Consider the following 72,089-nt stretch of genomic DNA (forward strand, 5'->3'; position numbering starts at 1 on the left):
AAATCCACTAAAATAGTGTTAGTTCGAAGATCTAACAGCCACTGTTTACAACCTTCTCACCTAACCACTACCCGTGCAACCTCTACCTAAGAGCCACTCTTAGATATGAGAACCCCTCTCACTCCCTCTCAATCACTCTCCCGTGTTTACAATTAAATCAAATACACACCAGAGATTGCTCTCTGAACAATAGAGATCAACTCTACACACTCAGGTCCAACACTTGATGTTAGGGTAACATCAAGGTGGCTCACAAAAACACTCAAGTCCCAAAACTCACAAAATAACTCTTCAATCCCGGACTTGGTCCAGAACTCGTGCAGCCTTCATGTTTATATAGCAGTGTGCGTATCTGGGCTGCAACTACTTGTGTTGGATGAGATCTATCATTCTCCTGAAAATCTGCACTTAAAGAACTAAAAGATAAAGTTTGATCTTTTAGTTTTTATCTTTAATCTTTAATCCCTGAACGAACTATTCAAGTTTGTAATTCGAACTTTAATTATCTTTTAATTCGTTCCTAAAGATAGATCGCCAAATCTGTTGCTAACTGCACATTAATCTGTTAAAGATATAACAGATTTATGTGTCCAGTATTTTCGGGCAGGATGTCCTGGACATTGTATCCGACATCGTGGATCCTGCACAATCTGTTAAAGATATAACAGATTTATGTGTCCAGTATTTTCGGGCAGGATGTCCTGGACATTGTATCCGACATCGTGGATCCTGCAGCTTCAATTCTTCATTTGACATTTTATCTTGCCTTGTGCATTGTGCAGCCCAATCTGATTCCTTGACATAACGTTGGACATCATGTGCAGCAACTCCAGCTTTCCTTCATTGTCTAAGTGCTTATGTTTTAACAAAATTTTAGCCAATCTTTTAAAGCTTAGTAAGGCTAAGCACTAACAATCTCCCCCTTTGGCAAATTTTGTCTAAAACATACTTAGACACTTCCTGAGCAGGTACGAGCAGTTATGCAAGTGGGATCAGCAACTTTCATTATCAGAGTAATCAAGCACAGCGGTATCTGTAGTGGCGACAGCAAAATTCTGCAAGTTGCAAGTCGTTTCCAGGATGTCAAGACATCTCATGTGACATCAGCTTTCTGCTCCCCCTGTCTTCATGCTCTTACTGCAGCATCTTCTATCAGCTACTAGTAGTTACAGTAGCTTACATCAGTCACCATCAGCAGCAGCAGGCTCCCCCTCAAAATCATACACATACAACTCCCCCTCAAAATCATACACATACAACTCCCCCTCAAAATCATACACATACAACTCCCCCTCAAAATCATGCACATACAACTCCCCCTCAAAATCATACACATACAACTCCCCCTCAAAATCATGAATCATGCATACATCGTATCCTACTACTCAAAATCATAAATCATGCATAATACTATTACTCCCCCTTTTTAGACAGAATTTGACAAAAGTAGAATGCATGCAAATATTAATGTGCAAATATTACAGACCAATAACTAGTAAAAGTAAAAACAAAAATAAAGGTCTGATGGTCATGGGGTGGCTTCAGAATCATCATCATCTGATTCTGTATCCTCTGCTGCATCTTCTTCTTCCTCAGCGGCTTCTTCTTCAGCTGCTTCTTCTTCTTCCTCAGCTGCTTCTTCTTCAGCTGCTTCTTCTTCTTCCTCAGCTGCTTCACCATCATCAATGCCACTGTCTGAGAGTCTTCTGATCAGGCGTTCCAGCTCCATTTTCTTCTCTGTGGTGGCTTTGATGGTTGCTTCCAGCACCTTGCATGTGTCCTTGAGTTCAGCAATCAAGGCATCCTTGGACACAGCACCTGAAGCAGCAGCTTTCCCTGATGTCGAGACAATGTCTGGGACATGTGTCCCCTCAAACAGTTTGTAATGCAGGGATAGAGGAGATTCTCTCTTCTTCACAGAGTCAGTGTAGTTTAAAATATTGGGATGTTGACTCAACATAATGCCACATAATACAGTTGGTAAGGCAATGGGTAATTTGACAGCAAAAGATTCTGAATGCTTAACAGTTTGATCAAAAATATAGTTTCCAAAATTAAATTTGGACTTGGTTCCAACAGCATACAGAAATTTACCCAAACCTGTGGCAACAGTGGAAGTATGATTGGTGGGTACCCAGTTTGCAGCGCCAATCCTGTGTAGGATTGCATACTTCACACTTAGCTTCCCTGCAGAAAGCTTCCCTTTCTTTGGCCAATGCTGGACTTGTTTGGCAGTGATTTCCTTGGCAATTTGATGCTCAGAAACAGCAATATCCACCACACCTTCAGTTGGTCTGCCCAGGTATTTGTTGATTACAGCAGGGGAGAATCTAACACATTTTCCTCTGACAAACACTTTCTGATACTCATCACTCTTTCTGTTTGTTATGTCAGAGGGAATGTTGACAATGAATTCCCTGACTAGACTTTCATAGCAATCTCCCAACTTGGTGACAGTTTTCAGCAGTCCAGCAGCCTTGATGAGGTCCATGATCTCCTTGCAATCCAAGGCATTTCTTCCCAGTTCTCTTTCTAAAGCAAGCCTGCGTTGATATACAAATTTCCACCTTTCAACATTACCAATGGAGTGGAATGAAATGTTGTCCAATGGTGCATCAGGGACATTTCCAGGCATCTTTTTCCCTGATTTCTTGGCCCTCTTGATGTCGGGAACATCTAGTTCGACATCATCATCAGAATCAGATGAGGAAATTTCTTTCCTCTTCTTGGAATGGATTGCAACTTTGCTCCATCTGGATGTGGTAGGAGTGATTGGTGTGCTCTTCTTCTGTGCCATAGTTTTGATTCGTCCAGACCTAGTAATGGGGGTTTTTCCCTTTCTGCTTTGTAGTCTTTCTGCAATGCCAGGTGCCAACTTGTTGGCAATGGGTTCCTCATCAGATTCCACTTCTTCTAGGTCAATGAGGTCACCTGGAGCAGGTTCTGGTGCCCTTGGTGCAGGGGTCTCCTCTGTGGCTTGATCCTCTTCCTCTGTTGATTCCTCTTTGCTGGATGAAGAGAGGACTTCAGCATTTGGGGTAGAAGATGTTGGAACATCTTTATCAGCATCAGGGACAGAAACATTTGGGGTGGAAGATGTTGGAACATCTGTATCAGCATCAGGGACAGAAGCATTTTTCAGAATGCTACTCACAATACTGCGGATCTTCTTGTCCATCTCTGTGTCTACTTCCCTAGGACTTGTTGCAAGGCTAGGGTTTTCAGAAATCTTCATTCCCTGTTGTCGTTTAGGGACCAGTTTCTCAGGAACAGGGGCTGAACCAGGAATCATTTGTATGGGTTGGATATTGAATTCAGGTCGTTCCTGGTTTGATGGTGCTCTGGTGGATGAAGGAGATGATGGTACAGAGGGTGAACCAGGAGCTGAAGTTTCTTTTGGTGAGGTAGCCATGGAGAAGCAGAGCCTTTGGAATGATTTCGTAAATCTCTGAGAGCTGTTGGGGAATGCTGAAAACGAGATTACCACGAAAATATAAGTTTGAATGAGGAATGTAGAGGGACGTGTGAAGCAACGGTCGAATTTGTTTTGGCCCAGTAGAGAACGCGCTATTAACGTTTGAGCACGTTCAGATAACAGTAATTGCTATAAATCCTCTAGCAGACAAATGCCCAGCTTGCCCCTCAGTTTTTCAAACTGATTTGCATCCAATGCCTTTGTGAAAATATCTGCTATTTGTTCCTCAGTGTCAACATGCTCCAGTGTGATAACTTTATCATCAACAAGATCTCTGATATAGTGATGTCTAATGTCAATGTGCTTGGTTCTGCTGTGTTGAACAGGATTTTTAGAAATATTAATAGCACTCATGTTGTCACAGTACAATGTCATGACATCTTGTTCGACATTGTACTCCTTCAGCATCTGCTTCATCCAAACTAGTTGTGAACAGCTGCTTCCTGCTGCAATATACTCTGCTTCAGCAGTAGATAGGGACACGCAGTTCTGCTTCTTGCTGAACCATGAAATAAGATTGTTTCCCAAATAGAAACATCCACCAGAAGTGCTTTTTCTGTCATCTGCACTTCCAGCCCAATCAGCATCACAATACCCAACCAGCATTGAACCTGAACAATGACAGTACATAATCCCATAGTCACTGGTGCCATTTACATATTTCAGAATTCTCTTTACTTGATTCAAGTGACTTATCTTGGGATTGGCTTGATATATTGCACAAACACCTACTGCATAGGTGATGTCGGGTCTGCTAGCTGTTAAATATAGTAAGCTCCCAATCATGCTTCTGTACAGACTTTGATCAACACTGGTGCCAGCTTCATCTTTTGACAGCTTCAAGTGAGTAGGTGCAGGTGTTCTTTTATGGCTGGCATTTTCCATCCCAAACTTCTTGACAATGTTCTTTGCATACTTGCTTTGTGAGAGGAATATGGTGTCTTCCATCTGCTTCACTTGGAGTCCCAGAAAATAAGTCAGCTCTCCAACAAGACTCATCTCAAATTCAGATTGCATCTGTTGGACAAAATGTCGAAGCATCTCATTCGACATCCCTCCAAACACAATGTCATCAACATATATCTGTGCTATCATCAAGTTTTCAGCATCTTGTTTGACAAAGAGAGTCTTGTCAATTCCTCCCTTCCTATACCCTTGCTGAGTAAGGAACTCTGTTAGCCTTTCATACCAAGCTCTTGGAGCTTGCTTCAATCCATAGAGAGCCTTCTTGAGCCTGTATACATGATCTGGATGAGTTGGATCTACAAATCCCTTTGGCTGCTCCACATAGACTTCTTCATTCAGGTATCCATTCAGAAACGCGCTCTTCACATCCATCTGGTACAGCTTGAATTTGAGGATGCAAGCTACACCAAGTAACAATCTGATGGACTCAAGTCTAGCAACAGGAGCAAAAGTTTCATCAAAGTCTACACCTTCAATCTGAGTGTAGCCTTGAGCAACAAGTCTGGCCTTGTTTCTGGTTATAACACCTTCTTCATTGGTTTTGTTCTTGAAGATCCACTTGGTGCCAATCACATTAGTTCCCTCGGGTCTAGGAACTAGCTCCCAAACTTCATTCCTTTTGAATTGCTCCAATTCTTCTTGCATAGCATTGATCCAGAACTCATCAGTCAGTGCCTCTTTCACATTCTTGGGCTCAATTTTGGAGACAAAACATGAATTGGAGACAATCTCAGACTCCCTTGATCTTGTAGTGACTCCTCTGTTTGGATCTCCTATAATCAGCTCCTTGGGGTGCATCTTCTGGATTCTAATGGAGGGTCTCTTGTCAGGTTGATTGATGTTTGGTTCATCTGTAGCAGAATCAGAGTTTTCTGCATTTTCTGCACTTTTAGCTGTATCTGCTACATTGTCTCCCGATGTTCTGACATCTTCTTCGACATCCTTCTTTCTTGCTGGAGTTAGATCATCAACAACCACATTGATGGATTCCATCACAGTTCTGGTTCTGGAATTGAATACTCTATATGCTCTGCTGTTTGTAGAGTATCCCAGGAATATCCCTGCATCACTCTTGGGATCCATCTTTCTCCTTTGCTCTCTATCTGCCAAAATGTAACATGGACTTCCAAAGATGTGGAAGTGCTTGACTGTTGGCTTCCTCCCTTTCCAGATTTCATACAGTGTGGTTGGAGTCCCTTTTCTAAGTGTGACTCTGTTGTGGATGTAGCATGCTGTGTTCATGGCTTCAGCCCAGAGATTATAGGGAAGTTCTTTGGCATGGAGCATGACCCTAGCAGCTTCTTGCAAAGTCCTATTTTTCCTTTCAACTATCCCATTTTGCTGTGGTGTAATGGCTGCAGAGAACTCATGAGTGATGCCTTCAGATGTGCAGAATTCAGTAAACTTGCTGTTTTCAAACTCTCTGCCATGGTCACTCCTGATTCTCTTGATGACACAGTCTTTTTCTCTTTGAAGTCTTAGACTCAACTCCTTGAATACTTCAAAGGTGTCTGATTTCTCTCTGATAAAGTTGACCCAGGTAAATCTGGAGAAATCATCCACAACAACATAGGCATACCTTTTTCCTCCAAGGCTTTCAACTTGTATAGGCCCCATCAAGTCCATGTGAAGTAGTTCCAGCACCCTGGAAGTGGTCTGATGTTGAAGCTTCTGGTGGGACATCTTGACTTGCTTTCCAATCTGACATTCACCACAGATTCTGCCTTCTTCTATTTTCAGATTGGGAATGCCTCTAACAGCACCTTTGTCAATGATTTTCTTCATGCCTCTTAAGTGCAGATGTCCAAATCTTTGATGCCATATTTTGACTTCATCTTCTTTGGAGGATAGACATGTGGAGGAGTAACTTGTTTCTTGGGGTGTCCATAGGTAACAGTTGTCCTTTGATCTGCTGCCCTTCATTAGAACTTCACTCTTCTCATTTGTCACCAAGCATTCTGACTTTGTGAAGTTTACATTGAATCCTTCATCACACAACTGACTGATGCTGATCAAGTTCGCAGTCAGTCCCTTCACCAGCAGTACTTTGTTCAGACTAGGAAGTCCATCATGGACCAGCTTTCCCATTCCAATGATCTTTCCTTTAGAGCCATCTCCAAATGTCACATAGCTAGTGGAGCAAGGTTCAATATTCACCAGGAATTCTTTAACTCCTGTCATGTGTCTGGAACAGCCGCTATCTAGGTACCAATCTTCCTTAGCTGATGCTCTAAGTGAGGTATGAACAACAAGACTAACAGTCTTGTGTTTTGGAACCCACATCATCTTCCTTCCGCTGCTGCTACCTTGAGTTCCATGATGTGGATGGCCATGTAAATGATAGAAAAAGGGCTTTATGTGACCATACTTGCCACAGTAGTGACACCTCCACTTCTTTCTTTTGCTCTTTTTCTGCTGCGTTCCATGATGTCGAGACCGATGTTGTGACATCGTGGCTCCCGTGCTGTTTTTGGCAGGAACGAATTCTGTCATGGTTATTCTGCCAGCAGATTTATGATTAAACCCAAGTCCTCTCTGGTTTCCAACATTCTTCCCAAGCTGTAGCACCTCATCAAGCATATCTGAGCCTTTATTCAGCATCTTTATTGATTTTGTCATGTTTTCCAGTTTAGAGTTCAGAAAACCAACTTCTCCTTTAAGCTCAGAGATCTCCTCTTCATGTGCCTCCTTCTCAGCCTCCAGATTTGCAATGACCTTCTTCAGTTGTGCTTCTTGCTGAAGAATCTTCTCACTTTTGATGCATAGTTTTCTATAGGATATAGCAAGCTCATCAAAAGTGATTTCACTATTTGTATCACTTGAATCTTCAGCAGATTCAAATCTCCCAGTGAGTGCATTCACATCTCTGTCAGAATCACTTTCTTGTTCACTCTCTGTATCATCAGACCGACATACAGAAAGTCCTTTCCTCTGCTTCTTGAGATGAGTGGGACATTCAGCTTTGATGTGTCCATAGCCTTCACACCCACGGCATTGAATTCCTTTGCTGTGACTGGGCTTTTCATCTGACCTTTTCTGGTATTCACTACCTTTCCTGATGTCGAAAGGGATGTTCCGGACATGTGGTTTCTGCCTCCTGTCCATTCTGTTCACCACTTTGTTGAACTGTTTTCCAAGGAGCACAACTGCGTTAGTCAGCCCTTCATCAGTATCCAGGTTGATGCAATCCTCCCTAGGAAGGGACCAATCACTAGAACCATGAGCAAGAGGCTCCAAGAAGATTGGGCTAGAGCTGCTGAAGAAGGCCCTAGGGTTCTCATGAACCTTAGGGTAGATTTCTGAGCCCATGGGCCAAGGTTGGGTCCAATTATCTTTGTACATATTAGACTAGGATGTCATTATATTTGGTCCTTGTATATAGGGCTCCATATTGTAGGTAGGGTACCCTAGAAATATAGGATTTTTCAGCCCTTGTATTTTTGGGCACCTAGACTAGTTTTTGTATTAGGGGTAGTTTTGTAATTTCACATGCACTAAGTGGATATTTGATGTGTGTGGTTGGAAATAAATTTAATTGAATTGGTAGAAGCCCAATCCAATTAAATTTTAGAGGGGGAGGTGAGCATTTGCTTACTACACCCCATTGCCACATCATATAGTCACACTTTGTGCATGTCCTTCATGCTTTTCATGCCTCATGACACCTAAGCACACTTAGTGGAGAATCTTGTAATTGATCTTGGATTAGTGGGCTGAACCATAACTAAAATTCACTAATCATAATTAGTGAAATTTTGGCTCCAAAGTTTGGCTCCACAAATTCAATTTCAAATTCAAGTGAAATTTGAATTTCCCTCCAATTTTGTGTGACACTTAGGCTATAAATAGAGGTCATGTGTGTGTATTTTTTTCAACTTTGATGATTTGAATATTAAACTTCAGATTTCAAAGCTCATTTAGAGCACAAAATTTCGTGCTCTTCTCTCCCTCTCCCTTCATTCATCTCCTTCTTCCTCCAAGCTCTTATCCATGGCCTCCTATGGTGGTGAGCTTCTTCTAGACTCATCTTCTCCTTGAAGTGGCGTCTCCTCTCTCTTTCCCTTTCTCCATTCCGCTGCCATTCATCTTCCAAGAAGCAAAGGAATCCATTGATGAAGAAGATCCTAGGCCTACAAGCTCCAATGGAGCTTACATCATGTGGTATCAAGAGCATCTTCATCTAGGTGATGTTCTTTTGCTTCCTCTATCTTTTTGTTCAGTGAATTCTCTTTAATTCCTTGTTCTTCATCTTATTCTCCATGTATATCCTCCATTGTCTTGTGGTTTGGTGCTGTTTAGAGTAGATTAAAAAAAAATAAACCGATTAAATCTTAGATCTACACTTGTTCTTGCATTTCTATGGTTCAAATTTTGTAGATCTACTCTTGAATCTTGTTTTTGTGTTGATTTTAGGTTCTATCAATTTTCATTCATAATATTCTTGTTCTGAACCTTTAGATCTAAATTTTGTTCCAAAATATTGATTAGAAAAAAAAAACACAAAAATCTAAGTGTAAATCACTTAATCCATGTTGTCTTAGAGTCATGTTTAGTCATAGTAATTGTCACATTATGTTCTAAGTTTGTGTTGAATTTTATTTTGTTGATTGAATTCTAGATACATTTGTTCATGTATTCTTGTCATTCTTAGCCTATCTTTTGAATTTTGAGTCTAATTCATGCATGTTATTTAGTTCATAACATGTTCTAAATCAATTCCTAGAAGTAGTCTTGTTCTTGAACTTTTTTTTTTTGCTTTCTAAGTTTCCTACATGATGCCTATGATGAAGTTGAGTTGTGGTGCTGAGTTGTGGCTGGATTTGTGAATCAAAATAAGTCTTAAGCTCTCTTTAATTGTGTTATTCAAGATAATTGAGCATAAGCAAACACAAATTGTAACTATCCAAGCCTTAAGCAACATAAACACTACTCTTGATTTCTAGGCTGAAATCGCTGGTGCTGGCAGCTTGAACATACGAACTTGTATAAATTACTGGGAATTGGTAACTACGTTTTTTGAGCTGAAACTTTTACTTAATTTTCTAGACATCTGGACCAAAATTATAAAAAATGAATCAAGCGATTTGGATTAAAGAAAAAAATAATAAAAATCTCACAAGTTGGCAGAAAAATCAGTGTCCAGGAAAAAAAAAGAAAAGTGAAAGGAAAGTGTGCTTGTTGTTTTGGCTCAAAATTTGTTCTATAATTGGTGCCTATTTTATACCAATCCTAGTTCTGAAATTTCAATTGAAAATTATTGTGAAAACAAGTGCCAAAACTAGAGGTTTCTTGAGTCTTTTTTTTTTTTAGTTTTTCTACTCTACTCTAGAGCCATTCTAGGTTTCTCTTTGAGTCCTAGCTTGCTTTTTTGTGCTTTCCATTGCTTTAATTGTTGAATAATCCTTGGAAATTTGTCTTGTTAAAACTCTATTGGTTTAGCTTTCATTTCATTTTTTTTGTCTTTGGTTATTGCTTGTCTCTTTGTTTCCTTGCTTGTGAGTTGCCATATAGGGAATTGGAAAGGAGGATTGGTGCCATATCTTGAAGAATTTGAGTCAAGAAGCAAGGGGCCAACCACCTTAAGAGCTATTGGACTAAGAAGCACTCCAAATTGAGTGAAACACTAAAGAGAGAATAGCCACCACAATTGAGGACTTTTTTCTTTGTAATTTTGTAATTGGCAATTTGCTTTGCTTTCAAATTTTGTAACAAAAAGGCCTTTCATTGGAAGTAAGTTGGGAGCCTCCGCTAGGTCACCCTACTTCCATTTGTGTGTAATAATTTTAGGCAATTTTCCCTTAGGATAGTGAGTGTTTTGTTGGGAACCTTAAATGAGGTCATCCAAACACTCTTAGGATCCGCCTAGTTTGCATTTCTTGCACTTTAATTTCTTGCTTACTTTCATAGCTTATTTCCTTTACCCTCCATTGTCAAACCGCCTAGATAGCTTTCCTTTTTACCAATTAGTTTTTACCTTATCTTTCACACCTTTTTTAGTGTTTATTTTGGCTAGTTTCAACCATAGTTTCTTTTACCTTTTTTTCAAACCCCCAACAAGAAAGAACCATAACTTAGGAACCAACATGAGTCTTCATTCTTCATCTAGTGTTAATGGTGAGGGTTCTACTCCTAAGGACCCCTTGTATAAGATATTAGATGAGTTGAGATCCCTTAAGTTGTGGAAAGAAAAACAAGAGAGAAAAGAAAAAGGTAAAAAAAGAGTGGAAGAAATAAGTCAAGATGAAAGAGAGAAAATAAGAGAGGAAGAAAGAAGAAAAATAATGAAAGAAATGAAAAGAGAAAAACATGCCTCCTATAGTAGTCATGACTCTTGCAAGAGTTTAAGTGAAGAACTTAGCGACTATTATAGAGGGCATCATAGTTCACATACTAAACATCACTCCCAAAGAAGAGAAAAGGATAGAAGGCCTCAAGAGGTTAACATTAGCCTCCCATATTTCCACGGAAAAGATAATGTTGAGGCCTACTTAGATTGGGAAATGAAGGTTGAACAACTCTTTGCTTGCCATCATATTAGCGAAGAGAGAAAAGTTCCATTGGCTACCCTTAGCTTTCAAGGGTATGCCCTCTATTGGTGGACTTCCCTTGTTAAAGAACGAAGGATTCATGAGGATCCTCCAGTAGAGTATTGGAATGATCTTAAGAGTGCCCTTAGGAAGAGGCACATTCCCTCCTACTATGAAAGGGAGCTTATGGACAAGCTCCAAAGGCTTAGACAAGGGAGTATGAGTGTTGAAGAATATAGACAACAAATGGAACTACTCCTTTTAAGAGCTGGACTTAGGGAGGAGGAAAGAACAAGCATAGCTAGGTTCCTTAGTGGGCTCAATATGGAAGTGAGGGACAAGGTTGAACTCCTTCCATATAGGGACCTAGATGAGCTAGTCCAACTTTGTATAAGAGTGGAGCAACAACTTAAAAGAAAGCCTTCTTCAAAATCTTATGGCTCTCACTCTTATCCAAGGAAGGACCAAGCCCATGGAATTTTAGGGGCTGCACCTTCAAAACCCAAGGAAGATAAGGGTAAGACCATAGAGAAATACACCCCTAAGACTAGTTCCCAAGAAAGGACTAGCAACATTAAATGCTTCAAATGTCTTGGGAGAGGTCACATTGCCTCTCAATGCCCCACAAAGAAAACCATGATCATGAGGGGTCAAGACATTTATAGTAGTCAAGAGGAGACAACTTCTTGCCCTTCCTCTAGTGGAAGTGAAGATGAAGTAAGGGGTGAAAAGTCTAGTGAGGAAGTCTACCCTCATGAAGAAGGTGACCTCTTAATGGTTAGAAGGCTCCTTGGAGGTCAATCTTGTGATCTATCTCAATCCCAAAGAGAGAACATCTTTCATACAAGATGCAAAATTTTAGATAAAACTTGTTCTCTCATTGTGGATAGTGGATCTTGTTGCAATTGTTGTAGCACAAGATTAGTTTCCAAGTTGAACCTCACTATCATTCCCCACCCAAAACCTTATAAACTTCAATGGCTCAATGAGCAAGGGGAAATGATAGTTAACCAACAAGTGAAGGTACCTTTCTCCATTGGGACATATAAGGATGAAGTTAATTGTGATATAGTTCCCATGGAGGCAGGACATATTCTTTTAGGAAGGCCGTGGCAATTTGATAGGAAGATCATTTATAATGGCCTAACTAATGAGATTAGCCTCACCCATCTTGGCACTAAATTTGTGTTGCATCCTCAAACACCTTCACAGGTGGCCAAAGATCAACTAACTATGAAAGATAAGAGGGATGAGGAAGAAAAATTAGAAAAACAAAAGAAAAAGAAGGATAGTAAGGTCTTGTCTTCAAAGGCCAGGGGGAAGGAAAAAGAGGGAAAGGATTCCTCCAAGAAGATTGTTAAGAAGGAAAATCATTTTGCAACAAAAGGTGATATTAAAAGAGCACTCCTTCTTAAACAATCTTTCTACCTTCTCCTATCAAGGGAAACATCCCTTAGCACTGCCACAATTCCTACATTTGAGACCTTACCCCCAAAGGTCCAAGAACTCTTACATGAATTTGGTGATATATTTCCCAAAGAGATACCCCCTGGGCTACCTCCTTTAAGGGGAATAGAACACCAAATAGATTTAGTCCCAGGAGCAAGCCTTCCTAATAGGCCAGCCTATAGGACTAACCCTCAGGAGACTAAGGAGATAGAGTCTCAGGTTAAAGAATTGTTGGAGAAGGGCTGGGTCCAAGAGAGCCTAAGCCCATGTGCTGTGCCAGTGTTGTTGGTGCCCAAAAAGGATGGTACGTGGAGAATGTGTACAGATTGCAGGGCCATCAACAACATCACTGTAAAGTATAGGCACCCCATTCCTAGACTTGATGATCTGCTTGATGAGTTGCATGGTGCCAATATCTTTTCAAAAATTGATCTTAAAAGTGGTTATCACCAAATCAGGATGAAAAAGGGTGATGAGTGGAAAACTGCTTTCAAGACCAAGTTTGGTTTGTATGAATGGCTAGTGATGCCTTTTGGGCTCACTAATGCACCAAGCACCTTTATGAGGCTTATGCATCATGTCTTAAGGGATTTCATAGGTAGATTTGTAGTTGTTTATTTTGATGATATTTTAGTGTATAGTAGGAGCCTAGATTTTCACTTAGGACATCTCAGACAAGTTCTTTCAGTCCTTAGGAAAAACACCCTCTATGCAAATATAGAGAAGTGTACCTTTTGTGTAGATAATATAGTTTTCTTAGGTTTTGTAGTTGGTAGAAATGGGGTCCAAGTGGACCCTGAGAAAATCAAGGCCATCCAAGAATGGCCCACCCCAAAAAGTGTGGGAGATATTAGGAGCTTCCATGGGTTAGCAAGCTTCTATAGAAGGTTCGTTCCTAATTTCTCTACAATTGCATCACCTCTCAATGAGCTGGTGAAGAAGAATGTGGCATTTACCTGGGGTGAAAAACAAGAGCAAGCCTTTGCTTTGCTCAAAGAAAAGCTTACTAAGGCACCTGTTCTAGCTCTTCCTGACTTTTCTAAAACTTTTGAGCTAGAATGTGATGCCTCTGGAGTGGGAGTTGGAGCTGTATTGTTACAAGGTGGGCACCCTATTGCTTATTTTAGTGAAAAACTTCATAGTGCCACCCTCAACTACCCCACCTATGATAAAGAGCTTTATGCCTTAATAAGAGCCCTCCAAACTTGGGAACATTACCTTGTTTCCAAGGAATTTGTCATTCATAGTGATCATCAATCACTTAAGTACATTAGAGGGCAAAGCAAGTTAAACAAGAGGCATGCAAAATGGGTAGAGTACCTAGAGCAATTTCCATATGTTATCAAATACAAAAAGGGAAAAACAAATGTGGTAGCTGATGCCCTCTCTAGGAGACACACATTGTTTTGCTCCCTAGGAGCTCAAATTTTAGGATTTGATAATATTAGGGACTTGTATGCTTTAGATGAACATTTCTCTCCCATTTATGAGAGTTGTGGGAAAAAGGCCCAAGATGGATTCTATTTGGCTGAGGGGTATTTGTTCAAAGAGGGAAAGCTTTGCATACCCCAAGGATCCATTAGGAAATTACTTGTGAAAGAGAGCCATGAGGGTGGGCTCATGGGCCACTTTGGGATAGACAAGACCCTTGTCTTACTCAAAGAAAAGTTTTATTGGCCCCATATGAAGAAAGATGTCCATAAGCATTGCACTAGGTGTGTGGCTTGTTTACAAGCCAAGTCTAGGGTGATGCCTCATGGGCTATACACACCCTTACCCATCCCATCTGCACCTTGGGTAGACATTAGTATGGACTTTGTCCTTGGGCTTCCTAGAACCCAAAGAGGTGTAGACTCTATCTTTGTGGTGGTGGATAGGTTTAGCAAGATGGCACACTTTATACCATGCCACAAGGTGGATGATGCTTCCCACATCTCAAAACTCTTTTTCAGGGAAGTTGTGAGACTCCATGGTTTGCCTAGGACCATTGTGTCAGATAGAGATGCTAAGTTCCTTAGCCACTTCTGGAAAACCTTATGGGCTAAGTTAGGAACTAAACTTCTTTTCTCTACCACTTGTCATCCACAAACTGATGGGCAAACAGAGGTAGTGAATAGGTCTTTATCCACCCTTTTAAGGGCTCTTCTGAAAGGCAACCATAAGTCTTGGGATGAGTATCTTCCTCATGTAGAATTTGCCTACAACAGGGGGGTTCATAGAACCACCAAGCAGTCCCCTTTTGAGGTTGTCTATGGGTTCAATCCCCTAACACCGTTAGACCTCATTCCCCTCCCACTGGACACTTCTTTTATACATAAAGAAGGGGAATCTAGGTCAGAATTTGTAAAGAAGATGCATGAGAGGGTTAAGAACCAAATAGAGAATCAAACAAAGGTGTATTCAACTAAAGGCAATAGAGGAAGAAAAGAGCTAGTTCTTAATGAGGGTGACTGGGTTTGGCTCCATCTTAGGAAGGATAGATTCCCTACTAAAAGGAAATCCAAGCTTAGCCCTAGAGGGGATGGACCTTTTCAGGTTTTGGAGAGGATCAATAACAATGCCTATAGGTTGGACCTCCCAGAAGAGTATGGAGTCAGCACCACTTTTAACATTTCTGATTTAACTCCTTTTGCAGGTGGAGCTGATATTGAGGAGGAGGAACTAACAGATTTGAGGTCAAATCCTCTTCAAGGGGAAGGGGATGATGCAATCCTCCCTAGGAAGGGACCAATCACTAGAACCATGAGCAAGAGGCTCCAAGAAGATTGGGCTAGAGCTGCTGAAGAAGGCCCTAGGGTTCTCATGAACCTTAGGGTAGATTTCTGAGCCCATGGGCCAAGGTTGGGTCCAATTATCTTTGTACATATTAGACTAGGATGTCATTATATTTGGTCCTTGTATATAGGGCTCCATATTGTAGGTAGGGTACCCTAGAAATATAGGATTTTTCAGCCCTTGTATTTTTGGGCACCTAGACTAGTTTTTGTATTAGGGGTAGTTTTGTAATTTCACATGCACTAAGTGGATATTTGATGTGTGTGGTTGGAAATAAATTTAATTGAATTGGTAGAAGCCCAATCCAATTAAATTTTAGAGGGGGAGGTGAGCATTTGCTTACTACACCCCATTGCCACATCATATAGTCACACTTTGTGCATGTCCTTCATGCTTTTCATGCCTCATGACACCTAAGCACACTTAGTGGAGAATCTTGTAATTGATCTTGGATTAGTGGGCTGAACCATAACTAAAATTCACTAATCATAATTAGTGAAATTTTGGCTCCAAAGTTTGGCTCCACAAATTCAATTTCAAATTCAAGTGAAATTTGAATTTCCCTCCAATTTTGTGTGACACTTAGGCTATAAATAGAGGTCATGTGTGTGTATTTTTTTCAACTTTGATGATTTGAATATTAAACTTCAGATTTCAAAGCTCATTTAGAGCACAAAATTTCGTGCTCTTCTCTCCCTCTCCCTTCATTCATCTCCTTCTTCCTCCAAGCTCTTATCCATGGCCTCCTATGGTGGTGAGCTTCTTCTAGACTCATCTTCTCCTTGAAGTGGCGTCTCCTCTCTCTTTCCCTTTCTCCATTCCGCTGCCATTCATCTTCCAAGAAGCAAAGGAATCCATTGATGAAGAAGATCCTAGGCCTACAAGCTCCAATGGAGCTTGCATCACAGGTCATACTCATCTTCTTCTCCTTCATCATTGGACACGAACGCCAGATTCTTGCTCTTCTTTTCAGTCCTATCCGAGAGTCCTAGCTCAAAGGTTTGAAGGGAACCAATGAGTTCATCTACTCTCATGTTGCAAATGTCTTGGGCCTCCTCTATTGCAGTGACTTTCATGTCAAATCTCTTAGGCAAAGATCTGAGGATCTTTCTCACCAGCTTTTCGTCTGTCATCCTTTCTCCCAAGGCAGTGCAAGCATTGGCAATTTCAAGAATGTTCATGTGGAAGTCATGAATACACTCTTCCTCCTTCATCTTCAGATTTTCGAATTTTGTAGCCAATAGTTGCAATCTGGACATCTTCACTTTGGAGGTTCCTTCATGAGTGGTTTTCAGGATCTCCCATGCATCCTTGGCCACTGTGCATGTGTTGATCAGTCTGAAGATATTCTTGTCAACTCCATTGAATAGAGCATTCAAAGCTTTGGAGTTTCCAAGTGCCAATTCGTCTTCTTCTTTTGTCCAGTCTTCTTCTGGCTTCAATTCATTAGTGGGCTTTCCTTCTGTGTCCAGCATCTTGGGATGTTCCCAGCCTTTGATGACAGCTTTCCAGGTTCTGCTATCCAGTGATTTGAGGAAGGCCACCATCCTTGCTTTCCAGTATTCATAGTTGGTTCCATCCAGAATGGGTGGTCTGTTCACTGGTCCTCCTTCTTTCTCCATGTTCATCAGAATTTATCTCCCTAGATCTCACTCAGTGATTTAGAGTGCCCGCTCTGATACCAATTGAAATTCTGATACTGGGGACAGATGTCGTACAGGATGTCACGACATCACGCTTCAGAACATGCAGATTATATTTGACAGTATGAACAGATTAAGCAAGTAAATAACACAAGAGAATTGTTAACCCAGTTCGGTGCAACGTCACCTACATCTGGGGGCTACCAAGCCAGGGAGGAAATCCACTAAAATAGTGTTAGTTCGAAGATCTAACAGCCACTGTTTACAACCTTCTCACCTAACCACTACCCGTGCAACCTCTACCTAAGAGCCACTCTTAGATATGAGAACCCCTCTCACTCCCTCTCAATCATTCTCCCGTGTTTACAATTAAATCAAATACACACCAGAGATTGCTCTCTGAACAATAGAGATCAACTCTACACACTCAGGTCCAACACTTGATGTTAGGGTAACATCAAGGTGGCTCACAAAAACACTCAAGTCCCAAAACTCACAAAATAACTCTTCAATCCCGGACTTGGTCCAGAACTCGTGCAGCCTTCATGTTTATATAGCAGTGTGCGTATCTGGGCTGCAACTACTTGTGCTGGATGAGATCTATCATTCTCCTGAAAATCTGCACTTAAAGAACTAAAAGATAAAGTTTGATCTTTTAGTTTTTATCTTTAATCTTTAATCCCTGAACGAACTATTCAAGTTTGTAATTCGAACTTTAATTATCTTTTAATTCGTTCCTAAAGATAGATCGCCAAATCTGTTGCTAACTGCACATTAATCTGTTAAAGATATAACAGATTTATGTGTCCAGTATTTTCGGGCAGGATGTCCTGGACATTGTATCCGACATCGTGGATCCTGCACAATCTGTTAAAGATATAACAGATTTATGTGTCCAGTATTTTCGGGCAGGATGTCCTGGACATTGTATCCGACATCGTGGATCCTGCAGCTTCAATTCTTCATTTGACATTTTATCTTGCCTTGTGCATTGTGCAGCCCAATCTGATTCCTTGACATAACGTTGGACATCATGTGCAGCAACTCCAGCTTTCCTTCATTGTCTAAGTGCTTATGTTTTAACAAAATTTTAGCCAATCTTTTAAAGCTTAGTAAGGCTAAGCACTAACAATAAACACTGCATGTTTTACCACTTGAGGACAACTGAGCTGTTCTCTTTTGCTTGAGGACAAGCAAAATTGTAAATTTGGGGGAGTTGTTAGTCAATGAATACGACTAACTTTTGTGTATAAAACCTGTGTATTTTGTATCAAACTTTCCTAATTTATGGTTGTTTTGTAATATTATAAGTACTTTATGTTAAATATAGGTAATAGATAATTTATACTTATGTTTTGTGTGTTTAATAATCAATTTCTGTCAATTTTAGGTTAAATAGGCAACTTTGGCAAAATGTTGTTTTTCACTCTTTCGCTAAGCCAAGCTGCTGGCTTAGCGAGAATTCGCTAAGAGCAACCTTTAGTGGCTAAGCGCGAGGAAGAATCCAGAAGAAGATGAGCTGTCAGGTTCGCTGAGCACACTGCTCCAGGTCATCAAATGTACCGCTTCAGCTCATCTGCTAAGCGAGAGAAGCGCGCTAAGCCAAAAATCACTAACATGCGCTAAGTGGTCCATATGTGCGCTAAGCGCACGAGCACGAACAAGGCCACCTATTTAAGCATGAAATCAGATTTGCAAAGGGAGTTTGGCATTTTTCTTGAAGAAGCCTCCACATGCACGAGAGTCTGGCCTTGGCTTGAAGCTTTTGCATGTTTAGGAAGTTCTAGAGAGAGAAAGGTCCACGTTCCAAAGAGTTATGAGAGATTTTGCTGTGTAAAGATCTGTAGAGATGCGAGTTTGAACCGGAAGCCGTTCTGACAGCTTGAGTTGAGTTTGTGAGTGATTGTGAGATCCTAGAGGTGAAAGAGACATCCTCACGACTTGTGTTTTTGCAGTCTTTCATCTTGTTCTTCTCTTTGTTGTAAAGGAGGTTTCTGGACTATGGAAAGTTAAATCCTCTGTTGGATCTTCCCTGTTGGTACCTGATGTAAATATATTTCTATCTATATAATGATGTTTTGTGTGTCCTCTGTGCTATCTGCTTTTCATTCCAGTGTGCTTTTTCCTTGATCATGCAGATCATGCTTTCTTAGGGTCATTCAACAGTGGGAACTGGTCTGATTCTAAAGTCCTTGATAGTACGGGACTAAGTTGTTGTGCTATCACGAGGGATCGGGGTACAAGAACTTAATTGTGTATGTGTGTCTTAATGCGGTTTTGGTTGAGTTTATGCTTACAAGAGGGATTTGCAGACGAGACTTGATCAGGACTAGGCTAGGCTATCATGAGGAATCGGGGTCTAGCAGTCCAGGAGACAGCATAGGAACGCATGAGCATTGTTAAATAGAGAACATCCTTTTTAGCATCAGTAACCTATAAGGAAGACCAACGCTTTCTCTACTTGTTTTTACACAGTTTTTCTCTTGCGTGATTTTATTTGTTTTTGCCTAGATAGTTTGAATACCTGTCATAACCACTGTTATATTTTCATACCAGACGCCTATTTATCGAAATAGCTTGCCAGATTACACAAGTTCCCTGAGAGTTCGATACTCGGTTCTTACCGTTTTATACTACTTGTGCGATCCGATGCACTTGCCGGCCGCGAACACAAATAACCACTGCTTCCCTACTTGTAATCCTACCAATAAACTGCCAAAATAGATCCTCAACTTTAACCGATGGCACTGTCTACACACCACACCATGTTGCACACTTATAGCGCAGACAAGATGTACATTTGCATTCAAAAAATGGTGTTGAACCGTCTCATCATTTTCTCTGTAGAAAAGGGACAACTTACATCATTATTTTGTAGTAAAACCCCTCTGTTTTAGAGAGCTACTCTTTCGATAGCTTGTTCAAAGCTATCTTACATGCTAGAGCTATTGTTTGGTTAGCCCATTCCAGATTACAGTTGACACTAGATGACTTTAGATTTGGGCTATTACCGTCAACAATCGAGTATGGGGTTTTTCTTCATGCACCCAATCTTTTTCTTGTACACCCAATAGATTTTGGATAATTTTAACATTTTCCTTCGATAAAGCACATACGGATTATCGATACTTAATAACCTTATGGATATCGAATCCATAATAGCCTTACAATTTATATAAACCTATGATTTTTAATAGCACATATACAAATTTTAATTAAACCTATGATTTTTATTTACAATTTATATATGTAAAAAAAATACATTATTAGATCAAAAATTTATATAAATATATTAAAAAATACATTATATGTGTATTAAATATACATTAGATACATTATTATGTAAACTTATATGTGTATTAAATATACATTAGAAATTTCAGTGTTATATATAGTGACAAAAATTATTTTATAACATAATTGGTCTATTAGCTCAGTTGGTTAGAGTGTTGTGCTAATAATGCGAAATTCACAGGTTCAAGTCATGTATAGGCCATTAATTTTAAATGAATTCGTATGGATTGCGAATTTATATGGACTCACACAGATTGTGAATCTGTAATGGCCTTATGGATTCACAATTTGTATGAGCTTTATGGGAGGACAATGTTGGAATTGTCCTAATTCTTCCAGGTGTACAAAAAAAAGGCTAGGTGAACGAGGAAAACCCCCCGAATATGGAGAATATATGGCAGTTGGCTCAATAGACTATTGTGGCCCAATATCACTACTTGATGTCCTACTTGCTCCTATTGTTACCTCGAATGGTTACATTGGTATGGTGCATGCCTAGGGACTTTTTTCCTCATCATTGGAAGAATGTGCTAAGTGATCCACTTTTTTTAGTACCTTAGTATCATATTCTGCTACTTTCTCCCTTTTAGACGTATAATCCCTTTAGAGCAACTTTAGTGGTAAATCCCAAATTGCGATCTTAGATCACTTTTTGGTAAACCCCATAGCACCACGTAGGATTAAAGATCTCTTAAGATCTGTTCCATTTTTTTTTCTTTAGTGGTAGATCTCATTTTGAAATCTTAAACAATTTTTTTGTAGGTCTCACATGGACCCCACTTTTAAATATTTTATTTAATTATTTATTAAATTAAATAATTAATTAAGTAATTAATTTTAATGAAACATTGAAGAAAAAAATTAGAAAAATGAGCATAAATTTAATTTTTTTGACTAAATGTTAAAGAAATGAAAAATACATAAATTAGATAATAAAAAAAATTGAAAAACATTAATGTCAAAGAATAATTAAATTTCATTATTGTTGTGACTGTAAGGTTCCCAAATATGTTCCACCAAGTCTGCTTGAAGTTGTTGATGAATTACTCTTGTATGCATAACATGTCTTGTTTGCAAGTATGTAGTAAAGTCAGGAAGATTATCACAAGATACTTCAACAGTTGAAATGTCATTTTCAACGTGATCATAGTTAACACCGACATTACCATTGAATGTATCTCGTTCGTCTTTGACAATCATATTATGCAATATAATGCATGCCAACATTATATCTTTCATTGTATCTATGTTCAAGGCACCCGATGGACCACATATAGTTGTGAATCAAGATTTAAGTCACCAAATGATTGTTGTGATATCCTGGAAATTTCTACCCGGAATTTTTGTAAGCGGTGTATTTTGAATGATTATATCTATATCTATATATATATATATATATATATATATATATATATATATATATATATATATATATATATAAGTATTATTCAATGTATATGCATATATGTTCCTGGTAGAAGTAGGAATAGTGAGGGCAAGATACGCGGGTTAGGCTAATTAAGGAAGAGAAATCCATAACTGGAAGGTTATAGGTTAATTCTTAATTAATTAGTCTAAAAATCATCATTTTGCGTGCGACTTAGAATTTAACAAAACCAACCTCTGAACCACGCTCGGGGTTTCATTCTGAGCGTTTTGATATATATATTGCCTACTTTCGAAAACTAGCCCCGACGGGCGCAGAGAAACGCGAGGGACTGGAACCAAAGAAACAACACACAAACCGAGGCAGAACTTTGGCATTTCAAAAGGTCAGATTTTTCTCTTCATGTGGCTGAGCATGAGTCACATCAAGAGAAAAAGTGGGCCCTTTTGCTCCACTCAAATGGAGACATGTGGCATAGCTTAAAATAAAATAATAGAAAAGAGAAAAGCCTTTCTTTTAAACTAAAAAGTTGTATTCTCTCTCCTCACTCAGCCCCAAATTTCAGAAGCTTTCTCCCTCTCCCTCACGTTGCTTTTTCTTTCTTCTTCATCCTCCATTGAAACTCCATTAAAGCTCCAACCTTTGGTGCCCATTTCTGCTCCAAATCGCGAAAGGAAGGCATTTTCGGAGTCGTGAAGCGCATCTCTACGTGTGGGACCTCGAAATTTCAGGTTTGGGTAGACTTCTTTCTCACTTGATTTTCGTGGGTATTGGGTTTTGGGAGATATGATGGGTAGTTTTGCTAGGTTTCTACTTCATGATAGTTATTTGTGAAGAAATTCGTTGAAAGCATGTTGAACTTGCCATGTTTGGATGAGTTAAGCTTACCCATTCAGTTTTAGGGTTTTTATGATGATGCTTGTGATGTTGATGTGCTGAAATTGCTTATGGAAAACTGTTAGAGATGAAGGGTAGAGTTAACCTAGGGTTAGAAAGTGAGAATATGGTGTTATGAGTGGAAAAAGAGTGAGGTTTTGAGAGTTGGAAGGCCAAATCTGGGTTTAGTGGTATTTGGAGGTTAAAGTGAGTTAATCCTAGCTTGAAATGTCATTTAGGACTTATGAGAAAGTTTGGGTTGTGCTAGAGAGAAAAACAAATGACCAAAGTGAACAAAGAGCCATTTCTAGGGTAAAATTGGGTATTGAGGAGTCAAATTTTGATTCGGTGGAATTTTAGGTGTAAATCTAGTTTGAGCAAGTTTAAATTGATGATATAGACTTGTGTGAAGTGAGAGTTTGCTCCAAATTTACCTCATTCTCAATTTCACTTCTCAAACCTTGAAAATCCATTAAATTGAGGGGTTTTGGATACCTAGATTTTGTGTTGCTTTGGTCTGAAGAATGTCCTTGGTTTAGACATGATTGGTACATGATTTGGGACTTGTAGGATGAAATTTGGGCAAAATTGGATGAGGGAAAGAGTGGTTTTCGAAATCTGCACTTTATGCAGAATTTTGCTGTTGAAATGTGCAGCAGAATTTTGTATAAGTGTAGAAAAATGCTTGTGTATGGCTGGTTGTGAAAAGGGTAGTACATATGGGGTTCTGGACATTTTATAGCAGATCCCAACGGTCAAAATGTAGACTTATGGACTAGGGACTTACAGTAAAATTTTCGAGTCGATCTAACGGTTAACGAATTGGAACGAAGGAAATGTTACTGGGGTCCTTAAGTGAGAAAAAGCTGTGATTTTTGGTTTGAGTTTTGGGCAGAGTTTTCTGCCTTTGCCCTGTTTTGCTTGGTTTTGTTAGTCCATGATGATTGGATGTGGAATTACCTGGATGTTGTGGAAGCTTGGGAGGATTGATGGGGACCCGACGTTGAGAGGAACGAGGATAAGGGCTACGTGGGAGTACGTGAGCTCAGTTGGAGGTGGGCAACAGGGGATGGTGGGTTATACGTGATTTGTGGATGTGGAGAATCGTTTTGCACCATCGCCCGACCGCCACCTAGTACCACATGTGATGGGTACCCCATAATCCTACAAGCTTGAAATGAGGAAGTGTAGAAGGGTGAGACTTCCTGCTTTTATTCGTTGACCACAGAGTGGTACCTGGAGATATGTCGCGGGGGTCAGGAGACCTTGGGGACGTCAGGTGGGGTGTTATTTCCCAAAACCAAGCTTGACCAATCCCGACCTAACCCGGGCATAGTCAGTCAGTGAGAACCTGTGATGTACCTAAGCAGGCGAGCTCCTGGCAGTCAACAGATAAAAGGAACAAAGACCACAAAGCAAGGAGGCTTGTGTGGTGGCTGGCCAGCTGTGAAACTTGATTGATATATGGGATATGGCCTCTGGTAATCGATTACCAAGGGTGGGTAATCGATTACAAGGCTTAAAAATGAAGACAAGAGACTAAGATGGTCTCTGGTAATCGATTACCAAGGGGTGTAATCGATTACCAGGCTTAAAAATGAGGTCAGGAAGCTAAGAGGGCTTCTGGTAATCGATTACCAGGCTTAGAAATGAGGGCAGCATGTTTTGGAGGCCCTGGTAATCGATTACCAGGCTGTGTAATCGATTACACAGAGGAACATGCCACTGGTAATCGATTACCAGTTAGGTGTAATCGATTACACAGTGCATTTTTGCAGGTTTCATGTCCTGAGGCTGTGTAATTTGAGTTTAGCCTCTGGTAATCGATTACCAAGGCTGTGTAATCGATTACCAAAGATGAAAAGCCTAAAGATACCCCTTTTACTTGCATGTAGTGGTTATGAGACGTCATTCGAGGAAGACCCTGAGGAGGACCCTGAGGAACTACCTCCCGAGCCTACTGTGGATGCTCTTGACTTTCTAGAGGGTGATGAGGACCCACTCCCTGAGATGGATTCTCCCGAGGACATCATGTCGGCATCTGAGGCAGACTCTACGGAGGATAGTGGCCCTGGAGAGATGGCGATTAGTGGAGGCTCTTCATCATAGTAGACAGCTTATTGGACTAGTTTTATATACTTTTTGAGGGTGCGTGTATCTAGGACTAACTGTTAGGTTTACTCTTTTGTTTTGTATGGGTAGACCTATTGTATAGGAATTTGATGATTGTATATACGTGGCTGAAGCCACCACAGGGGAAACCTTTGCTCTGGATTGTTAGACAAGTGGCCTCAGATATCTTAAGAAGGGGGGGTTGAATTAAGATATTCCAAACTACTTCCCCAATTAAAAATCTATTTCACTTTTTATTCAAGTTATGAATTCCCTTAATGACAATCTTCTTAAATATTGATTCAAATAAAACAATTTGAATATGAATATAAAGCAATAATAAATAAAGGGGATTAAGGGAAGAGAAAGTGCAAACTCAGATTTATACTGGTTCGGCCACACCCTTGTGCCTACGTCCAGTCCCCAAGCAACCCGCTTGAGAGTTCCACTATCCTGTAAATTCCTTTTACAAGTTCTAAACACACAAGGACAATCCTTCCCTTGTGTTTAGAATTCCTTTACAACAAGAGACCCACAGTCTCTTAATCCCTTAGAGAATGAGTAGAAGAAGAAGAATGAATCTCTCTAGAAAGAGATAGATTTTACAGATTGAGCGCTCAAATAATTCCTTAATGAATTGCAATTGAATTGGCCAAGGAATTTTAAGAGGATAAAATGATTTTGCTCTTTGAGAGGATAAACACTTGTTGTTCTGAAAATCTCTGAGCAATTTCGTGTTTGAGTCACATATATATAGACCATTGGTGGTCATGAATAAAGCCTTTGAAAAGTTGTGACTCTTAAAATTATTTTTCTGAAAATACTGTGTGGTAATCGATTACAGTAATTGTGTAATCGATTACAGCTTTTAAAATTTGAATTAAAACGTTTACTAACTGCTGGTAATCGATTACCAAAATTGTGTAATCGATTAAACAGTCTAAAATTTCGAATTCAAATTTCAGTAGCTGTCATAAAATATATTTGGCCACTGGTAATCGATTACATCCTCTGGTAATCGATTACCAGAGAGTAAAATCTTTGAAAAACATGTTTTAATTAAAATTTCTTGGCCAAACCTTTTGCTAATTCAATTAGGAATTCCCTTCCTAATTTACTAGTGATCATCTTGAAGTTGTGACTTGTAATCTTGAAGTATTGTCTTGAATTTTAATCTTGAAAAGCCCATTTGCATCAATAGCATCATATCATCATGATCATCATCAAAACACCAAAGGCATTTGCATCTACAATCTCCCCCTTTTTGATGATGACAATACAATACCTGAAATCAAGATTCAAGCAAGCAACAAACAATTGTATATAGATAAAATGTGCGTTTACTCCCCCTATATTTCGGAATTTATGATCACTTGATTTCTAAGGTTGTTAAGCTTTTTCTACAACCAACCTTTTCTCCCCCTTTGGCAACATCAAAAAGCCAAAGAACTATGGAATCAAAACAGATATAACAATGGAGTAGAAAGATATAAATATCAGAGTATAAAGCATAACCATCCAAACTCACAAACACGAAATAATCAATCCAAAATCCAAATAACTCAAAATGTCAACAACCACACAATGCCAAAGCAGAAAAAGTCTGAAATCTTAATACCACAAGATAAATAAGCAAAGTACTGAACGTAATAATTGAAACTTTAAGAAACTTAACCAGCCAAAATACATGGCTTATTAAAGACTTATAATCAGAAACTAAAATCTAAGAAGACGGTGGTGGTGGTGGAAGATCAAAACTTTGACGAATGTATCCGACATCCTCTTCAAGCTGTGTGAGGCGAATGTCCATATCGGCAAAGCGTGTATCTAACGAGTCGAAGCGGTCACCAACATAAGAACGAAGACCCCGTAATTCGGAGAGGACTTCATTCATGAGTGCGGAATCTTCGCGTTGAGGAGGAGGTGAAGGAGTACGTTCATCTTGAGGAGGGAGTGCATCCTTCTTCAGCCATTGACCATTCCGATCTTTACGGTACCCAAAGGAGGTCACTGCACCAGCACCAATTGCAAAGGAACGCTTGACTTGAACAAATGGTTCATCATCAAGCGGAATTTGAAAGTGATGCAAAAACAGAGTAATCAAATGTGGATAAGGAAGAGGTGCATTGGCCTGTAATGCCTTATGCATTTGGTACTGAACCAAATGGGCCCAATCGATCTGACGACCGGTAAGAAAAGCCCACATAAGAATCAAATCCTCCTCAGAGGCCTGTGCTAAATTTGAAGATCGAGGAAGCAAAATTCTAACAATGATATAATGCATGATGCGATTATCAAATGTTAATGACCCGGCCAGCAATCTACCGGTCATTTCAGCTTGATCATTGCAGACCATGCGACGAGCATCATGACTCGAATAATCGAATTTCCAGTCATCAACAATGGTGCCCTCAAAAGGTGCACCTTGACTGGGTAAATGAGTCAAAGAAAAGAATAGTGACTGATCAATGACCATAGAAATACCATGCACCTCAGACATAATAATACCATCCTGAATTTTTAAATTGCAGTAGAAGACCTTTACAAGTTCAGGATAGTATGGCAATTTTAATGACATGAAATCAACAAGACCAGAATTTTGAAACACTTGATAGCAATCAAACGTTTCATCATTAAAGAATTCTACGTCTAGATACTTAGGGTCTAAGATTATTCTAGAAGAAAACTGAGAAAGGTACCGTAGATGCTGATCATCGGATGAAAACAATGTTGATGATCTTGGAGATGACAAAGAAGGAGGAATAGGTGCTGTGGGTGCTCCGGATGGGCCGTGGCGGCGATGGGCAGCAGCAGCAGCAGTGGAAGATGATCCCTTTCTCTTCTTCGATGGCTCTGCCATTTGATGAAGTTTTGGTGGATTTTGATCGGTGGAAGTGAAAGAGGAGTGAAAAAGAGGAAGATTGGGCTTTACGGGACGTGATTTGGTGAAGAATTGAGTGAGAATCGAAGATTTGAAGTTTTAGGTATGGAGGAAAACGTGGAGGAGGCTTTGGCTGCGCAGCAGCTCTGATTTCGTGAGTATTTATAGAAGATGACGTATTGTAATCGATTACAGGTATTTGTAATCGATTACAGGACCAATAAGCCTACTGGTAATTGATTACAGGATGTTGTAATCGATTACAGGCTGCCTGTTCATGTGTAATCGATTACACTGGATGGTAATCGATTACCAGAGCCTATCCTAGGCTAGTTTCTTAAGAAAATATCTATGTTTATGCTAAAAATACATCCTATATGATTAATTTTCACTACTAATACACTAAATTCAATCATTCAATTATTATATACACAAGAAATCATAAATTCTATCATAAAAACAAGAATTCAAACAAGATCAAACAAACAAAATAATCTACACACATGAACAATCAATCAATCAATCAACCAATCAATCCCTATTTTTCTAAATCTCTTACATCTAAGAGACCTAATTCTCTTCTAATAGAGAAGAACACTTCCTTGGGGAGAGGTTTTGTGAAAATATCAGCAAGTTGATTCTTAGTATCAACAAACTCTAATACACAATCTCCCTTTAGGACATGATCTCTAAGAAAGTGGTGTCTAATCTCAATATGTTTAGTTCTAGAGTGTTGAACTGGGTTTTTGGATAGATTTATGGCACTAGTATTATCACACTTAATAGGTATGCGATCAAGAATGATGCCATAGTCAGATAATTGTTGCTTCATCCATAAAATCTGTGCACAACAACTACCGGCAGAGATATACTCCGCTTCAGCAGTAGATAAAGCAACACTGTTTTTCTTCTTACTATGCCATGAGACAAGAGCCGATCCAATGAATTGACAAGTTCCACTTGTACTTTTTCTATCAGTTTTAGATCCGGAAAAATCAGAATCAGAATATCCTATTAAGTTACATGTTGAATTCTTAGGATACCATAATCCTAAATTGATTGTTCCTAATAGATATCTCATGATTCTCTTTACTGCACTTAAATGTGATTGTTTGGGGTTGGATTGAAACCTAGCACACATACATACACTAAACATAATATTAGGTCTACTAGCAGATAAATAAAGAAGAGATCCGATCATACCTCGATATTGTTTCATGTCTATAGACTGACCAGATTCATCTTTATCTAAGTAACAACTAGTGCTCATAGGTGTGGACATGTGTTTTGCACTATTCATCCCAAATCTTTTGATCAATTCCTTGCAGTACTTGGATTGATTGATAAATATACCTTCTTGAGTTTGCTTGATTTGTAATCCCAGAAAGTACTTTAGTTCTCCCATCATTGACATTTCAAATTCACTTTGCATATCAAGGGAAAACTCTTTGCACAATGAATCATTAGTGGATCCAAAAATTATATCATCAACATATATTTGAACCAACAAAATATCATTATGCTTTCTCTTTATGAACAATGTGGTATCCACTTTACCTCTAGAGAATTCTTTTTCTAGAAGAAAATTGCTTAAGCGTTCATACCACGCCCTAGGGGCTTGTTTCAAACCATAAAGAGCCTTTTGTAATTTATAAACATGGTTTGGTTTATCAGGAATTTCAAAACCAGGGGGTTGTTCAACATATACCTCTTCTTGAATTAAGCCATTTAGAAAGGCACTCTTAACATCCATTTGATAAAGTTTAAAATCCATTATGGATGCATATGCCAAAAGCATTCTAATGGCTTCTAATCTTGCAACAGGAGCATATGTTTCTTCATAGTCTATTCCTTCTTCTTGATTGTATCCTTTTGCTACTAACCTGGCTTTATTTCTAATAATTATACCATGTTCATCTAATTTATTTCTAAAAACCCATTTTGTTCCTATAACAGGATAATTTTTAGGTTTTTCTACTAATTTCCACTCATTGTTTCTTTCATATTGGTTAAGTTCTTCTTGCATGGCAATGATCCAGTTATCATCTACTATGGCTTCTTTTATATTTTTAGGTTCAATCATAGATACAAAAGCCATATTATTGCATAAATCTTTAAGAGAATGTCTAGTTGTTACCCCTTTTGAGATATCACCAATAATGTTGTCGAGGGGATGATCTCTTGAAGCTTTCCATTCTCTTGGAAGTTCATCATTGGATTTGACTTCTTCTGGAGGATTTTCATTGTTTCCTTTATCATTTCCTTTGGAATCTTGTTCATCAATATTCATATGTTCTAAAGAATCTGCAATATCATCTAACATATTCTTTCTTGACAAGATAGCATTAGATTCATCAAAGGTAACATGAATGGATTCCTCGATATTCATAGTTCTTTTATTATATATCCTATATGCTTTGCTTTGTAATGAATATCCAAGAAAAATACCTTCATCAGATTTTGCATCAAATTTTCCTAGATTATCTTTTCCATTATTGAGCACAAAGCATTTGCAACCAAAAACATGTAGATGAGAAATATTAGGTTTTCTACCATTAAATAACTCATATGGGGTTTTCTTTAAAATAGGTCTTATTAAGGCCCTATTCATGATGTAACATGCAGTATTGACCGCTTCAGCCCAAAAATACTTTGGAAGAAAAGTATCATTTAATAAAGTTCTTGCAATATCTTCCAATGACCTATTTTTCCTCTCAACAACTCCATTTTGTTGAGGGGTTCTTGGTGCAGAAAAATTATGTTCAATACCATGTTCATCACAAAATAATTCAAAATCTTTATTTTCAAATTCACCCCCATGATCACTTCTAATGGATGCAATCTTAAGATTTTTCTTGTTTTGTATGATTTTAGCAAGTTTTCTAAATGCTTGGAATGAATCACTTTTATGTGTAATAAATAATGTCCAAGTATATCTAGAGAAATCATCAACTATAACTAGAGCATAGTAATTTCCTCCAAAACTCATGGTTCCAGATGGACCAAATAAATCCATATGCAACAATTGTAAGGGTTGAGTGGTTGAAACAACATTTTTTGGTTTGAATGAGACTCTTGTTTGTTTACCCTTTTGACATGCATCACATAGTTTATCTTTTTCAAATTTCAATTTAGGCAAACCAACTACTAAATCTTTTGAAAATAATTTATTTAAGTGATCCATGTTTATGTGAGCAATTCTTTTATGCCATAACCATGGATCTTCATCTTTACTAGGAAAGCAATGATTGTTTTCTTGTTTTATGCTTAAGTCTATCATGTAAACATTATTGACTCTATGTCCTATATGTTTTATATTAATGTCATGCTTATGTTCTATAAGACATTTCTGAGAATCAAATGATACTAGATAGCCTTTGTCACATAGTTGACTAACGCTAAGCAGGCTATGCTTAAGTCCTTCAACAAGTAGAACATTTTCAATGGAGTTTGAAGAATTTGTACCTATTTTACCCACTCCAAGGATTCTACCTTTGTTGTTGTCACCATATGTTACATGCCCGCTTTTCTTTGGAGAGATATATGTAAAATTTGATGCATCTCCAGTCATATGTTTTGAGCATCCGCTATCTATGTACCACTTCTTTCTCAAAGATACCTGCATAATTAAGTTTTTGACTTAGGTACCCAAATTTTATTGGGTCCTTGCATGTTAGTATAAACAGAGGATCCTTTTGGGACCCATATCATTTTAATGTTACTGTAATTTTTCTTGAAGTAGCAAGTTGATATGCCATGTCCTCTTCTTCCACAGTAAAAACAAGTGATAGAATTAGAATTACATTTTTGTGTGGAAGTGGAAAAGTTTTTATTAAACTTTTGTTGTTTATCAGATTTATACCCTAGTCCATTTTTATTAGACACATCTTTGTTTACTTAATATAACATCTAAATTATTTTTACTATATGAAAATTTTGCAAGTGAATTCTTCAACTCTTTAATTTCTTTTACATATTTATCACAACAACTACAAGAATCTGATATTTTCTTGTAAGAAATAGTGGAGATATTAACTTTTTCATTTGTTTTAGAAATTGAGACTTCATTTCTAAGAAGATCTAATTCTTTGTTTAATTTTGAAATCTCATTTTCTAAATTTGAAATTGTTTTCTTTGAAGATGAAACTAATTTTGCAAGTTTAATTGACTCTTTATGCAGATCAGCAAATGCATCTTGCAATTCATCAAAAGAAATAGATAAGTTATTCGAAGATGTTACCTCTTCATCACTTTCGTAACTTTTAGCCATAAGGCAGAGATTTATCTCTTCATTTTCAGAATCTTCAGAGGATTCCATATCATTTTCATCCCATGTGATGTATGCTTTCTTCAGTTTCTTTTCACTATGATTTTTCTTTTCAGATTTTTCCATCTTTTTCTTGAAGATGGGACAATCAACCCTTAGATGTCCAGGTTGATTGCATTCAAAGCATTTTAGAGTAGAGGATGAATTTTTTGTCCTTCTCTTTGATTTAAAATTGGGTCGCCTCTGATTTCCTCTTATTTTAAGAAACTTGTTGAATCTTCTTACAAAAAGACTTAGATCATCATCATCATCTGGATCATTATCCTGGTCACTTTCTTCTTGAATTGAGGATGATGCTTTAAGAGCAATTCCTTTCTTTTTCTTGTCATTTTCTTCATGTTGGTGTAATCTCAATAATTCCATCTCATGTTCCTGCAACTTTCCAAATAGAGTGGCAAGGGACATGTTAGATAAATCTCTTAATTCAAAAATGGCCGTTACTTTGGGTTGCCATTCTCTACTTAAACATCTTAACACCTAGTTTATGAGATCCTCATTTTGAAATTCTTTTCCTAAGGCTGCTAGATGATTTACTATATGTGTAAATCTCTTTTGCATGCTTTGAATATTTTCATTTGCATTCATTCTAAATAATTCATACTCATGAGTTATCGCATTTATCCTAGATCTTTTAACATCTGTAGTTCCTTCATGTGTTAATCGAAGAGTGTCCCACATTTCCTTAGCACTCTTACAATTTGAAACCCTAAAATATTCATCCATTCCCAGGGCAGATGTTATTATATTTTTGGCTTTTAAGTTGTATTGTACTCATTTTCTATCCTCTTCAGACCATCTATCTCTAGGTTTTTCTATAGTTATGCTTTCACTTGATGAACTACCATCTATTGAAACTCTTTCTACTGTGGTGGGTATATAAGGCCCTATTTCTATGGCTTCCCAGATATTTAGATCTATTGCCTAAATAAAAATTTGCATTCGGGTTTTCCAGTAGTGGTAACCCTCTCCATTAAAGATTGGAGGTCTATTGATAGAATTCCCTTCTGGAAATAAGGAATTTGCTGAGGCCATCTTTTTCTTGAAGCTTCTAAACTTTATACAAGAATGAAGCTCTAATACCACTTGTTAGACAAGTGGCCTCAGATATCTTAAGAAGGGGGGGTTGAATTAAGATATTCCAAACTACTTCCCCAATTAAAAATCTATTTCACTTTTTATTCAAGTTATGAATTCCCTTAATGACAATCTTCTTAAATATTGATTCAAATAAAACAATTTGAATATGAATATAAAGCAATAATAAATAAAGGGGATTAAGGGAAGAGAAAGTGCAAACTCAGATTTATACTGGTTCGGCCACACCCTTGTGCCTACGTCCAGTCCCCAAGCAACCCGCTTGAGAGTTCCACTATCTTGTAAATTCCTTTTACAAGTTCTAAACACACAAGGACAATCCTTCCCTTGTGTTTAGAATTCCTTTACAACAAGAGACCCACAGTCTCTTAATCCCTTAGAGAATGAGTAGAAGAAGAAGAATGAATCTCTCTAGAAAGAGATAGATTTTACAGATTGAGCGCTCAAATAATTCCTTAATGAATTGCAATTGAATTGGCCAAGGAATTTTAAGAGGATAAAATGATTTTGCTCTTTGAGAGAATAAACACTTGTTGTTCTGAAAATCTCTGAGCAATTTCGTGTTTGAGTCACATATATATAAACCATTGGTGGTCATGAATAAAGCCTTTGAAAAGTTGTGACTCTTAAAATTATTTTTCTGAAAATACTGCCTGGTAATCGATTACAGTAATTGTGTAATCGATTACAGCTTTTAAAATTTGAATTAAAACGTTTACTAACTGCTGGTAATCGATTACCAAAATTGTGTAATCGATTACACAGTCTAAAATTTCGAATTCAAATTTCAGTAGCTGTCATAAAATATATTTGGCCACTGGTAATCGATTACATCCTCTGGTAATCGATTACCAGAGAGTAAAATCTTTGAAAAACACTTTTTAATTAAAATTTCTTGGCCAAACCTTTAGCTAATTCAATTAGGAATTCCCTTCCTAATTTACTAGTGATCATCTTGAAGTTGTGACTTGTAATCTTGAAGTATTGTCTTGAATTTTAATCTTGAAAAGCCCATTTGCATCAATTGCATCATATAATCATGATCATCATCAAAACACCAAAGGCATTTGCATCTACATGGATGACACCATGTATTTTGTAAAACTCCCATATTTTGGACAGCTTTAAATGATGAATGTACTTATGTTTAATCTTGTTATTTGAAAAGAAAGCATTAGAAAACTTTATTTGCAAAAGAGTTTACCGACCGTATTTTGTTTTATTATTTTCACGTGACGACCTAAAGTAATGGCTGGTATATTCTTCCTTTTGAAACAGCAAAATAGTTTAGAGATTACGAGCGGTAAGAAAGAAATGACTCCGAATAGAGTTGTGAACTGGCCATTCAGGACTCTATAGTGAGGATTTTCCTTCTGAACCTAATTATTGTGAAAAAAGAAAGAAATGAAAAAGAAAAAGAAGAAAAAAATTTTACCATGGTTTCTGTTATTTAAATCATTACTATTAAACCAGTCATTATTTTGGGGATGCCACAATTGTTCCACATCCTTTCTCATTGATTTTTGACATTTTTCAAATAATTTTCTTCTAGGACCTTGTGACATTGGTATGGTCTTCACAAATATGGCCCAATCTAATGCAATCCTACCCCAGAAGGGCATTTGATAGATTGGACCAGAGATGCAAGAGAAGGCCCTAGGGTTCTCATGAGCCTTAGGGCAGATTTCAGGCCCATGGGCTAAGTATGAGCCCACTTATCTTTGTACATATTAAATTAAGTTTCATTATTTTTGGGCCTTGTATTTAGGGCTCCATAATGTAGGTAGGGTACCCTAGAAATGCAGGATTTTTCAGCCCTTGTATTTTAGGGCACCTAGACTAGTTTTTGTATTAAGGGTAGTTTTGTAATTTCACATGCATTAAGTGAATATTTGATGTGTGTGTTGGAAAATAAATTTAATTGGATTGGGCTTTTTAGAGGGGGGTGAGCATTTGCTTGCTACACCCCATTGCCACATCATATAGTCACACTTTGTGCATGTCCTTCATGCTTTACATGCCTTATGACACCTAAGCATACACTTAGTGGAGAATCTTGGACTTGATCTTGGATTAGTGGGCTAAACCATAACTAAAATTCAGTAATCATAATTAGTGAAATTTTGGCTCCAAAAATTCAATTTCAAATCCAAGTGAAATTTGAATAGAAATTCAAATTTCCCTCCAATTTTGTGTGACACTTAGGCTATAAATAAAGGTCATGTGTGTGAATATTTTGAACTTTGATCATTTGAAAATTAAAATTTAGATTTCAGAGCTCTTTTAGAGCACAAAATTTCATGCTCTTCTCTTCCTCTCCCTTCATTCATCTCCTTCTTCATCCAAGCTCTTATCCATGGCCTCCTATGGTGGTGAGCTTCTTCTAGACTCATCTAGGTGATGTTCTTTTGCTTCCTCTATCTTTTTGTTCGGTGAATTCTCTTTAATTCCTTGTTCTTCATCTTATTCTCCATGTATATCCTCCATTGTATTGTGGTTTGGTGCTGTTTAGAGTAGATTCAAAAAAATAAACCGATTAAATCTTAGATCTACACTTGTTCTTGCATTTCTATGGTTCAAATTTTATAGATCTACTCTTGAATCATGTTTTTGTGTTGATTTTAGGTTCTATCATTTTTCATTCATAATATTCTTGTGCTGAACCTTAGATCTAAATTTTCTTCCAAAATATTGATTAGAAAAAAAAACACAAAAATCTAAGTGTAAATCACTTAATTGATGTTGTCTTAGAGTCATGTTTAGTCATTCTTAGCCTATCTTTTGAATTTGGAGTCTAATTCATGCATGTTTTTTTATTTCATAACATGTTCTAAATCAATTCCTAGAAGTAGTCTTGTTGTTGAACTCTTTTTTTGTTTTCTAAGTTTCCTACATGATGCCTATGATGAAGTTGAGTTGTGGTGCTGAGTTGTGGCTGGATTTGTGAATCAAAATAAGTCTTAAGCTCTCTTGAATTGTGTTATTCAAGATAATTGAGCATAAGCAAACACAAATTGTAACTATCCAAGCCTTAAGCAACATAAACACTACTCTTGATTTCTAGGTTGAAATCGCTGGTGCTGGCATCTTGAACATATGAACTTGTAAAATTACTGGGAATTGGTCACTAAGTTTTTTGAGCTAAAAGTTTTACTGAATTTTCTAGACATCTGGAAAAAAATTATGAAAAAAGAACCAAGCGATTTGGATTAAAGGAAAAAATAATAAAAATCACACAAGTTGGCAGAAAAATCAGTGTCTAGGAAAAAAAAAGAGAAAGGGAAGTGTGCTTGTTGTTTTGGCTCAAAATTTGTTCTATAATTAGTGCCTATTTTATACCAATCCGAGTTCTGAAATTTCAAATGAAAATTACTGTGAATACAAATTCCAAAACTAGAGGTTTCTTGAGTCTTTTTCTTTAGTTTTTTTTTTCACTCTACTCTAGAGTCATTCTAAGTTTCTCTTTGAGTCCTAACTTGCTTTTATGTGTTTTTCATTGCTTTAATTGTTGAATAATCCTTGAAAATTTGTCTTGTTAAAACTCTATTGGTTAAGCATTCATTTCATTTTTTTGGTCTTTGGTTATTGCTTGTCTCTTTGTTTCCTTGTTTATGAGTTGCCTTATAGGGAATTGGAAAGGAGGATTGGTGTCATCCCTTGAAGAATTTGAGTCAAGAAGCAAGGGAAAAACCACCTTAAGAGCTATTGGACTAAGAAGAACTCCAAATTGAGTGAATCACCAAAGAAGCTACTGAATAAATACCATTTTCAAGATAGTACCCCATATTGTATGGAGTTCCATTAATTGTAAATTGTACTATAGGAGCTCGACCTTGAAAAACATCATCAAACACATGCAATTGGTTTAACACATTAATGTCATTATTTAAATCCACAAGTCTTGTGAAGTGACGACTTCAAGTATTATTGTGGGTTTATGATGATCACCTCTACGATATTGGCTCTACCATGCAACTGGAAATTTTTTCCACTCCCAATGCATGCAATTAATAGAACCTAACATACCTGAAAACCCTCTTGCATGTCCAATCTGTAGTAGGTGATTAATGTCATTGTTGTTGGGTCTTCTCAAGTACTCTTGTCTAAATATCTCATTGACACCCCCTTAAAATTTTTGTAAGCGTTGAGTTGCAATGCATTCGCAAATTCTAACGTACTCATCCACACAATCAGTAGGTGATCTGTATACAAGTATACGAATAGCTGCTGTCGCAACCTACCCTACGACGGGGGTGCGGGTGAAAAGCCAAAGAAGCGTCTACCAAAAAGGAAAATGCGTGGGAGTCGCCACCATCGTTTATTCAAGGAAAATGTTAGAAAAAACAAAAAGAGGTATGTGAATTTTGAAAATAAGGGTTCGAGAGTTGTTTACGCGTACGGAAGGTATTAGCACCCCACACGCTCGTCACAAGGTACGACAGCCTTTAATCGAGTGTGCGCAATGTGACTTCAAAATTATTTATTTTTCCTTTTTATATTTTTTTGCTTTTTGGGGTCGACAAGGGAACTGCCCTTGCTCCTACGTATCCTCAGGTGCGATGAGAAATTCATACCTATTTAGTTCTTTAAGTCTAAAAGTTTGTGTGTCAAATTGTTTTTATGCTTTTGAAAGATTCTTTTTAATTAACAAGAACGAAAAGGCTCGTTAAGGAGTTGGACCTTGAACGATATCAAGTGACTTTGGTGGAGAGAAATTTAGTTATGTGTTGATTTTATCTTGGTTTTATTTGTTAACTTTCAATCCCTCTAAAAGACAATTTTACGGTGCTAATGATCGGTTAAGATTAAACTTTACAAAAGAAATGAGATTACCGATGATATAAAGAGTAGATGAATATGCACAAACAACAAAAGGGACCCCTAAGGGTGCATAGATCACATTCAAATCTTGAAAACAAAACTAACTAATGGTCGCACGAAGAACACCGAACAAAGAATGATGTAGAGATCGAACACAGTCATGATTCAGTAGCGCCTCGACTTCGTTTCCTCTTCTTTGTTCTTCTTCTCCCTTACTTCTCTCAATGCTGAATGCTAGAACCCCCCCCCCCCTCAGCCTCCCTAGCACGCCTATTTACAGCAAAATGGGCAATTGGGGCAATGGCAGCGAGCTGATGCTTACTCTTGAAGTAATTGGCTGGCCCAGGCGAGCCAGAGGCTAGCATGGGTGAGCCAGGATCCTAGAAACTCAATAAAATGTCTCTTTTGCCCCTTTTTTCTAGTATCTTTGGCATTCCTGATCAAAATACTGAATGGTTCCTTGCTTTCCACTGTAACTTGTGTTCAACACCATAAGTCGACTAGCAAGGATCAAAAGATCAACGAACGATAGTCCCCAGATGAAAATAGGGTATGACAGCTGGAGTGTACTTCTACAATGGTAAGAGACCCATTCTACTAACAGCATCAGATCTCATTTGGAAATACTCATCGTGATTACTAAGAGCATTGACAATTTGAATAAACAATTGTTGTCGCAATCTGAACCTACTTTGGAATTGAGTCTCAATGTATATTGAATTTTCTAAGAACTAGTCATTCATCAATCGTAGATGTCCATCTTCACAATTGCAATTAATGACTCTTCTAGGCCTTCTGTGTTGACTGTTGTTGCCTTCTTGTCGTTGCACGCACGTAAGTAGCTCATGATTTGTTCATCATTATTGTCGTCAAGTGTTTTGTAAACAATTTGTTTCCAAACTTTGTCAAAGTCATTATTTCCATCCATTGTATAAATGATTGATTGCACAAATAAGTGAAAGAAGAATATTGTTTGAAGGAGACGTACAACAATGAATGAGAATTGAACAATTAAGTAGCAAATTGTACAATGGATAGTTTCATAATGGCTAGTTTTGTAATAGCTAGTTTTGTATCAACTAGTTTCATGACAGTTAGTTTCACCAATTAAAATTACCTAACAAATTAACACTAGATTCCTAGTTTATGCCTAATTATTTTGCAAAAGGTTTAATGGTCTTTGAGTTGAGTTTCATACATTGTAGATGTGTCCTTCATTAGAATGTCATAATACTCCTTTTCCAATTCTTTCTCCCTTAAGGTTGCTAGTTTGGCAATGAGAACATTTCTTTCCCTCATTGCTTCCTCCACACCAGTCAGGTCCACAGGATTGATAGATGTTCCTACTCTTTTCCCTTTGCTTTTCCATTAGGCTGCCCTTTGCCTCATTGGACGGACAATTGGAGATGGTGGGTCAGCTTCAGCATCTTCGATCGGTGTTTCTGGATTAGATGATGAAGAATATGCCCAGATGTTGAAATCTTTGTTCTTTTAGATGATGAAGTAAACTACTCTAACCATTTTGGTTGATATTTCAAAAGTTGCCAAACATGTTAAATTAAAAAGACCCTTTTGCCCCTCCTTTTTGGTATCTTTTGCATTCCTGATCGAAACACTGAATGGTTCCTTGCTTTGCACTGTAACTGGTGTTCAACACCGTAAGCCGATTAGCAAGGATCAAAAGATCAATGAACGATAGTCCCTGAACAAAATTAGGGTATGACAATTGCCCATCTTTACTTATCTTTTATTGGAAATAAAAAGGAAGTAAAGATAAGGACACTAATATTGTTTAAGCGACCTTGCTATTCGACCAGGGAACTGGTGAAAACCAAGGAAGTGAAACCTGTAAACAAAAGAACACTTAAGTCCTATATAACGTAAAAAGGGAGGACATGGAAGTCCTATAGAGCAGAAGACATTTGAGGTTTTTTTTCAAATCATAGAAACAGAGGACGTTGAGTCCTAAGAAGCACAAAGACAAGGAAATTGAGTCCTATAAAAGACAGAAGACGTTGAAATCTTCTAAAGTGTAAAAGACAGAAGACATTGAAGTCTTGTAAAATGTAAAAGACAGAAGACATTGAAGTCTTGTAATGTAAATGAAGACATTGTAGTCTTTGAAAGCGTAAATGACTGAAGAGATTGAAGTCTTTGAAATGTAAATGAAGACATTGTAGTCTTTGAAAGCGTAAATGACTGTAGACATTGAAGTCTTTGAAATGTAAATGAAGACATTGTAGTCTTTTGAAAGCATAAATGACTGAAGACATTGAAGTCTTTGAAATGTAAATGAAGACATTGTAGTCTTTTGAAAGCTTAAATGATCGAAGACATTGAAGTCTTTGAAATGTAAATGAAGACATTGTAGTCTTTTGAAAGTGTAAATGACTAAACACATTGAAGTCTTTGAAATGTAAATGATAGAGGACTTTGAGTCCTATGAAAGATGAAGGCGAGGAATTTGAGTCCTATGAAAGATAAAGGCGATGACTTTGAGTCCCATGAAAGATAAAAGAGAGGACTATGAGTCCTGTGAAAGATAAAGGCGAGGAATTTGAGTCCTATGAAAGATAAAGGTGAGGACTTTCAGTCCCATGAAATCATAAAGCAAAGGACGTTGAGTCCTATGAAATAAGCCAATAGGCACTAATACCAAAGGGCTCAACCTTATGAGAAAGCAAGAGGTTGACTCTTTGAGAGGGCCTCACATCCTAACTAAACTTAAAAGATAGGACATTAGATTTGGGAAATTGGTATATAAATATAAATCTATACACTTATAGTCTAATATGAAAATGATTTTTGGGATGCAGATGCATGCAACCTTCATCTTGAAATGCTAGTAATGCAAAAGGTTTTGAATCATGAAAATTGTGCAATGCTCAAGAAATTCTTTCCTATTTTTGTGATTTTGATTTTGATTTGATTTTTTTTTCTTTTTTTTTTCTTTTTGTGGAAAACACAGATTGAACTGTCTCTTTCTAAAAGACGTGATAACTCATGAGACCTCGTCCTATCTTTTTGCAAATCTCTTCAGGGACTTCCTCAAAGTGTATGTTTTGTTCGATTTAGTCACTGGACAATTTTGGAGTGACGACAATGGATCTGTTTGACATTTAAAAAATCAACTAAAATATTGATCCTAGGGTTTTCCCCTTTCTTTTTAAAAACTTTGATTATTCTACACAACAAGAAAACATAAGGCTTTGGGATCGATCGTGCACCCCATTGAAGGATGGCAATGGATTGTCACACTTTGGTATGTCACAAAGTGAAACTTTCTCGATTTAAGATTGTAGAGTGATGCCAAGGGTCTATCGATCCCATTGAAACTTGATGATATGGGCTGATCCCGAAAGAATTTATACAACAAAGGCCACCCTTGGATTCAAAAGGAATCCTAAGGACTCTGCATGAGCGACTAACATCAAATGTATCCTACTATCACAATTGTCTTTGGGCATTTTCCACGAGCTCCTGGTCAAATGAGTTTTCTTCTCAAATGTTCAAGTGCAAAACCTTGAGGATTCTTTATATATATATATATATATATATATATATATATATATATATACACGTTTCTTCAACAATCACAAGTGTGTGTGGGTTTCATTCCAAAATCTCAATTTAAAAGCAAAATTATGCCTTGATCCACATGGGCTTTATTGGGCTTGTAACGTGGTCAGGGGTAAGAGGGCTATGAAATAAAGGATCAGAGAGGCTCAAAGAGTGTTTGAGGGTTATATTGAGTAAGAACCTTGAGAGTTTTGCTTGTACTTTGGTTCCTTTTAACTCTAGGATCGGGCTCTACTCCTTTTGTCTCATACATTAATCCTTATTGCACTTTTGTGCCTTCCTTGTAAAATCGGGAGATCTTTTGTTTCTCTTTTTCTTCACTGGCCTTTGGTGAATTTTATTTTCTTTCTCCTTTCATTGTTGCCCAATTTCATGCATGTGTTGTTTGCATTGCTCTTTCCGCTGGTTTAGCGGTGGTTCCTACTCAGGGTTCCTATTTTGTTTTGTTGTTTTTTTAGTGTTGCTTTTAGAAAACAAATATGCATTGGCTCGGAGGGGGTAGCAAGGGTTAGTGTTTGGGATGTTGAAACACGACTGTGTGTCATTTCAAATCTTGACTAGATACTTTTAGTTTGGATTTTGGGACAAAACCTTAATAACACGCCGCTGATTGCTTTTTCTCTTTTTATTTTTTATTTCCCTAATTTTTGTCTAGGCCGCCTTTTCGGGTTCTCTACCTACCAGGTAAGAACTTCTGATTTGCCCCTAGGTTTGCTTGAGGCTCATGCACGATGCCTCTCATTGCCCTAGTGTAGGGCTCTGAGGTATTTATTGTTGTTTTTTGTCATGACCTTGTAGCAAGGAAAAATGAAAGAAACTGTGCAGGTTCTCGAAAATGAATTTTCAAGGACAAGAAATATTTAAAGGATTTTCAATTGATAGATTAAGCCGAACGACTCTTGTTCATGACAACTCAATTTTCTCTCAAAAAGAAAACTTTTAAGAATGAGGTCACATGAATGTTTGTACTTCTTAATTTGATTTGAAACACAGTCAATCAAACGTTTTGTCTTCTTTTTTACTTTACTCGTCGCTTACGGTACCCCCACCAAACATATAGAACGAGCAATTTCTGATTTAACAGACTTGGAGATCAACTCAGGAGCGCAGTTCACTTGAGCAAACAAACCAACGACTTACATTCACATTCCAATGAAAGTTAAATAAGCAAAGATGTAATTGTGAGAGAATGAGAGACAAGGACATCAAATTTATCCATATTATTAGCATTGTAACTATTGTTTACAATAATGGCATGAACTTGAAAATCCTAATGAGTCATTGGAGACATCTAACAACAACCTTCAAATTTCCCCATGCATAGTGTCGCTTGACAATGTCAGAATTCACAAGCAATTGTCCTCCTCGAATTTTAGCCAGCATGCATCAATTAGACATTGCACCTTATGTTTCAGGGTCATACAATGCTCAATAGAATGCCTCGAAACTCCTCCATTATAAGCACATGTTGCATTTGAGTTGTATCCTCGAGAAAATGGAGGTTGAGGAACCTTTGCTGGGATTATGGCTACCATTCCATTATTAAGTAGATATGGAAGTAAGTTAGCATACGACACCAGAATTGGGGAGAATTCTACATGCTTCTTTTCTGGAAAATTCCTTCCCTGGTTGGTGTTTTGGTTCGTGTTAAGGGTGGTGTTTGGTATCGGATAAGCAGCAAACGGGTTTTGTGGTTGATTTAGGGGTGGCCTTTGTGGATGATTATGTGTTCTTGGCTGATAGGGTGGTGGGTAATGAGAAAGGCTAATATTGGCTGAGTATTGATATTGTTGAGCTGGTGGGAAATTTGGCCATGTAGGAATGACAGTCACAACATGGGTTCCTCCCTCCTTCTTATTCTCTCCATTTGCCTCAGGCTTTCTATTCATCAAAGCAGGATAATCCAATTTCCTTCTTCTAAGACCCACTTCGATCCTTTTGCCAGCTAACATTAAATCGGCAAAGCTTGAAGGCATGTAACCCACCATCTTCTCATAGTAGAACATTGGTAACGTGTCTACTATCATTGTTATCATCTCCCTCTCCATCATTGGGGGCGCTACTTGAGCTACCAGATCCCTCCACCTTTGGGCGTATTCTTTGAAAGATTCATGCTCCCTCTTAAACATGTTATGTAGCTACATTCTATCTGGAGTCATATGAGAATTGAACTCATACTACCTAATGAAGGAAACCATTAGGTCTTTCCAGGAACGGACCTAGGAAGGCTCCAGATTGGTGTACCAGGTGATGGATGCCCCAATAAGACTTTATTGGAAGAAATGCATCAACAATTTTTCATCTTAGGCGTATGCCCCCATTTTCTTGCAGTACATCTTCAGGTGATTCTTGGGGCAAGTAGTCCCCTTGTACTTATCAAAATCTGGCACCTTGAACTTTGGAAGGATGACGATGCCAGGCACTAGGCACAACTCTACCATGTCAGCAAAAGCATAATCTCTGCCTCCTTCAATAGCCCTTAGCCTTTCTTCTATATGATCAAAATTTTCCCTTTCCACCATGGCAAGAGGCACTCTTCCCATCGTAAAGTGCAAGGGTTGTGGTTCTGGGCGATACTGAGGGCCCCCCAAAGTGTTTGGCAGGGGTATGCCACCAAACGACTGCTCCTCAGTGGCATATCCGAGGCAAGGCTCGGAGTCGGCTTGAGTGTGGTCTCAGGGTACTTCATGTGTCTCCCCCATGGGTTGAGGGACCTGTGCCTGACCAGACTGGGGTTGTTGGCTCTCAATGAGTATGGGAGCGGAGTTATCGGCACTCTCATCGGGAGCATGTGAAAAATTGGGTGGTGTATAGTTAGAAGGCAAGGCATATGGTGGAAAGAATGCTTGCTCTGGACCTGCACAAAATGGGAGCCACCCGCACTTCCCAACGCTTCGCCTCCTTGACTTACCTTATCCGAGGCTAGGCGATTTGCTTGGTTGAGGCTAAATGGGTGAGTCGAGTCCACCTCAGTGAGAGTACTTGCAGCAATGATTGTAGTCGTGCTAACCTCCATCATTTTTCTTATACTCATCATGGCTTCCATCATTATGGTCATTTGCTCCTTCATGGCCTCTATGTCGGCCTTCATCTGCTCTTGCACCTCCTCTATTTCACTCATCACTCTAGCTTTTGCATGCATTCAGTAAGGGCATCGTAAAACGTATTCTTTCCTTATGATTATAATGATTATAAGAAAAGAATGCAATGAGCAATGCATCAAAATGTGAAAAGAAAAATAAGCATGGATGTATGTGAATGTTATATTGTTGAAGTATTGCAAGTTTTACACAGGACATTCAGTAGAACATAGGGTTAAATTAATTCGGATTTTCATTAAAGCAACATGGTTCATCACATCTTATCAGGGTTAAAGTGAATCTGGAAATAAAACATGGACATCAATAGTCCTCAATTTTGTAAATTATTGAGCTCAATCATGTGTTGGTAGTAGCGAAGAAGTTATGTAAACTCGATCCATCTTCTGCCCCAACTTTTGTAAGCTGGTTACTTCCATACTTGACCTTGACTTGATGAAACCCTTTTCTTAAAATCATGTTCTTGGTTCAACCCCATAATCCAAGGAATAGAAATTTTGATTGTCAATACTTCGACAACATATAATAGAGATGAATGACTAGGGCATACTTATGCTATGCATGAAAAACGTAATTATGAGATCGACATGAGACGCCCAAAGAACCATCATTTCCTGGTTAACAATGCATTAGGTACCATGTTCACATGATTTTCAATCATTTTTTAAGAGTGAAATTCTGATACTGGGGACAGATGTCGTACAGGATGTCACGACATCACGCTTCAGAACATGCAGATTATATTTGACAGTATGAACAGATTAAGCAAGTAAATAACACAAGAGAATTGTTAACCCAGTTCGGTGCAACGTCACCTACATCTGGGGGCTACCAAGCCAGGGAGGAAATCCACTAAAATAGTGTTAGTTCGAAGATCTAACAGCCACTGTTTACAACCTTCTCACCTAACCACTACCCGTGCAACCTCTACCTAAGAGCCACTCTTAGATATGAGAACCCCTCTCACTCCCTCTCAATCACTCTCCCGTGTTTACAATTAAATCAAATACACACCAGAGATTGCTCTCTGAACAATAGAGATCAACTCTACACACTCAGGTCCAACACTTGATGTTAGGGTAACATCAAGGTGGCTCACAAAAACACTCAAGTCCCAAAACTCACAAAATAACTCTTCAATCCCGGACTTGGTAGAAAACTCGTGCAGCCTTCATGTTTATATAGCAGTGTGCGTATCTGGGCTGCAACTACTTGTGCTGGATGAGATCTATCATTCTCCTGAAAATCTGCACTTAAAGATCTAAAGGATAAAGTTTGATCTTTTAGTTTTTATCTTTAATCTTTAATCCCTGAACGAACTATTCAAGTTTGTAATTCGAACTTTAATTATCTTTTAATTCGTTCCTAGAGATAGATCGCCAAATCTGTTGCTAACTGCACATTAATCTGTTAAAGATATAACAGATTTATGTGTCCAGTATTTTCGGGCAGGATGTCCTGGACATTGTATCCGACATCGTGGATCCTGCACAATCTGTTAAAGATATAACAGATTTATGTGTCCAGTATTTTCGGGCAGGATGTCCTGGACATTGTATCCGACATCGTGGATCCTGCAGCTTCAATTCTTCATTTGACTTTTATCTTGCCTTGTGCATTGTGCAGCCCGATCTGGTTCCTTGACATAACGTTGGACATCATGTGCAGCAACTCCAGCTTTCCTTCATTGTCTAAGTGCTTATGTTTTAACAAAATTTTAGCCAACCTTTTAAAGCTCAGTAAAGCTAAGCACTAACAATCTCCCCCTTTGGCAAATTTTGTCTAAAACATACTTAGACACTTCCTGAGCAGGTACGAGCAGTTATTCAAGTGGGATCAGCAACTTTCATTATCAGAGTAATCAAGCACAACGGTATCTGTAGTGGCGACAGCAAAATTCTGCAAGTTGCAAGTCGTTTCCAGGATGTCAAAACATCTCACGTGACATCAGCTTTCTGCTCCCCCTTACTGCAGCATCTTCTATCAGCTTACATCAGTCTCCCCCTCAAAACCATATACATACAACTCCCCCTCAAAATCATGAATCATGCATACATCGTATCCTACTTACTCAAAATCATAAATCATGCATAATACTATTACTCCCCCTTTTTAGACAGAATTTGACAAAAGTAGAATGCATGCAAATATTACAGACCAATAGCAATCAATTGTTCAAAGGGACATGCCCCTATAGCTAGTAAGAGTAAAAAGCAAAAATAAAGGTCTGATGGTCATGGGGTGGCTTCAGAATCATCATCATCTGATTCTGTATCCTCTGCTGCATCTTCCTCTTCCTCAGCTGCTTCTTCTTCTTCCTCAGCTGCTTCTTCTTCTTCCTCAGCTGCTTCACCATCATCAATGCCACTGTCTGAGAGTCTTTTGATCAGGCGTTCCAGCTCCATTTTCTTCTCTGTGGTGGCTTTGATGGTTGCTTCCAGCACCTTGCATGTGTCCTTGAGTTCAGCAATCAAGGCATCCTTGGACACAGCACCTGAAGCAGCAGTTTTCCCAGATGTCGAGACAATGTCTGGGACATGTGTCCCCTCAAACAGTTTGTAATGCAGGGATAGAGGAGATTCTCTCTTCATCACAGAGTCAATGTTGTTTAAGATATTGGGATGTTGACTCAACATAATGCCACACAATACAGTTGGGAAGGCAATGGGTAATTTGACAGCAAAAGATTCTGAATGCTTAACAGTTTGATCAAAAATATAGTTTCCAAAATTAAATTTGGACTTGGTTCCAACAGCATACAGAAATTTACCCAAACCTGTGGCAACAGTGGAAGTATGATTGGTGGGTACCCAGTTTGCAGCCCCAATCCTGTGCAGGATTGCATACTTCACACTTAGCTTCCCTGCAGAAAGCTTCCCTTTCTTTGGCCAATGCTGGACTCGTTTGGCAGTGATTTCCTTGGCAATTTGATGCTCAGAAACAGCAATATCCACCACACCTTCAGTTGGTCTGCCCAGGTATTTGTTGATTACAGCAGGGGAGAATCTAACACATTTTCCTCTAACAAACACTTTCTGATACTCATCACTCTTTCTGTTTGTTATGTCAGAGGGAATGTTGACAATGAATTCCCTGACTAGACTTTCATAGCAATCTCCCAACTTGGTGACAGTTTTCAGCAGTCCAGCAGCCTTGATGAGGTCCATGATCTCCTTGCAATCCAAGGCATTTCTTCCCAGTTCTCTTTCTAAAGCAAGCCTGCGTTGATATACAAATTTCCACCTTTCAACATTGCCAATGGAGTGGAATGAGATGTTGTCCAATGGTGCATCAGGGACATTTCCAGGCACCTTTTTCCCTGATTTCTTGGCCCTCTTGATGTCGGGAACATCTAGTTCGACATCATCATCAGAATCAGATGAGGAAATTTCTTTCCTCTTCTTGGAATGGATTGCAACTTTGCTCCATCTGGATGTGGTAGGAGTGATTGGAGTGCTCTTCTTCTGTGCCATAGTTTTGATTCGTCCAGACCTAGTAATGGGGGTTTTTCCCTTCCTGCTTTGTAATCTTTCTGCAATGCCAGGTGCCAACTTGTTGGCAATGGGTTCCTCATCAGATTCTACATCTTCTAGGTCAATGAGGTCACCTGGAGCAGGTTCTGGTGCCCTTGGTGCAGGGGTCTCCTCTGTGGCTTGATCCTCTTCATCTGTTGATTCCTCTTCACTGGGTGAAGGGAGGACTTCAGCATTTGGAGTGGAGGATGTTGGAACATCTTTATCAGCATCAGGCACAGAAACATTTGGGGTGGAAGATGTTGGGACATCTTTATCAGCTTCAGGGACAGAAGCATTTTTCAGAATGCTACTCACAATACTGCGGATCTTCTTATCCATCTCCGTGTCTACTTCCCTAGGACTTGTTGCAAGGCTAGGGTTTTCAGAAGTCTTCACTCCCTGTTGTCGTTTGGGAACCAGTTTCTCAGGGACAGGGGCTTGACCAGGAATCATTTGTATGGGTTGGATATGGAATTCAGGTTGTTCCTGGTTTGATGGTGCTTTGGTGGATGATGGAGATGATGGTACAGAGGGTGAACCAGGAGCTGAAGTTTCTTTTGGTGAGGTAGCCATGGAGAAGCAGAGCCTTTGGAATGATTTCGTAAATCTCTGAGAGCTGTTGGGGAATGCTGAAAACGAGATTACCACGAAAATATAAGTTTGAATGAGGAATGTAGAGGGACGTGTGAAGCAACGGTCGAATTTGTTTTGGCCCAGTAGAGAACGCGCTATTAACGTTTGAGCACGTTCAGATAACAGTAATTACTATAAATCCTCTAGCAGACAAATGCCCAGCTTGCCCCTCAGTTTTTCAAACTGATTTGCATCCAATGCCTTTGTGAAAATATCTGCTATTTGTTCCTCAGTGTTAACATGCTCCAGTGTGATAACTTTATCATCAACAAGATCTCTGATATAGTGATGTCTAATGTCAATGTGCTTGGTTCTGCTGTGTTGAACAGGATTTTTAGAAATATTAATAGCACTCAAGTTGTCACAGTACAATGGCATGACATCTTGTTCGACATTGTACTCCTTGAGCATCTGCTTCATCCAAACTAGTTGTGAACAGCTGCTTCCTGCAGCAATATACTCTGCTTCAGCAGTAGATAGGGACACGCAGTTTTGCTTCTTGCTGAACCATGAAATAAGATTGTTTCCCAAATAGAAGCATCCACCAGAAGTGCTTTTTCTGTCATCTGCACTTCCAGCCCAATCAGCATCACAATACCCAACCAGCATTGAATCTGAACAATGACAGTACATAATCCCATAGTCACTGGTGCCATTTACATATTTCAGAATTCTCTTTACTTGATTCAAGTGACTTATCTTGGGATTGGCTTGATATCTTGCACAAACACCTACTGCAAAGGTGATGTCAGGTCTGCTTGCTGTTAAATATAGTAAGCTCCCAATCATGCTTCTGTACAGACTTTGATCAACACTGGTGCCAGCTTCATCTTTTGACAGCTTCAAGTGAGTAGGTGCAGGTGTTCTTTTATGGCTGGCATTTTCCATCCCAAACTTCTTGACAATGTTCTTTGCATACTTGCTTTGTGAGAGGAATATGGTGTCTTCCATCTGCTTCACTTGGAGTCCCAGAAAATAAGTCAGCTCTCCAACAAGACTCATCTCAAATTCAGATTGCATCTGTTGGACAAAATGTCGAAGCATCTCATTCGACATCCCTCCAAACACAATGTCATCAACATATATCTGTGCTATCATCAAGTTTTCAGCATCTTGTTTGACAAAGAGAGTCTTGTCAATTCCTCCCTTCCTATACCCTTGCTGAGTAAGGAACTCTGTTAGCCTTTCATACCAAGCTCTTGGAGCTTGCTTCAATCCATAGAGAGCCTTCTTGAGCCTGTATACATGATCTGGATGAGTTGGATCTACAAATCCCTTTGGCTGCTCCACATAGACTTCTTCATTCAGGTATCCATTCAGAAACGCGCTCTTCACATCCATCTGGTACAGCTTGAATTTGAGGATGCAAGCTACACCAAGTAACAATCTGATGGACTCAAGTCTAGCAACAGGAGCAAAAGTTTCATCAAAGTCTACACCTTCAATCTGAGTGTAGCCTTGAGCAACAAGTCTGGCCTTGTTTCTGGTTATAACACCTTCTTCATTGGTTTTGTTCTTGAAGATCCACTTGGTGCCAATCACATTAGTTCCCTCGGGTCTAGGAACTAGCTCCCAAACTTCATTCCTTTTGAATTGCTCCAATTCTTCTTGCATAGCATTGATCCAGAACTCATCAGTCAGTGCCTCTTTCACATTCTTGGGCTCAATTTTGGAGACAAAACATGAATTGGAGACAATCTCAGACTCCCTTGATCTTGTAGTGACTCCTCTGTTTGGATCTCCTATAATCAGCTCCTTGGGGTGCATCTTCTGGATTCTAATGGAGGGTCTCTTGTCAGGTTGATTGATGTTTGGTTCATCTGTAGCAGAATCAGAGTTTTCTGCATTTTCTGCACTTTTAGCTGTATCTGCTACATTGTCTCCCGATGTTCTGACATCTTCTTCGACATCCTTCTTTCTTGCTGGAGTTAGATCATCAACAACCACATTGATGGATTCCATCACAGTTCTGGTTCTGGAATTGAATACTCTATATGCTCTGCTGTTTGTAGAGTATCCCAGGAATATCCCTGCATCACTCTTGGGATCCATCTTTCTCCTTTGCTCTCTATCTGCCAAAATGTAACATGGACTTCCAAAGATGTGGAAGTGCTTGACTGTTGGCTTCCTCCCTTTCCAGATTTCATACAGTGTGGTTGGAGTCCCTTTTCTAAGTGTGACTCTGTTGTGGATGTAGCATGCTGTGTTCATGGCTTCAGCCCAGAGATTATAGGGAAGTTCTTTGGCATGGAGCATGACCCTAGCAGCTTCTTGCAAAGTCCTGTTTTTCCTTTCAACTATCCCATTTTGCTGTGGTGTAATGGCTGCAGAGAACTCATGAGTGATGCCTTCAGATGTGCAGAATTCAGTAAACTTGTTGTTTTCAAACTCTCTGCCATGGTCACTCCTGATTCTCTTGATGACACAATCTTTTTCTCTTTGAAGTCTTAGACTCAACTCCTTGAATACTTCAAAGGTGTCTGATTTCTCTCTGATAAAGTTGACCCAGGTAAATCTGGAGAAATCATCCACAACAACATAGGCATACCTTTTTCCTCCAAGGCTTTCAACTTGCATAGGCCCCATCAAGTCCATGTGAAGTAGTTCCAGCACCCTGGAAGTGGTCTGATGTTGAAGCTTCTGGTGGGACATCTTGACTTGCTTTCCAATCTGACATTCACCACAGATTCTGCCTTCTTCTATTTTCAGATTGGGAATGCCTCTAACAGCACCTTTGTCAATGATTTTCTTCATGCCTCTTAAGTGCAGATGTCCAAATCTTTGATGCCATATTTTGACTTCATCTTCTTTGGAGGATAGACATGTGGAGGAGTAACTTGTTTCTTGGGGTGTCCATAGGTAACAGTTGTCCTTTGATCTGCTGCCCTTCATTAGAACTTCACTCTTCTCATTTGTCACCAAGCATTCTGACTTTGTGAAGTTTACATTGAATCCTTCATCACACAACTGACTGATGCTGATCAAGTTCGCAGTCAGTCCCTTCACCAGCAGTACTTTGTTCAGACTAGGAAGTCCATCATGGACCAGCTTTCCCATTCCAATGATCTTTCCTTTAGAGCCATCTCCAAATGTCACATAGCTAGTGGAGCAAGGTTCAATATTCACCAGGAATTCTTTAACTCCTGTCATGTGTCTGGAACAGCCGCTATCTAGGTACCAATCTTCCTTAGCTGATGCTCTAAGTGAGGTATGAACAACAAGACTAACAGTCTTGTGTTTTGGAACCCACATCATCTTCCTTCCGCTGCTGCTACCTTGAGTTCCATGATGTGGATGGCCATGTAAATGATAGCAAAAGGGCTTTATGTGACCATACTTGCCACAGTAGTGACACCTCCACTTCTTTCTTTTGCTCTTTTTCTGCTGCGTTCCATGATGTCGAGACCGATGTTGTGACATCGTGGCTCCCGTGCTGTTTTTGGCAGGAACGAATTCTGTCATGGTTATTCTGCCAGCAGATTTATGATTAAACCCAAGTCCTCTCTGGTTTCCAACATTCTTCCCAAGCTGTAGCACCTCATCAAGCATATCTGAGCCTTTATTCAGCATCTTTATTGATTTTGTCATGTTTTCCAGTTTAGAGTTCAGAAAACCAACTTCTCCTTTAAGCTCAGAGATCTCCTCTTCATGTGCCTCCTTCTCAGCCTCCAGATTTGCAATGACCTTCTTCAGTTGTGCTTCTTGCTGAAGAATCTTCTCACTTTTGATGCATAGTTTTCTATAGGATATAGCAAGCTCATCAAAAGTGATTTCACTATCTGTATCACTTGAATCTTCAGCAGATTCAAATCTCCCAGTGAGTGCATTCACATCTCTGTCAGAATCACTTTCTTGTTCACTCTCTGTATCATCAGACCGACATACAGAAAGTCCTTTCCTCTGCTTCTTGAGATGAGTGGGACATTCAGCTTTGATGTGTCCATAGCCTTCACACCCACGGCATTGAATTCCTTTGCTGTGACTGGGCTTTTCATCTGACCTTTTCTGGTATTCACTACCTTTCCTGATGTCGAAAGGGATGTTCCGGACATGTGGTTTCTGCCTCCTGTCCATTCTGTTCACCACTTTGTTGAACTGTTTTCCAAGGAGCACAACTGCGTTAGTCAGCCCTTCATCAGTATCCAGGTCATACTCATCTTCTTCTCCTTCATCATTGGACACGAACGCCAGATTCTTGCTCTTCTTTTCAGTCCTATCCGAGAGTCCTAGCTCAAAGGTTTGAAGGGAACCAATGAGTTCATCTACTCTCATGTTGCAAATGTCTTGGGCCTCCTCTATTGCAGTGACTTTCATGTCAAATCTCTTAGGCAAAGATCTGAGGATCTTTCTCACCAACTTTTCGTCTGTCATCCTTTCTCCCAAGGCAGTGCAAGCATTGGCAATTTCAAGAATGTTCATGTGGAAGTCATGAATACACTCTTCCTCCTTCATCTTCAGATTTTCGAATTTTGTAGCCAATAGTTGCAATCTGGACATCTTCACTTTGGAGGTTCCTTCATGAGTGGTTTTCAGGATCTCCCATGCATCCTTGGCCACTGTGCATGTGTTGATCAGTCTGAAGATATTCTTGTCAACTCCATTGAATAGAGCATTCAAAGCTTTGGAGTTTCCAAGTGCCAATTCGTCTTCTTCTTTTGTCCAGTCTTCTTCTGGCTTCAATTCATTAGTGGGCTTTCCTTCTGTGTCCAGCATCTTGGGATGTTCCCAGCCTTTGATGACAGCTTTCCAGGTTCTGCTATCCAGTGATTTGAGGAAGGCCACCATCCTTGCTTTCCAGTATTCATAGTTGGTTCCATCCAGAATGGGTGGTCTGTTCACTGGTCCTCCTTCTTTCTCCATGTTCATCAGAATTTATCTCCCTAGATCTCACTCAGTGATTTAGAGTGCCCGCTCTGATACCAATTGAAATTCTGATACTGGGGACAGATGTCGTACAGGATGTCACGACATCACGCTTCAGAACATGCAGATTATATTTGACAGTATGAACAGATTAAGCAAGTAAATAACACAAGAGAATTGTTAACCCAGTTCGGTGCAACGTCACCTACATCTGGGGGCTACCAAGCCAGGGAGGAAATCCACTAAAATAGTGTTAGTTCGAAGATCTAACAGCCACTGTTTACAACCTTCTCACCTAACCACTACCCGTGCAACCTCTACCTAAGAGCCACTCTTAGATATGAGAACCCCTCTCACTCCCTCTCAATCACTCTCCCGTGTTTACAATTAAATCAAATACACACCAGAGATTGCTCTCTGAACAATAGAGATCAACTCTACACACTCAGGTCCAACACTTGATGTTAGGGTAACATCAAGGTGGCTCACAAAAACACTCAAGTCCCAAAACTCACAAAATAACTCTTCAATCCCGGACTTGGTAGAAAACTCGTGCAGCCTTCATGTTTATATAGCAGTGTGCGTATCTGGGCTGCAACTACTTGTGCTGGATGAGATCTATCATTCTCCTGAAAATCTGCACTTAAAGATCTAAAGGATAAAGTTTGATCTTTTAGTTTTTATCTTTAATCTTTAATCCCTGAACGAACTATTCAAGTTTGTAATTCGAACTTTAATTATCTTTTAATTCGTTCCTAGAGATAGATCGCCAAATCTGTTGCTAACTGCACATTAATCTGTTAAAGATATAACAGATTTATGTGTCCAGTATTTTCGGGCAGGATGTCCTGGACATTGTATCCGACATCGTGGATCCTGCACAATCTGTTAAAGATATAACAGATTTATGTGTCCAGTATTTTCGGGCAGGATGTCCTGGACATTGTATCCGACATCGTGGATCCTGCAGCTTCAATTCTTCATTTGACTTTTATCTTGCCTTGTGCATTGTGCAGCCCGATCTGGTTCCTTGACATAACGTTGGACATCATGTGCAGCAACTCCAGCTTTCCTTCATTGTCTAAGTGCTTATGTTTTAACAAAATTTTAGCCAACCTTTTAAAGCTCAGTAAAGCTAAGCACTAACAAAGAGAAATGAGTGTATAATCCCAACATGGTTTGTTTATAGCTATCATCATGGTACTCAACACATGTAACTATGGTGTAAACTTCATTCTTCATTGTGGCTTTCTTTTTGTTCTTTTTTTTTGTTTTGTGTTTTTTTGTTTTATTTTTTTTTTTTTGCAGAGGAAAATGCAAGGATCATGTATGAGTGAACATAACATGCAAACAATGAAAATAGAATGTATGTAGTTGGCAGAAAAAAAGCATGCTAAATGAAGATGTATGATAATGCAATGATTTATGCAAACGCAATGCATGAATATGATAAATGATGAATGCAGGAATGATATGTCAATTATGATGCCCTGAAGAGATGCATGATGCGATCAAGGAACAAGCCAAGGTGAGTTTGCTATGTGCCCTCCTAATTTAGGAACCTAATGGAAAGGATCCAAAAGTACCCTTCTAGTGACAACTCCCAAGGGTGGTTTCATGTAACTTTACTAGCTTCTAGAGATATTATCCTTTTAGGTAATACATTGTGGTGATAGGGACTATCAATGACAATGCATCACTAAAAGAGGAAAACTCTAGATGAGGCTTCACTATTATCAAGCGAGTCGGAGACCTAGCATGACCACAGATCGACCTCCACTCCTTATGGCTCACATAGACCTGGGTATATGGCCTAATACCTCAATGTGTGTGCAAAGGTGTAGGTTCCATGTGTGCATAGAAAAAAAATATTTCTAACTATGAATGTAATAGATAGATAGACACACACTAAACATAATAACATAGCAAAGTTTATACATAAATATGGACACAACAAAAGATAAAAGAGAAGAGGGAAAATAAAAAAGAAGTCACAATAAAACATTTCACACTGATCGAATGGCTTAACTCTCTAACAGTCCCCAGTGGAGTCGCCATCTGTCACAACTTACCCTACGATGGGGGTGCGAGCGAAAAGCAAAAGGAGCGTCTTCCGAAAAGGAAAACGCGTGGGGGTGCACGCCCAAATTAATTTTTTGTCATCGTGATTTCAATTTATTAACTGCTCTTTCGTGGAGTTCACCTCAAATTTTTTTGTAATTTTCCATGACTTTCAACCAAAACGCTTCTTTTCCTTGACCCACACCAACAATTAGATTGGTTGAGATGTTGAGCCATGAACTAATGAGGTGTGTACCTTCTTCAACTGCAAAGGCAACTCGAGGCTTCCTTTTTGTTGAAGACCCTCTTATTTCCTCAACAATGATCTCGTCTAGCCTAATTTGGGTATAAAATTATGGAAATTATGAACCAACGTCATCATTTGAAACCACCGTAGGACTATTTTTTGGGATTGAAGGAAATGTTTGTGAACTTTAAGAATTAATGGTAGAAGGGGTTTGAGTGTTTGATATAAAATAATTTGGTGGTGGTGGTGGTAAAAAATGAGGGGGGAAAATGAGGACAATTTTTGTGAATTTTGGGTTGAAGGAGGCATGTTGTAAAAAAATTATATAACTTTTCCAATCAAATTGATTTTGATCCATTTGGAAAAAAATTAACTGATATTGAATTTGGAAAATAGAGGTTCACAAATGAAAAATGAGGATGACAATTGGGTTTGGGTTAACAAATTGTTTCTATTTGAACCAATTTATATTGTTCACCACCACTTTCTGACTACTTGCGGATTTTTTTTCCGACCATTGTATTGTGCTAAGCGCTTCTTTCTGACCATTCACATTTCCATCGTCCAATTTTTCGAACATTACTATGTACACAATAACGGTCACTGTGTACATAGTGACCACTTTCACTCTGCCTTTCTCCTTCCCCAACGCCCACTTTCTCCTTTCTTTTTCTTTTTTTTTTCAATTTTTTCTCCTCCTTTTCTCCTGCTTCTTCTTCTTCCTTTCTTCTTTCTTCTACCACTCCACCTCCCTCTCCCCCTTCTTCTTCCTTTTGCCATCGTGACCACCCCCCCCCTTCTTCCTCCTTCCCCCTCCCGTGAACTCCATTGAACTCAAGGTATATTGTTTTTTTTCATTCTCCCTCTTCTGTTCTTCCATTTTTTTCTTCTTCCTATGGGTTGGTCTATTGGTTTATTTTTAAGTAATTTTTTGTTTTTTTTAAGCTTATACAGAGATCTGTAGGATTCTTCTACAAGAACCCATTCTCCACCCTGGAGATCTCTACAACACCTTTATTTCAAGATCTACAGAAGACCAGATCTTGAGCTCAAGATCCTTACTCAAGACCTGGCACTAAAGATGCTTTTATTGTTCTAATTGGAATGATGTGTCCATTGATACTAATCCTCTCTAAAAGGATATATATTTGCTTATACGCTTTCACTAGAATCCTAGCATATGCCAGTCTTGTTAAAATTGCATTGTCTGCATCCACTTTCAAACCAAACGTTGACACCACTTTTGAGAAGCATGCCACATTCCAAAAATGTAATGGTAACCCATAGCACCTCAACCACACCATTCTACTACCCCAAGTTTCCATCGTACTCCAAGGAACATTTGAATCAAACATTGTTGTCAATCATTCATCTTCATCATTGTAAGGTTTTTATATCCCTCTATTATGAAGGCCTCATGTACCTCACAAACAACTAATAGGTCTTTGATTCTTCCTATAATACACTTTTGTAGCCATGATGTATTTTTTTCCTCCACCACAATCCTCTTACCCCTCCATGAATCCAACCCCTGATCGAAAATATCTTTCCTCTACCACACTTGCTTTGTGTTAATGCTTTTTCCTTTCACTGCTTACGCATAAGATACATCATGTCTTCTCAAAGCTCCAACATGCGTGAGTAAAATATCCTTGTTCCTCTTTCCCCCATTTACTTCCTCTTGCACATGGTGGTTAACTTCCTCTTTCCCCATTTACTTCCTCTTTCATGTTACCAATTAAGATCCTATCTAGTTGCGATTCAAGGAGGCTATGATTTTGCAACCCTTCGATCATCACGAAACCCTCCATTGTTGTTTCACTTCTTATAAATAAAAAGATCTATGAACCTTGCCCATCTCAAGAACAACTTCCACATATTTTCCTCAATGAAGTCACCCAGAAAATTTATGGAGTAGAATGGTGTACGATCACTCCTAGCCCTTGAGATATTGGCCCACTGAAGCGTTTGCCATAACCCTTCATTGATGCTCTTTCCTGACCTCTCATCTCCCAAGGATTGTGCAAAATTACTATTTGTTGACAATTTATAATATTATTTATTTCACTATTACAATAATTATTTTATATTTTAATAATTATAAAAAACAAAATATGAAATAATTACATAATTATATAATTAGCAATTACATAAATATATAATAATAGAGTTATATATAAATGTATAATTATATTATTGATAATTATAAAATTAGATATAGCAGGGCAGATACACAAGAACATGGAGTGACATACGCATACCTAAATCCAACCTTATTTTTCTAAGTTGGAAAAATTCAACCCTAAATCCTACCGCAGCTAAAGTGAAATCAAAATAGGGATATGATCGGACGAGTACCTACGAATTTAATTTTTATTTCCACCGAACTTTGATACTTATAGTGTTTTATACTATATTCCTAAACGATGGACTTTTGGTAAAAAGATATAAATACATAAATAAACCATGGACCTAACATTAATTATTAGGGGAATTTATACAATAAAAATTAAAACAATAAACTGTAGAAGTGTTTGGGAAATGGAAGGGGTCATGAAACCCAACTAACGTGTTTATAACATAAAAACTCATGGAACCCTAATTTGCAGGTCCAATTTTTAGCATCAACGAACTGTGAAACCTATTTGGGATTCTCTAAAATTGGGGAAAATAAAAAGGAAAAAACAGAATTAGAAAAGAAGATGGAAAGAACAATGCCACAATCTTGAAAGATTGATAAATTGAGGATGATTCATCACAAAGAATAGAATTCTTTGATAAGAACTTAAGGTTTCATACAAGAATCAAGAGAGACACTCTCTTAACTATGTCTAATATGAAATTCCATCCAAAAATGTCAACAAATTATTTAAGGAGTCTATTTATAACTCTTACTAATAACCCTAAATTAGACCCATGGCCCAATAACTAATCTAATAGTTAAAAGACTCAAAAATAACAATAAAAGGTCACAAGCCTTTACAAATCCAAAAATAGGTCCAAAATACAATTAAAAATGAAAATAAATATTATTCTTAAAGTTGGCTAAAATTTATGAGCTTTGCTTCTTCTTCTCTTTCCTCCATGAGAGAATTTAGTCTCTTGCCAAGCTCTTCTTGAAATCCCTTACTCCTTGCTCAAGTTGAGCCCACCCAAGCCAAACTCTTCCACCTTGGCTAGTCCTCTATCATTCCCTCCTTCTTGGGAAGAATTCACCCTCGAATTGATGTCAAAGGTACCTACATCACAAAGAGTCAAGTAATATTAGTAGTGTTGCTCACAACATAGTCTAGTGGTAAATCAATTTTACATGCATTATAGTTGATGCGCTATAAAACTTTAAAAGGACCATCTCCCCTTTTTTGAAGTTTAAATTTCCATTTGGAAGTAAACCTATTCTTCCTCAAGTGAATCCAAAACCAATCACCCGGTTTGAAAACCATTTTCTTTCTCCCCTTATTGGAATATCTGGCATATAGTTCAACCTTTTTCTCAATTTGTAATTTCACCTTCTCATGCAAACTCTTAACAAAATTGGCTTTAGAAAGCACATCCTTATTCATCATAGTAGAAGTGTTAGACAAAGGTAACAAATTAAAGAGGGGACAATGGATTAAAACCGTAAACTATCTCAAATGGAGAATAAGAAGTAGTAGAGTTTACCATCCTATTATAAGCAAATTCAGCGTGGGGTAGGCATTCCTCCCAAGCTTTCAAATTCTTACCTAACAAGTACCTTAGAAGTTGAGATATAGTTTAATTTACCAGAACGACGGGCATAACACATGGGCTCAAACTTTCTCTAACCCATCCATTTTCCATCAAGTTCTCCACTTGTCTTTGGCTCTCTTTTGTTTCTTCCGGATTACTTCTATATGCTGGCCTATTTGGTACGGAAACTCCTAGCATGACATAAATTTGGTGCTCTATCCCTCTCAAAGGAGGTAACCCATGTGGGGTGTCTTTGGAGAAGACATCCCAAAACTACAATAATTCCTCCACACCTATAGGCAAAGAACTAGCAATAGAAGACAAACAGTAATCATGAGGCATTAGTAAATACATAGGTTTCCTAGCTAGCATCACTCTCTTCATCTCTTTTCCTCTCATGAACAAGCTATGTATTCTTCTCTCTTCTTGATTTTCATCTTTTTTTTTTTACAGTTTCACTCATTTTTTTATCTCCATTTTTTTCTTCCTTTTCTCTTCTTTCATACTATTTCTTTTCAACAATTTAATTTTTCTCTCTTGTTCTGTTTTCACTTTCATTTTTATTTGATCCTCACAAACCTCACTTGGATACAAAGGTGTGAGGGTAACCTTTTTCCCTTTATGTACAAATGAAAATTTGTTTGTGACACCATTATGGACAACATCCCTATCATATTGCCAAGGCTTTCCAAGTAGGATATGGCTAGCCTCCATAGGGACTACATCAAACAATATCTCATCCATATATTTTCCAATGGAGAAGCATATCAAAACTTGTCTATCGACAACTATCTCCCCATTCTCTCTCAACCATTGTATTTTGTAAGGCCTAGGGTGAGGGAAAGTTTTCAAAGCCAGCTTTTCAATCAATCTTTGGCTAGCTACATTGGTGCAACTACCCCCATCAATAATCAAAGAGCATATTTTCCCCATGACTATGCACCTAGTATGAAAAATGTTCTCCATTTAGGGTTTCATCTCTATCTTTACACACACTACCCATTAACCTCCTAACCATCAAAAGATCACCTTCCAGGGGTTGTACATCATATTCACTTTCACTCTCACTAGAAGAACTAGAAGAGCCAGAAGAAGATGCACTAGTGATATCCCTATTACCCAACACAATGATAGTCTTTTTGTTAGGACATTGGGAGGCAATATGACCCTTTCCCTAACACTTAAACATTTAATAGAACTCGTTTTTGAATAAGTGGAAGTAGGGTTAGAATTATTTTTACCAAGGGAAGCACAATTGAATGAAGATCCTTCCTCCTTAAATGTCTCTTTATCCTTCCAAGTTGAAGAGCCATAGGGGAACTTCTTGTATATTTGCTTCCTCTTTAATTGTTGTTCCACCTTGATAGCTTGATGAATGAGATCCTTCAAAGAGGCATAGTGGTGTAACTCTACAATGTCTTGGATCTCCCTATTGAGACCATGCAAAAACTTTGCCATGGTGGCCTCTTGAGACTCCTCAATTTGAGCCCTAATCAAGGAAATCTCCATCTCTTTGTAATACTCATCCACACTTTTATTTCCTTGAATTAATCTTTGAAACTTGTTGTGAAGGTCACTCCCATAATAAGACAACACAAATCTCTCTCTCTCTCAAAACACTCTTCATGTCTTGCTAAGTATTAATCAAAGGTTTTCTCATCCTTTCAACATCACTCTTCACTTGGTTCCACCATGTAACATCCCATTTTTCGTAAAATAAATTAAAAAGAATTTTATTTAAAATAAATAGAGATTTAGGAAAATAATGTGATTTTTGTAATTAAATAAATAAGGAGAAATAGTTTTATTAATTAAAATAATGGTTTTGAGGTAAATAAAATAAATATATGTTCTTAGAAAATAAAAAAGATGTTTTATTTATTCATTTGATAGAAAGTAAAATATAATTCCTTTTTATAAAATAATAAAATAAAAAAATAGAGTAAATAATAGGTTGAGAATACCCTGGCTATAAATAGAGACATATTAGGTCAGTTTTTACATTTTTACGATACGTCTCTACGCTCTCTCTTCTCTCAAATCCGTTTTCCCTTCCCCTTCTTCCAAAACCCTCTCTTTTTTCCCACACATACTCAAAACTGTCCAAGTAAAACTACAATCTCGGAGTTGTTAAGCATTGGATCATTGTGAAATTTGAACACCAGGTTCAAAACTCATTTTTGCACATCCCCACCGTTGGGATTTGCGAAATAATGTCGATGGTGAAAGAAATGTCCCTCACACGGAGACAGTGAAATGGAGGCTCCCTTCTCCTTCACTCTAACGCTTGGAAACCCTAGTAGAGCAACCAGAGGAAAAACTTGAGGAATCTTAGGAAATCACTAGAGACGTGAGCCCGCATAGAGGTATGGGATGAGTTTATCGCAATTGGGGTTAAAATGAATATGTGTAGGAATCCTTAAAGAATCAAATTGTGATTTATTTTGGGATGTTTACTGTATTGTAATTCTGTCTTTACGATTATAATTTCGAGATTATTATGTTTGATGCGCCAATTGATGCCTTGATGCGAATTGTTTGATAAAATTGAGTGCTCTTGGTGTTTTCGTGTTTTTGACCCATGATTTTGAATCATTTGATTTTGATATGATTATGTGAAATTGTTTGTGGAGTTTAACATTATGAACGTAACATATTAATATTATTATTGTGTGACATGTATGTGATGCATGAGGTATGATAATGTGTTGCCTTGGGATTATGAAAGTGTGATGAACTGTGTGTAAGTGACAAGTTGAGTATGTGTTAAATGGTGAGATCACACATGTATATGAAGCATACAATCACACTATCGTAAGGCCTTTTAAGGGCGATGAGTATTGTGATGGGATCCACTGTGGGAACCTGACAAGTTTAATCACTTTGAGATGCGACGAGTTAAAATTATTTAAGGAACAATTGAGGAGTCGTGTATTTTGTACGGTTCATAGATAGAGTCTGTGTGCTAAAATGCTTTCTAGGTTGGACCTGAATTAGGAGGGAGAGGCCATGATGGACTCTTCGGTGTCTAGGCCTTGGAGGTAAATAAACCCGGTTTGAGTGTCGATCCCACATGGTTGGAGCATTCTTACAAAACAACGTGACCCTTACTTGTCTCCCTATGGTTTTACCTAGTTAGAGTGACCTGACTTACCAATGTTTGGTCCGTCTTCTCACGTACTCTGATGGATTTCCCCTGCAGTTACTTTTTGGTCCACTTTTTCTTTATGCAAATATGTTCAAGGGAAATCCGGTTTGCTGGAAAGCGCACCGGATTGTCAAGTATTTAAAATTAAAATGGATGAATCCGAGTATCGAACATATGGAACTAGTCTTAGACAGGGTTAAATTCAGAAATAAGGCATTGTTGAAAGAAACATTGATAATTGATGATTTAGAACAAAATTAAACTAAGTCTAGGCTAAAAGCAATAAAAAAAAATGCAAGTAAAATTGACAGCAGTAGGTAAAGATGTTGGGTCTTTCTAACAAACCAAATGATGTATATAAAGATATTTCTCTAATCAATCATGCTTTTGTGTTCTATGCTGTAGCCTAAGTTACTAAACCTCGATCCTTAATTAGACTAAATCAATCCAAGCTTCGTCCTCAGATCCCTCTAGTTGGACTAAGCTCAATTTAGACAGCCCTCCTAGGTTTAGACTAACTTAAACTAAGATTCATCCTCAGATCCCTCTTGTTGGACTAGACTTAGCTTAAAGAGCTTATGAAAGTTTAGACTAATTTAGCCTAGGCTTTGTCCTCAGATCCCTCTTGTTGGACTAGACTTAGACCAAATAGCATTATTGTGACAGCATATTTAAAACCAAAACTTAATCCGCAGATCCCTCTTGTAAGACTAAGTTTTGATTCTGCTTCATTCAAGTTCTAAGGAAACAATACATTTCCCAATGCTAAAGTCACCTAACTATGCACACAAATGGGTGATCAGACCAAGAGCATACAAAATTTAAGCACTGAAAGAAGCATTGAACACAAGAAACACAATCAATTAGATATTAAAATAATTACATCAATTGTTCTTTAGAAATCCCCAACAAGGGTGTTTAGCCAGCCATTACAGAAGAAACCCTAACAATAATGAGATTACAAAACCTAGGTATCTCTGCAAAAGCTGCTCCTCTTGCTGCCTCCAGAGCTCTTTTCCTGAAATAGGCACTGTGGTGTGCTCTGGAATTCTGTACTCAGGGCATTGTACCCTAATTCTGCACAAAACAGGCTTTAAATAGGCTCTGAATTTGCAACGTTGCGCTTAGCGCCACCCTCGTGCTTAGCGCGCATAAGTGGATTTGAGCTTAGCGCCAGTCGTGCGCTGAGCCTGGCTGAAGACAACTGTTGCGCTTAGCACACTGATCTCGCGCTTAGCGAGCGGCCTTGATATTGATGCTCTGCCAGATTCTTCTATCGTGCTAAGCATGCTGAAGTTATGCTTAGTGGTGGATGCACGCTTAGCCCACTGATGAGCTAAGCTTAACTGTCACGTTTAGCACTTCATGACTTAGCCTATTTTTCACCTGAAATTGCATATATTTCATTATTAAATCCAATGGACATATTCTAGAGACAACTTTAACCATTAAACAAGATTTTTTTTACAAAAATCACTACAAAATAACCATAAATTGGGGAACTAACAAGTTTTGAAAAATGTTTTTTATACAAAAGTTAGTCGTATAAGACGACTAACATACTCCTAGGCGCTCGACAAGGTTTTTCACTCACATGGTACCACATTGCATATAGGATTGAGTCTTAGTATATCTGTTGCATAACACTTGTGTATTGATCGATATTGATTGGTTGAGTGATCTTGTGTTTTGATCCTTTAGTACATGAATGATGTGAAAATGAATGAGATGTGTTGTTTTGAGATGTGATGTTACGCGACAAGTGGTGGAATGACATGAGTTGCGTTTAAGTAAGTTGTATTTCATTTATATGATATGCATATCTACATGACGTCCCGTTTCACTTTATTACTTAGGAATATGACTCACTCCTCGTGTGTTGTTTGTGTTTAGATCCTGTGTGATGATCTTGAACCTTATATTTATGGGAGCAGATGATTAGGTGGATGGCTATGGAGAAGCTCATGCTAGAGGACGTTAGAACACAATGCTCTGATAAGATGTGATATTGGGGCATGGGTTTTAGTATTAATTGCATGAAGTTATGAGCATGTAGTTTTTATCATTTTGTTTCACATGCTGAGTCTTTAGTTCATTCTTTGGAGTTTTGGACAACCTTGTTTTGAGTCGAGATACTATGGCTTTTGTGATTCCTTGTTCGTAGTGATGCTAATTCCTTTTTGTTCAATGACCTATATCAAGATACATTTCATAAGGAATATTATTTTGATCGTACCTTCCAGTTCTGCTATGACCCATTTCTTTGTGTCGCATACTGAAGTCAAGTGATTTGATTTTACTTATAAATCCTAACATAATTCATTCTTTATGTTGTGCGTTCGTGCTAAACAATTTGTTTCCTAATGATTCCGTCACAATCAAGCAATTTTCAACGTCTCCACATGTGTGTACAATACAGTCATGTTTTCATCTCTAAAATTCATTTGAATATTTGTTATTGATTCTAAATGGATAATCCTTCTTGATTTAAATTATTGCCTCTTAGTTAATTGAGTGTTAGTCTTATTGTGGGTTGGATATATTCCAATTGTGCCTCGTTAAACTGCTTAGTAAAGGCATCATGTCATTGTTCTGTCACTAGTAGAGAGACTATCTCCTTTGCTAGTCACGTTAATGTGTTTTGAGAGAAAATACTCGAGTAGGCATGATCCTTGTTACCTGTAAACGAAAGTCAAGCATAGTAAATCATGTAATTATGTTCCTTGAGGATGTGCTTAGTTTACCACCAAAGTTTGAGATTGAGAATCTAGTAGGTCTAGTACCCATAGAAAACTGTAACCATAAAGATGTTTAGTGTAGAGTTGTAAAGCGTATAGAGTAGTTGGGAAAGTTGTGATGAGTAGTTAAGAGGTTTAGTGTGAAACCTTAAGAGAGTGTAAGGTCATTAGTAGGGTTTTTTTTTGTTGAGCATAAAGGGATTCTAGAGTGAATGTTCTTGCGTAAGGTAGATGACCTAAAGGATTAGCGATGATAGTTATATGATTAGTGAGTTAGATCTTAGTTCTCTTTAGCTTTAATCTGGGTAAAGTCTCAGGATTCTCCAATGACTACCTTAGTACCCGCCATGGCCTCTATGTGTACTTAGTGATGCCATGACATGAAAGATGCCCCTATGTGTTCGTGGGATACATGGACAGGATCTCCCACCCTGAGTTGGCTCTTGTAGTGGTTTCAGTGATTAGTGTTTAGTATGTTTCGAGTTAAGTTGGAGTGTGTGGAGTATCTTAAGGTTGTTATAGACCCTTGGGAATTACCTTTTGTGTTAGGCATTTTAGTATGCATTTTAGTTAGATGACAATGACCCTTAGAGTATGCTACGTCTTGGTGAAAGATAACTATAGATCCTTCTTGGGTAGAAGTTGTTTTGGGATGAAAGGAAAACCTAAGATTAAGATTAGACGCCCCTAACTAGTAGCCAAACTAGGAAGTTGTTCTAGGATTCCTTGAATTAACCTTAACCCTTGTTAGAGATGACTCGAGTAAGTTTAAGCTTTCCAGTGAGATCATTGTAGGAAGTAAATCCTAAGTTAATAGAGAAGTTGGTCACCATAAACCGTTGAGTGTTATCTTAGACGAGTAGGTCCTTGTTGAGTAGTGAAGTATCCAGAGTAAGCTTTCAGTTTAAAGGAATGCTTATGCAAGAGACCAAGTACTAGCCTATGTTTTCTTGACAGGTCAATACTTATGAAAGGATTTATCCCACGTATGATCTAGAGTTGGTATCCATGGTGTTCGCTTTCATGTTTTGGAGGTATTGACGTTAGTCTGATACATTGTGAGAACCTTAGGAGTTGAATCTGAGTTAGAAGAGATGGGTAAAATTCTTAAGAATCTTGTTGTGAGTTTAGTTTCAACCATTAGAGTTAGCTTAGTAGTTGCAGTCTAAGTAGGAAACCCTTAATGTGACTAGTGTCCTATTTAGAGACTTAGACATCGTGAATAAAGTTGAACCCTCAACCTTAAGTGTGAAGTTATATAATGGTGTGAGTATAGGTGTGTCAAGATTACCTTTAAGCTTGAACAAGTTTAGGGAAGTGAGGATTTGTCTGTTTTGCTTATCCAGTTAGCTCCCAATTAGTATCAGATAGGAAACCTTATAGTGAAACCATTAGAATGCCTTCAACCTAAGTGAGAGTTATGAGTCAAGTATACCGAAGTGAGGAAGATCATGTTGAGGGAAGAGACCTAGATCCGAAGATAGGTAAATCATGTATTCTCGAGAGTCACGTGTGGACTAGGATTGGTAGAGCGTTGAAGTCTCAAAACTTATACCTTTTTTTCTTGAATCATCCCGTGTTCGAAAAAGAGTTGGTCATGTGGTCAATCGTGTTTCCTTGTGTTTGTTTGTTTCAGATTGTCATCAGTGTATCCTATAATATTACCCAACTTCAAATAGTATTTCATTCACATTCTATTATCATTGAGATGTCACTCGTGAGAAAACTTGACTTATTAAATACTATCATTAAGAAAGTGAGAAAAGCTAGACTTAGTCACTAAGTGCAAAGGAGTCTTGTGGTTGAAGTCACTAAAAAGCGCTTCAACTAGACACATAGCTTGGTATTGGGAACTAGATGTGTGAACTCTTTCTTCTTGATCTTTCGGCGAAGTTTCGGGGACGAAACTTCTTTTAAGGGGGGTCAAGTTGTAATACCCCATTTTTTGTAAAATAAATTAAAATAAATAGATTTTTCAGAAAATAATGAAATTTTTGTAATTATATAAATAGGGAGAAATTGTTTTATTAATTAAAATAATTGTTTTAAGGTAAATAAAATAAATATATGTTCTTAGAAAATAAAAATGATGTTTTATTTATTCATTTGATAGGAAGTAAAATAGATTTCCGTTTTATAAAATAATAGAATAAAGACACATAGATAAAATAGGCTAAGAGTACCCTAGTTATAAATATAGACATATTAGGTCAGTTTTTACATTTATGATACATTTCTATGCTTTCTTCCTCTCAAATTTGTTTTCCCTTGTCCCCATAAAACTATGATCTCGGACTCGTTAACCGTTGGTCGTCGTGAAATTTAAACACCAGGTTTAGAACTCATTTTCGCTCCTTACCTTTGGGATTTGTGAAATAAGGTCTATGATGAGAGAAATGTCCTTTGCACGTAACTCTCTTTTTCCCGTATACACCCAAATCTATCTCAGTAAAACTATGACCTCAGACTTGTTAATCGTTGGATCATTGTGAAATTTGAAAACCAGGTTCGGAATGCATTTTAGCATATCTCAACCATTGTGATTTATGAAATAATATCTATAGTGGGAGAAATGACCGTTGCACATAGATATCTAATTATGAGATTATTATGTTTGATGGGCCAATTGATGCCCTGATTCGAATTGGTTGATAAAATTGAGTGCTTTTGGTATTTTCAACCTATGATTTTTATTCATTTGATTTTGATATGGTTATGCAAAATTATTTGAGGGGTTTAATCATATGAACATAACATATTAATATTATTACTGTGTGACATGTATATGATGCATGAGGTGTGATAACGTGTTGTCTTGGGATTATAGAAGTATGATCAATTGTGCGTAAAGGATAAGTTGAATATATGTTAAATGGTGAGAACACACATGTATTGAGAAGTATGATCAACTGCACAACGAGTATTGTGATGGGATCAACTATGGGAACCCAACGAGTTTAATCACTTTGAGGCAGAATGAGTTAAAATTATTCTAAAAATAATGGAGAAGTCGTGTGTTTTGTATAGTTTATAGATAGAATCTGGGTGCTAAAATGTTTTCTAGGTTAGACCTGAATCAGGAAGGAGAGGTCCTGACGGATTCTTCAGAGTCTAGGCCTTGGGGGTAAATACACCTGGTTTGAGTGCTCCATTAAGCTTGTGCCGATCCTACATGATTGGAGCATTCTCACAAAACAACGTGACCTTTAATGGTCTCTCTATGGTTTTACCTAGTGAGAGTGACTTGGCTTACTAATGTGTTGTCTGTTTTGTCATGTACTCCTAGGCTCTCGACAAGGTTTTTCACTGACATGTTCCACATTGCATATAAGATTGAGTCTTAATATATCTGTTGCATAATGTTTGTGTATTGATCGATATTGATTGGTTGAGTGATCTTGTGTTTTTATCCTTGAGTACATGAATGATGTGAAAATGAATGAGATATGGTGTTAAGATGTGATGTTACGTGTCAAGTGCTAGAATGACATGAGTTATGTTTAAGTAAGTTGTATTTCATTTATATGATATGTATATCTACATGTAGTCCTGTTTCTCTGTATTAGTTAGGAATGTGATAACTCACTCCCCATGTGTTGTTTGTGTTTGGATCCTGTGATGATCTCGAACCTTGTATTCATGAGAGCAGATGATTAGTTGGATGGCTATGGAGAAGCTCATGCTAGAGGACGCTGGAACACATTGTTCTGATAGGATGTGATATTAGGGCATGGGTTTCAGTATTAATTGCATGAAGTTCTGGACATGTAGTTTTTATGATTTTGTTTCACATGCTGAGTCTTTAGTTCATTCTTTGGAGTTTTGGACGACCATGTTTTGAGCCGTGATGACTTTATTATTTATTTGGACAAGTTATATTATGATGTTATAAAAGTGAATGTGAGTCATTTACCCTTTTGAAATGCTTTTATTTAAATGTGTTTTGAAACTTTTAATTAATTTTGCATTCCTATTTCTTTTATTATTAGTACATATATGTGTGGGGTAAAGGGTGTCACAATATGTTTCTTCAATGGTTGTCCCTATAGCATTATAGGTAATTGTTGTGCATGGATCATTTGGTTGTTGTGCAATAGACAACAACAGAATAGTGTTTTCCCTATACCGTTCCATATACTCTGGTGTATGTCACTGGCCCTTCAACCTATTGTCCGGTTAAAACATCTTTGCGTTTTTTTTCCAGATATTAATCCACCTCACGTAATATTCCATTTGGTCAGTGTAATGATTGCATCGCATGTCAATTTGGTGAAGCCGATCAAGATTCATGGGATCAATAGGGATATCTTGATGTAGTCCAAATTGTAGCTTTACCCTGTTTGTTTAATGTCATTCCATGATGGGAAAACAAGTAATTGCAGTACATGCAGACTAAATGTCCCTGTCTCTATATGCTTGTCATGGTAGGTGCTATTCAAATCCTCAGTAAATGTTAATATGTACACATTGATGGTGCGGTTGATGATAGTAATATACATGATAGCTTTCCATATGATCTATATGAGATCTACACCCGACCAAGTCACCATGAGGTGTGCCCCTATGTTTTAATCTACCACCACTCCATCTGAAATATAAATGAAACAAAACTATTATTCATTGTAATGTTATAATGCTCGTCAATGAAATTAAACATTTTGATTTCATTATTTCTAATAACCTTTTAGCAAGTGGATAAGTTGTTTCAGGTCGTGGGACTCTTGATACAATAAAAGGCATGCGGTTCCAAGCCCATGACTGCAATAGTATGGCATAACCATCCATAACCTTGCCAACCTCGGATGATGCCCGAAACAGTTCTTTGTACAGGTTTGCTAAACAAGTAGAACCCTAACTATATTTTTTAATGTTTTCAAAATCATGTAATAGGTTCAAATACATTAGATGAACTCTATTTCTAGATTTATTAGGTATTAAAGCACCACCAATTTGTACATTATGTAACCTTTACACTTGCATTGTAGTTGGTGTATTATTGGTTCTTCAGGTAATGGTGCACATAAGATGCTAAGCAACCATGTCAGCTTTAGTGCAACTCCTTTACGTGCATTATCCGGAGGGACTTCACCTAGTAACTTGTCGCATAACTCACCCCAATGTAAGAATCTAGGTTCTGTCACAACATGACCATCGACCCTAATGCCTAGATGCAATGCAACATCTTTGAGTGAGATGGTGCACTCACCCCATGGCAAGTGAAAGGTGTGTGTTTCAGGCCTCCATTGTTCAACCAATGCAGTGATCAATGCATGACCAATTCTGCACTATTTGACTAGGGCAATATTGATGTAGCTCCAAGTGGAGCTTGTAGGCCTTGGATCTTCTTCATCAATGGAGTCATTTGCTTCTTGAAGATCAATGGCAGAAAAATGGAGAAGGAAAAAAGATGATAGGAGGCGCCACTTCAAGGAAAAGATGAGTCAGGAACAAGCTCACCACCATAGGAAGTCATGGGTAACAACTTGACGGTAGGGGAAGATGTGTTGAGCGAGAATGAGAGAAGGAGCACGAACTTTTATGCCTCAAATGAGGTCTAAACTTTGAAGTGTAATTCTCAAATGATCAAAGTTGAAAAAATGCATACACAAGGCCTCTATTTATAGCCTAACTGTCACACAAAATTGGAGGAAAATTTGAATTTCTATTCAAATTTCACTTAAATTTGAATTTGAATTTGTGGAGCCAAATTTGGAGCCAAAATTTCACAAATTATGATTAGTGAATTTTAGCTATGGTTCAGCCCACTAATCCAAGATCAAGTCCAAGATTCTCCACTAAGTGTGCTTAGGTGTCATGAGGCATGTAAAGCATGAAGGATATGCACAAAGTGTGACTACATGATGTGGCAATGGGGTGTAGCAAGCAAATGAGCATTCCCCTTAGGATGGTCCAAAGTTTAATTGGATTGGGCTTCTCCCAATTCAGTGAAATTTCTCTCCCAACACATACACATCAAATAGTGCACTTAATTCATGTGAAATTACAAAACTACTCCTAATACAAAAACTAGTCTAGGTGCCCTAAAATACAAGGGCTGAAAAATCCTATATTACTAGGATACCCTCCCTACACTATGGAGCCCTAAATGCAAGGACCAAAAATAATGAAACCCTAATCTTATATGTACAAAGATAAGTGGGCTCATACTTAGCCCATGGGCCCAAAATCTACCCTAAGGCTCATGAGAACCCTAGGGCCTTCTCCTACATCTCTAGCCCAATCTTCTTGGAGTCTCCTAGCCATGGCTTTGGCGATGGGTCCCCTCCTTGGGAGGATTGCATCATCTCCTCCCTCTTGAAGAGGATTTGTCCTCAAATATGTAGATCCCTAATCATCTGAATCAGCTACACCTGTAAAAGGAACCGAATCAATAATGTTAAAGGTGTTTCTAACTCCATACTCCTCTGGGAGGTTTAACCTATAAGCATTGGTGTTGATCCTCTTCAAGACCTAAAAAGGGCCATCACCTATGGGGCTAAGTTTTCAATTTATCTTAGTAGGAAATCTATCCTTCCTAAAATGCAGCCAAACCCAATCCCCTTTATTAAGCACCAACTCCTTCCTTCCTCTATTGCCTTTAGCTGCATACCCGTTTATTTTGGTTCTCTATTTGGTTCATAACCCTCTCATGTAATTTCTTCACAAACTTTAACCTAGATACCCCTTCTTTATGTATAAAAGAAGTGTCAAGTGGAAGGGGAATTAGGTCCAAAGGTGTGAGAGGATTGAACCTATAGACAACCTCAAAAGGTGACTGTCTGGTAGTTCTATGAACCCCCCTATTATAGGAAAACTCCACATGAGGAAGGTACTCATCCCAAGACTTGTGATTGCCTTTTAGGAGAGC

General features: G+C 38.2%; 1 protein-coding gene across 1 annotated transcript; it reads left to right on the forward strand.

Moving 5' to 3' along the window:
* Positions 1–12,459: 12,459 nt before the first annotated feature.
* LOC114404991 lies at positions 12,460–39,123 on the forward strand (the record flags this gene model as incomplete). Its single annotated transcript, XM_028367696.1, has 4 exons — positions 12,460–13,015; positions 13,178–13,257; positions 13,684–14,061; positions 39,001–39,123. Coding segments are annotated over 4 exons (1,137 nt in total), but the record flags the coding sequence as incomplete, so codon positions are not given.
* Between the last annotated feature and the right edge of the window lie 32,966 nt (positions 39,124–72,089).

Source organism: Glycine soja, chromosome 3 (assembly GCF_004193775.1).
Source record: "Glycine soja cultivar W05 chromosome 3, ASM419377v2, whole genome shotgun sequence".
Taxonomy (NCBI): domain Eukaryota; kingdom Viridiplantae; phylum Streptophyta; class Magnoliopsida; order Fabales; family Fabaceae; genus Glycine; species Glycine soja.